The sequence below is a fragment of the Clupea harengus genome, chromosome 2 (genome assembly GCF_900700415.2).
Source record: "Clupea harengus chromosome 2, Ch_v2.0.2, whole genome shotgun sequence".
NCBI lineage: Eukaryota > Metazoa > Chordata > Actinopteri > Clupeiformes > Clupeidae > Clupea > Clupea harengus.
In genome coordinates, this window is record NC_045153.1 from 18,849,268 (window position 1) to 18,916,221 (window position 66,954).

General features: G+C 42.5%; 7 protein-coding genes across 8 annotated transcripts in view; 3 read left to right on the forward strand and 4 right to left on the reverse strand.

The window, feature by feature from the left end:
* The window catches only part of plcl1 (phospholipase C like 1), a 55,673-nt gene extending 50,145 nt beyond the window's left edge, over positions 1–5,528 (reverse strand). Inside the window, exon 1 of the mRNA XM_012826576.3 lies at positions 4,189–5,528. Coding sequence (XP_012682030.1) covers positions 4,189–4,374 — 186 coding nt within the window. The 5' untranslated portion in view covers positions 4,375–5,528. The remainder of the gene's footprint in view (positions 1–4,188) is intronic.
* A 7,994-nt stretch (positions 5,529–13,522) lies between these two features.
* rftn2 (raftlin family member 2) lies at positions 13,523–26,903 on the forward strand. Its single transcript, XM_012826550.3, has 9 exons — positions 13,523–14,784; positions 18,979–19,159; positions 20,953–21,061; positions 21,334–21,508; positions 22,760–22,978; positions 24,145–24,251; positions 24,342–24,445; positions 24,616–24,694; positions 24,998–26,903. The coding sequence occupies exons 1-9, from the start codon at positions 14,646–14,648 to the stop codon at positions 25,199–25,201; spliced, it is 1,317 nt and encodes a 438-aa protein (XP_012682004.1). The 5' UTR covers positions 13,523–14,645; the 3' UTR covers positions 25,202–26,903.
* Positions 26,904–27,186: 283 nt separating this feature from the next.
* mob4 (MOB family member 4, phocein) lies at positions 27,187–33,089 on the reverse strand. The gene is made up of 9 exons (XM_031585432.2): positions 32,743–33,089; positions 31,910–32,026; positions 30,157–30,219; positions 29,450–29,550; positions 29,180–29,222; positions 28,938–29,024; positions 28,669–28,748; positions 28,058–28,169; positions 27,187–27,783 (listed from the first exon to the last, which is right to left on the reverse strand). The coding sequence occupies exons 2-9, from the start codon at positions 31,967–31,969 to the stop codon at positions 27,649–27,651; spliced, it is 681 nt and encodes a 226-aa protein (XP_031441292.1). The 5' UTR covers positions 31,970–32,026; positions 32,743–33,089; the 3' UTR covers positions 27,187–27,648.
* A 4,819-nt stretch (positions 33,090–37,908) lies between these two features.
* On the reverse strand, positions 37,909–42,881 carry dnajb11 (DnaJ heat shock protein family (Hsp40) member B11). Its single transcript, XM_012826560.3, has 10 exons — positions 42,712–42,881; positions 42,028–42,184; positions 41,263–41,360; positions 40,775–40,910; positions 40,550–40,692; positions 40,370–40,452; positions 40,088–40,145; positions 39,834–39,945; positions 39,495–39,654; positions 37,909–38,927 (listed from the first exon to the last, which is right to left on the reverse strand). Exons 1-10 carry the CDS (start codon positions 42,783–42,785, stop codon positions 38,863–38,865), a joined length of 1,086 nt encoding a protein of 361 aa, XP_012682014.1. The 5' UTR covers positions 42,786–42,881; the 3' UTR covers positions 37,909–38,862.
* Positions 42,882–43,005: 124 nt separating this feature from the next.
* tbccd1 (TBCC domain containing 1) lies at positions 43,006–48,783 on the forward strand. 2 transcript variants are annotated; one of them, XM_031585450.2, is made up of 7 exons: positions 43,006–43,309; positions 44,313–44,644; positions 45,083–45,238; positions 45,455–45,821; positions 46,172–46,358; positions 46,683–47,186; positions 47,494–48,783. In XM_031585450.2, the coding sequence occupies exons 2-7, from the start codon at positions 44,315–44,317 to the stop codon at positions 47,726–47,728; spliced, it is 1,779 nt and encodes a 592-aa protein (XP_031441310.1). In that variant the 5' UTR covers positions 43,006–43,309; positions 44,313–44,314; the 3' UTR covers positions 47,729–48,783. The 2 variants fall into 2 exon arrangements, with proteins under 2 accessions (XP_031441310.1, XP_031441305.1); XM_031585445.2 differs by lacking the exon at positions 43,006–43,309 and adding an exon at positions 43,321–43,443.
* A 117-nt stretch (positions 48,784–48,900) lies between these two features.
* crygs2 (crystallin, gamma S2) lies at positions 48,901–52,258 on the forward strand. Its single transcript, XM_012826561.3, has 3 exons — positions 48,901–49,581; positions 50,330–50,572; positions 51,821–52,258. Exons 1-3 carry the CDS (start codon positions 49,573–49,575, stop codon positions 52,091–52,093), a joined length of 525 nt encoding a protein of 174 aa, XP_012682015.2. The 5' UTR covers positions 48,901–49,572; the 3' UTR covers positions 52,094–52,258.
* lcmt2 (leucine carboxyl methyltransferase 2) lies at positions 52,248–57,844 on the reverse strand. Its single transcript, XM_042709349.1, is given in 11 exon segments — positions 52,248–52,593; positions 52,720–52,855; positions 52,957–53,144; positions 53,355–53,452; positions 53,586–53,825; positions 54,161–54,394; positions 54,537–54,624; positions 54,822–54,929; positions 57,148–57,229; positions 57,385–57,509; positions 57,594–57,844. Coding segments are annotated over 11 exon segments (1,542 nt in total). The 5' UTR covers positions 57,639–57,844; the 3' UTR covers positions 52,248–52,395.
* Positions 57,845–66,954: the final 9,110 nt, after the last annotated feature.

The following is a 66,954-nucleotide window of genomic DNA, read 5'->3' on the forward strand; positions in this document are numbered from 1 at the left end:
CCTCTCTGTCTTTCTTTCTCTCTTTCTCCCTATCTGTCTCTCTTTCTCTCTCTCTTTCTCTCTCTCTGTCTCTCTTTCCCTCTCTCTCTCTGTCTCTCTTTCTCCCTCTGCCTCTCTTTCTCTCTTTCTCCCTCTCTGTCTCTCTCTCTGTCTCTCTCTCTTTTTCTCCCTCTCTCTCTGTCTTTCTTTCTCTCTTGCACGCACCAACTTGTCATAACAACTAACACTGTGGAGTGTTGAGTGGGGCAACGTATACCAAAAGGAAAAGAATGGCTGTTGATATCTTCAGCTCCAAATACCAGAACTTTCAAACATTCCTGGTCTTCTCATTCACAAAACAACCTCAATTTTCTCTCAGGGTGAGCTTTACTGTGGATTCAAAAGGTATGGGTATAAAGTTGTCTGGTGGACCAACAGCTTATCAGTAAACTTAAAAACTAGCACCAGTGGCCACTGGCTTACAATTGAAAACGCGCCGTGAGAGTAAGTGGAATTTGCATTCAAGCATTTGAATAAGCCCAAGGGAAGATAGTACAGAGATGAATTATTTCAAAAGCAGGTACACATAAAGTTATGGAGTTATGGTAGATCAATATTTCAGAATTTATGTGAGCATTTCAAAATATTAATAGGAAAAACCTTGGTGTGTGTGTGTGTGTGTGTGTGTGTGTGTGTGTGTGTGTGTGTGTGTGTGTGTGTGTGTGTGTGTGTGTGGATTCCTGTGCACATGTTTGTTCCTTGTGCAGTGTGGCACCAGTGTCACAATGACACCAGTGGACACGAGCTTCTCTCTAACCGGATTGTCCTCCTCTTACAAAAACAGTCAGACACAAACACACACACACGCGCGCGCGCGCGCGCATGCACACACACACATACACACACACACACACACACACACACACACACACACACACACGCACACACACACACAAACACAAACACATACACACACACACACACACACACAGAGGAACACTGTGTGACAGCAGAAACATTGTCATTACCACAGAGCAGTAGCCAGCAACTCATTGTAAACAAATCATTGTCCAGTAAGAAAAAGAACAGAAACAACACAGAGATGAAGAGGGGAAAGGGGGAGGGGAGAGGGTGGGGAGAAAGAAAGAAAGAAAGAGAAACAGAGATGAGAGAGTGAGTATGAAAGAGAGAAGTGAGAGGGTTGTAGTTGTGGAAAAATACTGAGTGTCTTGCATGTTGTCAAGTAGAACATTGTCATTGGAAAGGCCCCTTATGTTGTAATGTAAATGACAGGTGCATAACAGCACTCACACTACGTCAGCACCTAGGATGATTTTAAACAGTAGATGGCGTGTTAAGCCATTTTCAACCCATAAAATACCAATTTTTTTTTATAAAAATGGGAATTTGTTCAATATGAACACCAGCATTTATGTGTTTCATCACAGTTCAGTCAAATCATTTAGTTTACACCTAAATGGAGTAGTTATGCACACGGTTAGCATTTCAGTGAAAAGAATAAGATAGCAACCGATTAGACATCTGCTTCACATGCACCCTTACTTCACTACATCTGACCTACATCTGACCATTAATCCGTATTAACTGAATGAACCAGGTGGTGATTACTATCTGGGCTACCGGTGGGCTAAATTAAAGAGTGTCAAACCCAGAGAGTGGAGGCCAGATTAGATGAGGGCCTTGCATTATTGTAATCTTAATCATTCCGGCCCACCACATGATAAGGACAAGGAAAAATACTAATCAATCAGCTCTCGTCATCCTTAGTATAGCTCACCAGGGGGGGCCCCATTCAGGCACAGCGGAGCATTTGCTGAAGCAGTCTGGTTTATGTGGTCTCTCTGGCACACAGAAGAGAGTAGCATATTAGCCTGAGGCTTGGACGAGCAGTCCAATAATATGATTGATGCATCAGACCATTCTCCTTTGAGTTTGTGTAGTCTGTGCAACTATGTAATCATTGCACACCATGCTTTAAGATGGTGTGGTGGGACCACTAGTTAGGAAACAAATTCTCTGACAGGCTCTCCAACAAATAGTCTGCCTTTTTGGGTCATGAAATTTACAATGCAAGGCCCCACTCTAACAAGGTTTACAAGGAAAGAAACTGGACACATTTCAAATTTCCAGAGAATGGGTGAGTCAAAGGACAAAGTAAATCAACCGTTCCCGTAATATTCCCGTGGCAACCTCGCTCAGACGAGCCCCTTGAGATACGGGTGCTGTTGATGAAAAGGGTTCTGTGAAGGGCCGATGAGGAAAGGGTATTGTCCACCCTCAGCATCCCTGCATGAGACACCAAGAGCCACAGCTTAGGCACGACACGTGACCACCCCCCACCCCCCCCAACCCCCTCCTTCCTCCCTCCGCACCACTGCCTGCCACTGACATCATCATCCTCTTTGCCATCTGTTGATCACCTCGTACCGCTACCCAGTCCCTCAAAAGGAACTTTGTTGCCCTCAGTCATGGCTAGGCTTGAACTGGAGGGTGTAGAAACAAAGGCTGCCCTTGACATAGAGACAAGATTACTACACTCCGTCCACTTTGAGTTCACCAGTGAACAAAGGGGCGAATCTTCAGATCATTCAGAGGTCCTCTTACTACAGTGACATGTACGACTTTTCAGGACACAACACTAATGGGGTTTTAGGTGCCAATGTTGCAATGGTCGTGAGGGCACTGGTGCTATTGCCACGACGTATATTCTCACCGCACCTCATCAACGCCTTCGTTCATTTGAGACTTTTACTGAGACATTTGAGAGAACTGGCTGAAACACAAGTCTGTTGTTCCATGAGGGTTTAGGGTAACTTTTAACTACATGTATCAGCGGTACAAGCTTTCAGGAAGCTCCAACAGTGGGATCTGCTTTCAACCAACGGGGTCATCAGTGCCACCAACACCATGCAAATGTACTTATTTTAATGAGGCTTTGTTTTGGAGCCCCCAAATAGGATTGGCTGCAGACACCAGCATCTCTTGACCCTATCCTCATCATGCTACAGGAAAGGTGACCATTGGTCATTTTGCAATATGCTGATGCCCTCAAGTTACGTCTCAATGCACTGAGCACATCAGATATCTGACCTGAAATGCTGACATACTGATAATGAAATCAAATCTGTTCCTACTTCTCACATCAGAGTAAATAAATGTGTTAGACAAGTAACCTTTACTGAAATCTAGAATAACAGGTTGCATTAGGATACAATTTACACGCTTGAAATGAGATCTTCAAACATGATACACCAATTCACGTTTATGTGTGTAGTGCACAGTACTACACTTTCATTGACACGGGATGCACTGATATGACCTTATAGTGGCCTTTACATACTTGTAAAAGTACCACGCCTATAATCTCAATGACAGAGAGAGGCTGAATGTTCTGCACTATGGGAGTGACCATTGTAAAGTGGTGATGTGTTGATCACTTGTCAGCCACATAACATCTAATTGATATTTATCGAGTGTGTCAGTGAATGCTTTGTGGGCATGCAAATAGCCTACATGTGATTATTTAGCTGACACTGCAACATTAAACCACAGTGCCTATGTAGCCTACAGTAAAACTATATCCTAAAATTAGCTGGGGAATAAAAACCCCAGCACTGATCTCACAATAGGAGTAATATGTTTGTAATTTAAAGTGTCCTCTTCTGAATAAGATGCCATAAGACTGTATGAGCTTTACTATCACGCAATTCTTCAGTCACGTTTCCCTGATTATAGATACCAACCTCTCTACAATTGCGAAGAATCGAGTTGGACGAAACCCACCAATGGAACTGCCTGACAACAAAAATGCCTCTTAAGTCGATTTACTGAAGTGCCTGAAATTGACCAGGCATACACCTGGGGCTTGTCAGCTTGCTTAAGTACAGTCTAACAATCTGTAGTGCCATTACCCTAACAATTCAGTGTCGTTTCCGGACCACTTCTTACAATGAAGTTTGCCTGTTGAGTTTACGGAGGGATGTTGGGGGCAAAGACCAGGCCATTCGTATGATGACGGTGAGCGTTTTGAGAGATTAATGTCAGCTTATTTAAAGCCAAACTGCATGTACCTTCTGGTCGTTTTGTGCAAGATTACCGTCTGTGTTAACTTTGTCTCCAAGCCAACGTTTAGTCTTGCCGACAGAAGACGGTTTTCAGTGTCCATGGGCACTGAAACAATGTGCATACCTTGATGATGCTGCTTCTCCGTGGAGCTGCCTTCACCGCCTCAAGAAGCATGCTCTCCGTGTCAGGGCTCGATCGCTCGATGGTCGGTACGATAACGCCGCTTCGTCTTCCTGCACGGGATGCCCTGGCGGGTACGAACTCGGGGACTCCATCCCCGCACACGTCGTCTCCATAACAGTCCGACATGACAAATGTGGTGCAAATTCACAGGAAACTGAAAGTCGTATATTTTACTGACTGAAAAAAGCCTCAAAGTAAGTTTCTAATGGGCGCCCGTCTATCCGAGCCATTTAATAGAAACATAAGCACGAAGTATGAGACTTGCCAGCAGCAGACAAATAATTGCACATCTGTCTTGGGGTGGGTCACTTCTAGTAGCTGGTAGTGATTACAGTTATGTTAACTATATGGCTAAAACAGCCTAAAGTCTGTCGGAGTCTCTCTTTCACCAAAAGGTCTTTACGCATAATGGTAAGCATTCATCCTGCTCAGTGAACGCACTTTGTATTGGCTAATCAAAACAACAGTAACACGCACTGACATGCAGCCAGTTGGAAATCATTGTAATAGCTTCTTTACCAAGGTGCTTTCTTCTATCCACGAGATATTTTCATGCAACAAGTAGGATATTTCCAGGGGTGCGCGCGTCAATCTTTAAAATGTTTAAATGTCCAAAAAAGCTCTCATTTCCATGAGAAAAGTTGACGTCTGCTGAAATCGCCTAAACTTTGTAAACTGAGCTCAAATTATTGTTTGAGCAGTCTAGGTTGTCTAGACTACGGAAAAGCGGTCATCTTCTCCTCTGTAATTTGATTATTAGGGGTTGGTGCATCATAATTCATCCTTCATGACTCTTTAGTTTCGAGATGGTAAAGTTCAGTGCTGAACTCCACTACAGAGCGGCATTTGACAAGAATGAGGAACACAAGTGTCACTACCGCCGCCTTCCAATCGTCTGGTATAGCTCCTCCCACTAGTCCATAATCGTGACAGACACATGTTGGGGCCAATCGGATAATAATACACACCACTCGGCATCACGACACAGTCTGTTTCTGAAAGACTGCCTCTGAAAGGGAGGAGTTCTGGTTTGGAATGTGGAATGTTTCAGTCTCTTGGAAGATTTCCAGATGTTCAAAACGGAGATGATCTTCTCGCATGAAGTCTTGCACTTTATCAATGTGGGAGCGATACTGTCAACATATATGGTCTTGCGAGTTTAGAAGTGTACGCCTATAATGTTTTGGAGCTTTTGGTGCTCAGTTATAAGTATGATTATCTAATCTAATTATTTGACTGATTTATCAGGAATTTGAGAGTTGTATTTGTGAGGTGGTCGACCAATTGATTGAACTACCCCCCTAATTTGACCCACCTGAGAGGGGGTAGATGAAACAATCCATACTTCCAGCATGTTATGTGCATAGTATTTGTGATTAATTACTTTTTAATTTTGAAGTGTTTTGCAAATGTATGTGAATGGGCTCAAGTCTGACGTGGGCCCAATGTCAGTTGAGAGTATTCCAGAGGTCCAGAGATCAGTGCTTTGTGAGACGTAGGCCAGGTCATTAGCATCACCAGATTACCTCTCACACCCACTTGATAATATGCGGCAGGGACCCAATGTCTTCTTGCAACCGCAAATGTTCCTGAGAAATCTCAAATAGGTTTAGGATACCAGGAAAAGACAAGTTGGATAAGGTTAACACAAAGTCTAGACATGTAAGCCTATGCCAGCCTAAGAGACTAAAGTTGACATGTTTTACATGTAGACGGAAGCTGCACTTCAAGTTTGTGCCTTCATCTCAGGGAGTGGGTTGCAAAACACTGTATGCCAAATATTGCGTTGGACTAATGGAAGTGTTTCACTCCCGATGTCAACTTTTGCTAGGCATCTGGCAAAAATGAAGAGCTCATGTAAAATAGCATAATGATGTGAAGAAAAAGAGACAATGTGTTCAAGTGTATATCTCTCTATCGCTCTCGCTCTCTCTCTCTATGTGTGTATAGTTGAGAGAGAGAGTGTGTGTGTTACAATCACACCAATGCTCTTGATCGTGTTTTTTGGAGATGTGTGTAGGTGTGCCAGGTTCCCCAGCCAAGACGCAGCTGGCCTTGAGTCCACAACATTCCCAACAGCAGTTTTAGGTCAAGCCTGTCCCTGTGCACAAATGGAAAACATCATCGGTCAACAACAGTAGAAACACGTAGTCTGCTCTCTTTCTCAATCACTCTTTGTTTTTTGACATTTAAAAAGATGGAGAGAATTAGCTGGCCAGCTAGAATAACAAGCAAAACCTGTAAGCAATAAATGTGCAACATGTTTCAAAGTGTGCAGAGCCATAATGTGTTTGTGGAGGAACTAAGAAACGCAAAAGATTAAAAACAACTGCCTGTATTCTATGCATCTCAATGTTTTGTGACAGGGATTTTAAATGTACCTGTTTATATTTGAAGGGTGCAAAAATAAACAAGACATAGATTTTGGGAAACACTCTCTGTCATCATGCCACAAAATCAAAGTTGTGAGACTACAATATTTTCTTTTATTACAGATTTAAACACAAAAACAAAAAACAGACAGGCTTTCAATTGATTAGTATCAAATGTTACTCAAAACAAAACAAATTATGACAGGTCTGCAAAAAAAAACAGAAAACAGACTAAACATAGTCATTAGCAGCTGCTGCTAACATCAGGCCGAGACCTGATGCTGTTTGGAAAACAACACTGGAGATGCTCCAGTGGCTGCCTTCTGCAGTCACTCAAGGGAGGCTCAATTCCCCCGTTCATCTCTAACCTGACACCCTCTTTGTCACACTGAGGAACTGGGGGAGGCATCAGCTTGTGTGTTTATTGTGAACAGTGACCTCTTGTGGCCTTTCTGTTAAGTAGTTAGTTTAGTAGCAAAATAATGCTGTGGCCATGATGACTTGGAGAAAGTAGCAACTCTTTACCATTGTCTGGCTGTACAAAGTTTTTTTATTTGTTTTGTTGTGTTTCAATGCGTTGCAGAGCTTGTGCATGCTTTATTAGTGCAGGGACAGCACGACTGCAATTCTGATCACACACTTCACCGCATGTGTTAATGATTTTCCAGTAGAGGCTTATTTCTTCTACATTTCCCTGCACTGTCAAAACTCTATCAACTCCTTTGTTTCTCTTTTAGGTTGCAGTTAAGCTCCACCCCACCTGCTGGTGTTTTTGAATATCACCAAACAAAGCAGCTCCTGCCTCAGTGTTTTTGCGGAAGCCGCACCACTGTGGTGTGGTCAGGCATGGCTGCCCTGACAAGATACAGTATGTCTGAACATGTGAGTTTGTCAGGGTGGTGTGGATGTCCTTGACACACCTCCCCTCTGTGTCCTGGTGTACTTCCTCCCACGTGTGTAGCAGTGGACATCAATGAGCAGCAGGTGTCTGTCCAGCTGGGTCAGCCCATAACCACTGATAAAGGCAGCCTGGAAGAAATGGGAGTCACTCTCACCATGTGCCCCTAACTCTCACCATGTGCCCCCAACTCTCAATACATGCCTCCAACTCTCACTACATGCCCCCAACTCTCACTACATGCCCCCAACTCTCACTACATGCCCCCAACTCTCACCATGTGCCCCCAACTCTCACTACATGCCCCCAACTCTCACTACATGCCCCCAACTCTCACCATGTGCCCCCAACTCTCAATACATGCCCCCAACTCTCGCTATGCCCCCCCAACTCTCGCTATGTGCCCCCAACTCTTGCTATGTGCCCCCAACTCTCGCTACTTGCCCCCAACTCTCAATACATGCCCCCAACTCTCACTACATGCCCCCAACTCTCGCTATGCGCCCCCAACTCTCAATACATGCCCCCAACTCTCGCTATGCGACCCCAACTATCACTATGTGCCCCCAACTTTCACTACGTAGCAGCTGATTAAAGGCTTTTGAATCCTTTCTCTGGTTTCTGTTTTTTTCTCCATTTCTTTCTTTTTGTGTGTTTGTTTCTCTTTCTCCCAAGCTTTTCTCCCATCCCATGCTTTTCTCTTTGTTGCTTTTTCATTTCTTTTTCACTCTTTGATTCTCTGTTTCATTATTTTAGTCTTCTTTACAGGGTTAGGGTGACCCTACTGGCATCCACACCTGCTCCAGCCGTCAACACAGCACACATAATTGCAATTCAGGGTCAGTCTGTGGTTTTCATCCAGCTGCCAAGTCTGACATGGCCCAGATAGGAGTAGAAATAATATGCTTTGATTTTCTAAGATTATGATCAATATTAACTGTATTAACTTTTTTTTTTTAAATCAGCCTTGTTACCAAAAAACCATTACATTTGGCTTTTTTACTGTTTATTGTTTGATGTTGTAGTGGTTGTAGCGTGTAGTGAGAGGATTTGGCATTTGTTTCTTTAGTTTCCATTAACCAAATTAAAGTGGAACTAGTATATCATTAATGTTTTCTTGTCACTAGAGGGTGCCATTATTCTGGAAATTACTCTCCCCAAAGGCAGGCCAAGAGAATCAGGGACATGGGGCTTTTGGTTAATAGCTGAATATGGTCACTTTATCGTACATCTGTAGTGACTTTAGTTTCTCTGTGAAGGGAGGTGAATAGCCTTGCTAAGATGTGTAGAAACCAACTTCATGCTTTCCCAGGCATACAGCTAGAGCATTTTCGCTACCAGTGGGAAACTGTGGTGCATTGTAGACATTATTAAAAAAAAAAAAGCTATATCATCATCTGTACAACACAGATATTCTCAGATGTGGCACCGATACACTATATGCGTTTGGGAAGTATTGTTTTCAAAATGGCTTTATGTGGTTTCATACAGACATAACGCTGACAGGAAAATCAAACTCAGGGCCGGAACTTAGGCCTATCCAAAGTTGTCACAGGTTATGTACAAGGTTATGTGTGTCTTTGTGCAGGTGTGTGTATGTGTCCATCTCCATCTGTTTGTGTGTGTGTGTGTGTGTGTGTGTGTGTGTGTGTGTGTGTGTTAGGGTGACCAGATGCAAACAGATCAAATGTGGGACGAATAGAACGTTTGTGTGGGACACTTTGTGGCTATGATGTCACCTGGTAGCATTTAGCCCACATTATTTTAGCCCAAAGTTTGGTTCTTGTGTCATAGCAGAGGATATCCCCAGCCTCATGTCTGCACAGTTTGATTGACGGCCATCCCAGTCTCTTGATGACTGCCTTCATCGCTCTTTTCTCAGCCAATGGATGAAAGCCAGGCTTCTAGAAAACCTTGGCTACGTTGCATTTGTATGAGCCAGGTTGCTGCTTTTGCGCTATTAAATAGAGTAGAAACTATGCTGTCACAGCATAAGTGGCTCATGTGCCAGGTGGGTAAAAGAATGCACCCATGTGTTCTTATTTCTGGCTATTAAAAAAACAGGAGACCAATGAAAATGCGGGACAGATCTCTAATTTGCGGGATGCAGGACAAAGGATTCAAATGCTGTGCAGTACAACGCAAAGCGGGACGCCTGGTTACCTTAGTGCGTCTGTGTCTGTGTGTGTCTGTGTGTATAGTTACATGCTTGGGTTTCCTCTGCAGAACGCCTGTTTAAAGAGGGCCTTGAGTTCCTTCCCAGTGTCTGTGGGTGGGGCTGTGGAGGGGCAGAGGTTTCCTGTCACTGCTCCAGTCTCTCCCTGTTATTTTGGCTGGGAGGTCAAAAAAAAATGACAGCTACTCAGAGGATATGGAGGACAATGACAGAATTAGAGGAAATGATGATGGACGTTACCAAGCTGCGGTGAGATTGAACTGATAGAAACATCCATGGATAGGGTAATATAGTTCTGGACTTCCACCCCACCTACAGACCTCAAGGTTGTAAAACACATTTAATTGGTAATCATCCAAAATTACTCTAGAATTACTGTGATAATTTTATGAAAGGTGATACTTCTCAAAATCCATAATATTTTTAGCCATGACTTTAACAGAAATGGATCCTTAAAATCTGAAATTGTATACAACCTGAAGTATCTTACTTGACAGTTGAAGTCATATCCTCAGTATTTTTTTTTTTAAAGCTGAAAGTGAAAGGTGGCACTGTCACATAGAATAAAACTGTTAGTGGAGGGCAATAGACATGTGCCAGCAGGCCTAGCAGCCTTGCATAAGAGCCCTGTGGTGGGAATTATTTGAAGGGCACTAGTCTTTAATCCCTCTGGACACAAGCCAAGTCTTTCTCCTCCTGGAAATCAATCCTTTAACCCTCCTGTTCAGGTCCAACACCGTGGGCGCCCCTCCCTGCCAGCGAAGGTGTTAGAACAAATGCACAAAGAACAGAAGTAAACAATAGCCTTACAAATAAAGTTTATGACTTTAGTGTCTCAGTTGGTATTGACAAAAGCCAGCTGTTATCACCGTTTGATCAGAGGTGTATCCGGTGGGGGCCAAGGATCACAAGTGACATTTTCACAATGTTTCAGCAAAAAAACAACAACATCATTGTTTTGAACACCCAAGACCAGTATTATGTTTTGAGTATGTTTTTAAAGACTACGTTTGTTGCTGGTTCCTGTCACGCGTTTCCAATGGCTCAGCAGGCGGCTATTGTTTTCCTTTTGTGTGGTTGACAGGTGGTACAGTCGGAGGCCTCTACCCGGCAACCATGTCAGATTTCTGGCCTGTAACCATGCTTCTCTGCTCTTGTGCACTATAGGCTATTAATAGATATACACATGTACATGCTGAAAGATTTTTGGTGTAGGAAATTGTTTTTTCCCCAAAGCTTTCCTCCCAGTACCTCCATTATACAGCCTTCTTCCTTCCCCTTCTTTTTCTTTTGTGTTTGTGCCCATTGATCATGACTGTGCCACCACTCATACCCTTTGGACATGTTGCACCTGCACCACGCTCCTCAGACCATGTCATTTTATACAAATACTTGGAAATATCTGCAAAGAAGTGCACCTCTGCCCTCAAACCACCAATCCACTCATTGTGCCACCTGCTTCATTGAAATGCAACCTCAACATACACCGCAATCTCTTTACTGCCCCCAATGCTAGGCCTGGCAACGCGCCCTACACACCCACAACACTGCAGGGCACATGCCACCAGATCAACCTTTACACCCCATCTGCATCCCCCACTGCTCCCTGCAGCTAACAGCTCTAGAGGTTTACACACACCATTAACATTAGTACTAAACTACAAACAAAAAAACAAACAACTACCTCCGTTGCATTCCAGATCTCCCCCCAGCACCTGAAAAGTACTTACTTTAACACATAGTTGCACTAAACACAACCCTGTGATCAATAGACTCCCTCGGGAGTGATTAACACGACAGAAACGAAACTGGAGCTTTTTGTGGTGACCCAACAGATGTTTGAGTTTTTCTTTGCTCTGATGGTCTGTTTGAGGTGGCTAAAATAACGTTTAAGGCTATTTCCATTCTGCCGCCAGCCAAAAAAACATGGTGACTCAAGTGGCTATCTTTGCCCGTCTACCCAGATTTGGAAAGCAGTCTTAACTGGGGAGGTTTTCTGTTCGTTTAAACTGGTGTTTGAGTAAGAGGTTGATGCATGTCTAGAAGGAAAGGCAGAGTGAATGGGTTTACACCTGGCAGAGCTACTTAGGCTTCTGCAGCTGGCCCTCAAAATCCACTTCAGCTGCCTCTGGGTCTGCATTCACCATTCCTCACTCAACACGTGCATCTGCCTGCACACTACTGTGTGTGTGTGTGTGTGTGTGTGTGTGTGTGTGTGTGTGTGTGTGTGTGTGACTGTGTGTGTGCGTGCATGTAGGGGTGTGTGGGGGGGTGCATGTAGGGGTGTGGGGGGGGGTGCATGTAGGGGTGTATGTGTGTGTGTGTGTGTGTGTGTGTGTGTGTGTGTGTGTGTGTGTGTGTGCGTGCATGTAGGGGTGTGTGGGGGTGCATGTAGGGGTGTATGTGTGTGTGTGTGTGTGGTTACAAACTCACTGAGCTCTTGTAGATATTTACTTGGGTGATGTAGGAAAAAGGCACTGTTACAAATAGGTTGTGGGGGAACCAAAAATGTGCTTTTAATAGAAGGCAGTTCCTGTCAAGAGACTTCACTAGTTTTCAAAGTCATTCTATTTGAAGACTGTGTTATGTTATGTTTAGGTAACAAGCATGATGGAAAATGCCATCCTAACATGCATTCACAGATGTGAAACACTCTAATGAACTAGTGTGCAAACACCTGGAGTGCTACAGTTTGAAAAACATATGATCTGTGAGAAGTTTTAAATACAGACAGACTGATTTTATAACTGGGCATGACTTTGGCCCATGGTTAAAACCTACACCTAACTACCTAAAATCTGATGTTTTTAATTGTAGCTGACCAGCATTGCAGCCATATGATGTTGTATCCAAACCAGCAGAACCAGACAATTAAAAAAGCTGGCGGTATGAATCACAACCACCAAAGTACCATTGCGTCAGCAACAAACATATCCAACAAAAGGTCCATAATATGAAACAAATTGGCATTTAATGTCTATATATTATATAGACATTAAATGGCATGTTATGTGTATAAATATATATTTAAAGACAGAAGCATTTACAACAGAGAGCTGGGGGACCCACAGATCCAGAGCCTATATACTAAATATTTTTCAGAAATGGGCTGGACTCTGAGGAAAACTGCATCCCCCTAAGGATGGATCAGGCAGAAACCCAACTGTCTTTCCTTAAAAAGGAAGACATTTAATCCCACAATTTCACAGATGTGTCACGCAGCGCATTTAAGGAATAAACCTATTGGCTAACAACCTTTGATCTGTCTTAAAGTGGTAAATGCAGGCCCTATCTCATAAAGCACTTTGAACTGCAGGCTGCTACATTGCTACAATGTAACAGCTACACTGTTTCAGGTGCACTATAACCACCTGACTTCACATCTTAGATAGCATGTGCCAGTAATGACATGTTCAGGATAAAGAACACTTAAAGGAAATGGCACAACATAGGCCTATGTAACCGGTGGTAACTTCTGCGTTGTGTTTTTTTAATACTTGTGACCCGTGGACAACAGTTGCTGAGATGTATCTTTATTTCTGTTAAAGCACACCAACAGAAACAGTATAATAAGTCTCCAGCTTGCTAGCTTCACTATAAATGCTCATTCCAAGCATATACCAAACAGGCCAAAAAATAAGAACCGACATGTAATATATACATTAAGAAAGATAAATAAAAACGGTATCACACCTGTTAAAGCACACCAACAGAAACAGTATAATAAGTCTCCAGCTTGCTAGCTTCACTATAAATGCTAGCCCCCACATGTAACAAAAGGAAAAAACATATAAACAATATGTCAGAGGGATATTTCATATAAATAGTCCAGATATATAATACATATAATAATAATAAGTTATAAGAAGATATATAATAACATAGATGCCTATTTTTAAAGGCAATATTTATTAGATTATCCATCCCACTAAAACTCAACCACCTACCTCATTCCAAGCATATACCAAACAGGAAAGAGGAAGGGGGGAGAGAGGAACAAAACAGGGGGAGACAGGGGGGGCTTCCAGAGACCCCCAATACCAGTGTGCTTGTGATATCAAAATAAAAGATTAAAAAGAAACTGAAATACAGGTAACAGATTATCTTGTGCAATTATTTAAACCTGCTTTTCTAACCTGTTACACCTACTCATAATATACCAATACATGTACCAAAATAATGTATACATATACTACAACCAGACTTTATTTGACATGAAAGATTTGGAGAAGCTTACTATTTTTTTCCGTTTCTATCATGTAAACAGATTTATTGGAACTACAATATTTAGAATATTAGACGTCGAAATATCAGTATTTCTGACCCAATTCCCAAATTCCTGGAAAATCTACCTGTTCCGCATCCCACAGCTACTGGATATAGCATTTCAGAAACAGACCAAGGGCGATGGGCACTAATGTTTTTCTCCCCAAATTGCCCTCCCACGTCCCTCCCATTTCACTCCCACTGTGAGCGCCACGCTTTCTCCTCCTAGACAACAGCCCGAATTCGGCTTCTTTTTCAACATTCGGAGGTTTAGGTTCCCTCTGTTGAAACAGGATTCATATTCTTTTTTTAACCTCCTGTAGATTACTCATCACAACTCACTGAAGAAAGGGGGCTCGTAGCCTAGTTCTCTTTATAGGCAGAAAAAATGCATTGCTAAGTTCAGCAGTAAGTTTGCACGTTTTGAAGCGGCACGTCCTCTGTTTTGCGAGGGTCGCCCTTTCGTTTTTCCGAATTTGTTTGATGCTTAGTAGGAACAGCTACAGCCTCCGTCAAAGTTGTGGCAGCTGTCTGGTGTCGTGCCACCAGCCCCACGGATTAAGTCACCATAGCAAGGGATGGAGAAACTATACCGTTAGCCCCTCATATCAGAGAAGTGTGTGAATGTGTGGCGGAACGGGTCTTCCCTGTGTTCGGCCTTCTGTGAGCTGGATCTACTGCCACAATGGGATGCGGCTTACGGAAACTTGAAGATCCGGAGGATAGCAGCCCAGGGAAGATTTACTCCACTTTAAAACGACCGCAAGTGGAGACTAAAACTGACATCGTTTACGACTATGTATTGCTGGACTTCAGTTTAGAAGGTATGTAGCCTATAAACACATGTTAAGCTCACACACAAAGTTTCTGACACTGATTTTAGTAGCTGTTTTTAGTAGTCTTAACACACACGCACACATTTTCATTCACAATTTAGTGGATCGTTCCCTCTTTCGTATTGACAGTCTTTCCTATGTTAGCAGACTGTAAATGGGTCAGGGAGGTTTTTCCCTCGCTTCCTTGCTTTATGTGAGTGTCCACATGGAAAACGAGAGGCAGACTTGAGGACGCCTTGGTACTACACGAGATGACTTTTCTGCTCCATCAACCCCAGACTCACTTTCTCGTTCTATTTATTTAGTCTCGGTTTGAAAGACAGAACCTAGTGTTCGTTTACCCAATAGACCATACTCGTAGTGGCCATAAATGGGATTGACCTATTTCGAAATTAAATTATGATATTTTTTTAATGCAGAAATAAAGCAGCTCATTCTCATTTGGTCAGCCAGTATGAGCATTTCATTGGCATAATCCAAACCTAGAGTTGCTCAGCGTGCTTTTACAATTATGGATAAAGTGAGATTACACTTTCATGTAGTTTTGGACTGGTGTAGATGTATGTTTAGATGAGATTTGCCTTTTGACTGTACTTCTTTGTACAGTAGCTGTAGGAGCAGTGGTAAACCCCATGACTGATTTGTTTAGCTGAGCTGTTGGTGGACGACACGCATCTCTTTTCCAGCGACACATAGTTCTAATTTTCTTGAACGATGCTTTTGATGTAGGTTATGCAGCTTGGTTGAAAATGTTTTTTTTCCCTAGCACTGTCTCTGTTGTCCTGTTGTCTTGATCATTCGTAGTCACTGACAATGTACTACCATTGCTGGGTGGTATTACAGCGTGATTTTACATTGAATGTTTTTTAGTATTATGATGACAGCATTGATCCATGGAGGTGATTGATGTCCAAAATAGATTCTCACTTTATTTCACATATAAGAGTAGCTTTGTTCAGCATCGATGAATCATTGGGCAAAGTCAAAATGCCGCTTAGAAGGAAAATTCATTCAATTTACAATAATTTTGCAGAATGTATTGTTTTTTGCAACCTTTTTTTGCTATGCAATGTTTTTAAGACAGAAGAGAATACTGCACAGTTTAAGTTCAATCATCTAAGACCCATCCCATCATGTATTTTTGTGGTGGTAAACAAAGGTGAACACACAAGCCCAGAGAGAGAGAGAGAGAGAGAGAGATTCCAGAGCACATGGTTCTCAGGGCATGAATCAACAGCCTTGCCAGTGTAGTCTGTTCCCCATTCCGTAAGAGCACCTGGGCTGCACATGCCTGATCAGCTTGCTCTGATGCCTGAGGGGAGTCTGCCATGGTCCTAGTTCAGTACAGATAGCTTCATAATAGAAAGATCATTATGCTGACAGTGAAATCATTAGTGCTAGCTCTATTTGTTCTTATACTTATGTTACGACATTTATAGGCAAACACTGTCAGGCAGTAGGCAGTGTAGTATGCATACAGCTAGCCATCTCAAACCTTGGTTTCTGGAAAACTATATTTTTCGCGAGTGTTGGCCAGCCAAGATGGCAGATTATAGGCAGATTGGCCTTAATCACCCACCTTGGATCAGTGGCTCTGCTTTTCCCTTTCGCCCAAAATGTCAGAGTCTTAGCTGCAGACTGTGGACGCTTGATCCTGGGTCAGCATCTTAGTCCCAGCTCCATCTTGAAGCTTGTGCCTCTTTTGGAAGAAGGCAGACCTTTTTTCGACAAAGCTGTTCCTGAGCCACTCAAGCAGCACCGGTGGATGCCATCAATAGGAAATAGAGGCCAGAGGTAGCAGATCAACGAATCTAATGGCTAATGCTTCCCACAACCAATTAGCTGGGCCCCCAACCTCCAGTGATGAGGTGAAACCAGGCCTTGGGCTTCACTTTGAAATATGGAAGGTGGAGTGAATGAGAGGGAGAGGTGGAATGGGTGCGTATTGTTTCTCCTCAGAGACTACCTCTTTCACGTAGTCCACCAGCCTTTACAGAGATTACCAGACTGCTTAAATGTAGTCAGTAGCCACTGCGTCAACAAAAAGATTAGTCTGAGCAAATCCAGCAACTAAAGAGTTGGATGTGCTCTCGGTACTCTCTCGCTAGTTTTTCCATTTTACTTTTGTTGTACGACATGGCATCGTTGCTTTGGCTACCTCAAAGTGGGTCAACTGTTGTGATCGTGGCCCACCTATCTGGTGAGGGAGAAATCCTCTCAGACCACATAGGGGGCATTCCAGTTCACAGTCTCACAATCTAGCATAATCTCTCTCCCTGTTAATCTAGGACCCCTGGAAATGGTGGATTAACTCAGATTAAGGCGATGATTTTTATATTAAATTTGGAGGAGAATAGAAGGTCACCACAGCCAGGCATGGTGATTTGGTCAATGTTCAATCCATTTCACTCAATTTAGAGACCTTTAAAGGAAGTTCAGATGGGATGGAAAGACATGTGCATAGACAAGACACAGCTCTGTTTAACTGATGTGATGGCATGCCAGGTTCATAGTTTTGGACACTCGACTATTTGCACAGTCACGGTCATGAGCCACGTGACTTGCTTTGAGATGATGGTCGAGATTTTCTTTCTTTTTTTTATCTCTGGTTTCCCTCTTATACAACGAAAATGTGTGTTCTTTCATATGTTCCTCTTTTCCACCCTCCAAAGCTTTCAGATGAATCGTCTTTCTTTCCTGCAAAGTCTTTGCCTCATAAAATCCACCCCATAAATTCTTTCGCTTTCCCTATCTTACTCGCTCACTCTCTCCCTCATACCCCCCTTTTTCCCCCCCTCTCCCCCAGAAGCCTGTTGGCCCCCTCCCTACTGTCCTCACATTTCAACATTCCCTCTCTCTCCATCAGTTGCCTCATGCTCTTCCTTCCTCCTGTTGGTCTCCCTTTATTTACCTCTCTCCACAGATCATTCTGAACCTCTCCTTTCTCCTCCATCTATCTTTACTTTCCTTTTTTTTCCTTTTGCTCAGTGTGTGTTGTGGTCACTCTTTCCATTTTCTCGTTTTCCCCTTCTCTCGTGCTAGCGGTCTTTCCTTGCGCTCTCTCCTTCCTTTCACTCTCTTTACCCCTCTAGTTCTCCTTTCTCTCTCTCTCTCTCTCTTTACCCCTCTTTCTTTTTTCTCTCACACGTAGTTGAGAACAGAGGGCTCAGTGTGTGAGCTAACGGAGGGAGGAGGGGTGCCGGGGGGGGTGAGCTTGTGTCGGACAAAAGCACAGGCCTCTCAGTGGCCAGTGTCACGTCTGAGCCTGTGACTGTGAATGCCACCGCCACCAGGGCTGTCACTCACTCCCAGACTCCCCCAGGGGTCGTGGGGCAGCCGCCCCAGAGACAGATCCCTGGCTCAGGTGTGGTGTTGCACACTTGCTGGGTGACAGACAACCACCCCACCCCCCCCCCCCCCCCCCCCCCCCAGACACCCCCTGGGATTGCTACTTGCCAAAATGTGTTTTGTGCTGTTTTTTTTTTCTCCCTGCGCTAATTCCCAGTCACTCTTACTGCCAGATTCACATGAAAGTGTGCTGTGCAGCAAACTGTTTATGTGTAAGCAGTGGCAGACTGTGGGAACTTGCTTCTGGGAGGGGGGTTGTGAGGGCCGTGTGCGCAGGAATGTGTAAGGTTTTTCTCTGAGTGTGTAAACATGTCCAGTTTTCCAGATTTGTGCTTGAGAGGGACTATTTGTGTGAGCGTGCGTGCGTGATTTTATTGTGTGTTGTGGAATGTTGTGTCTAGTGTGTATGTGTTTTTTGGGGGTGGGGTGGGGGGCTCTGTATGAACAGCAGCTCTTTGTGACCACAGGAAGTGGTGTTGGGGGAGAGGGGTGGGGGGTTCTTTTTAAAAGGGATAAGACGTGAGTGAGACATGCATTAAACCACTCCGACACCACACTAACACATCCCACTGAAACTAAATCACCACTCCCACTGTAGGGTCATTACGTACAGACACAAAACACATCTAAGAGACAGCAGCTTTTCTAAAGGTGTCTCAAGTCATCTTCATCATAATACCGTATTGTAGTAGTACTTTCTGCGATACTGCGAGTAGGACTTGGATCATACTCGTTTCCATAGATAGTGATAGATAATGTAATCTAATTTCATTTCTTTCACCTCTGGAATAAAAGAGGCCTTTCAAACAACCAATATATTCTTCCTATTTGCAGGCAGTCGACCCACAGTGCAGTACGTGTCCTCCCTGTGTGAGCTGCCACAGGCCCTGCTGCCCTACTACACCCAGGGCTATGTGCTGGCAGCCCTCCACCCCATCATCCTCTCCGTCGGCCGCACCAGGGCTCTCCCCCTCAGCCTGCTCTACAGAGCCATTCTGACTCGCCCCAGACCAAGGTATGGACAAACCACCACAGTCCACTAAGGCATGTTGTCCTCAGGGCATCTTCGATCATGCTGTCTTCAGGCCATCATTGTTAGTAATGTCCTCAGGTCATAGTCTGTAATTTCCTCAGCTCATTGTCTGCAATATTGTCAACAGGTCATCTTTGGCAATGTTGTCATCAGGTCAAAATGAGCAATGTTGTCCTCAGGCCATCTATGGTTCTGTTTTCCCTCAGGTCATCATTGGTTAAGTTATCTTCGGGTCATCATTGGCTATGTGGTCCGCAGGTCACCTACGTTCATGTTGTCCTCAGGCCATCATTGCTTATGTTGTCCTCTGGTCATCGTATGGTCAAATTTAAAATTTGTAGTTTAAACGGTTCTTTGGGCAGCCAACATGTGCTTCTAAAGATATGAGCGAAATCATAACCCTACGTATTATACCTCCGTCATGGCTGAAATGTGTTACCTTAGTTGTGGGGGTTATTTCCTGGAAGCCCACTTTAAAAAAAATTAATATTAATAAGGATATTCAGCCTTGAGTTTCATATTCACTTGATTCCTGGAACTTCTGAAAGGTGTAAGCCAAGAATTGGTGTGAGATGATGGACCTTTATGGAGCATTTTTCCTAAAAGCACACAGGGGTGAAATAGGGTCCCCCCTCCTCTACGCACCGTACTCCCCTGGACCCAGACTGGCCCACCTACTGTAGTAAATATTAAATCATGCATGAGAGGGGCTTGCATATTTAATATAACTGCATGGTGGGCTTAGACAGTTTGGTGAAAAGAGTGGTGGGGGAGAAAGTGAGGCTGAAAATGAGGGGTCCTGATTGGACAAGTCTCGCTCTTGACAACAGGAAAGGAGCCAATGAGGTTTGAGAATCCAAAGATGTTGCAGGCCACTCTTTGGAGTTTCCATTCCCTCTCTGATGCTGTTACTACCATTATATTATTAACAAGGGAATTCCTGGCAGCATTTCCCACATCGAGTGCAGCCCCAGCTAGTGCGCACATACACACTTCCTGTTATGCTTGGGGGAAAAAAGCTTTAGCTCGTGTCATGCAAAGCCATCTGAAATTTTCATGAGAAATGTCTGCAGACTGGCCTGCCAGAGCAAATTGAGTATGAACTCTCCAGCTGGACAGGGCCCCTTGTCCCACAGGGTCCACAGATGACTTGTGACCCATCAAGCAAGTAAACATCGCAAAGCAAGTTCAGCATATAAACAACATTTTTCAGGAACCCTTTTTTTTTACGACCAGAAATTTCTCATTATATTATGTTATATAATATTACATAATATTATCATTCATATTATGATGTCTTCAGATGTCTTAAGATCACTTGTGTTTTTTAACACACCACTAAGAGAGTGATTATTATGATTCATTAGGTATTAGCTTTATTAGTTTGGTCCATGTAAGATTTTCAGACCTGTGACTAGCACAAATTTCACTTGTTCCGATTGGATGTAGTAGGGGACTTCTCACGCATTTTTCGCATACATTGAGGGTAGCCACCAATGTTTTTTTATTTTTTAGGATAAATACTGCTGGAGACGTAATGCAAATTCTGTTAAATTCTGTTAAATTCTGCTAACCTGTTGATGACCCCCTCAATGGTTTTCACACTGAAAATTCAGCTTTAATGAATACATCATTGTTTAAACAATGTTTTGACATTTGTTTTGTTTGTGGTTTTGTACATGTGTAAACACTGACCGTATGTGTGTGTGTGTGTGTGTGTGTGTGTGTGTGTGTGTGTGTGTGTGTGTGTGTGTGTGTGTGTGTCTGTGCTGCAGTAAGCATGCGGTGCCCATGTGCCACAGTGTGCCCGTGCTAAGGGTAGAGGAGTGGCCTCTGCCAGGAGACCACCTGACCGGTGACACCGTCAGAGCACTCATCGACAGGGTTAGTGCTTTAAACTAAACTTGTTTTATGTGTGTTTTGTATGTTTATGTGTCTCTGTGTGTGTGTGTGGGGGGGGGGGGGTTCCATAGCCTTTTCATAATTTTTTTCTCACCTCAGACTGACGTTGCCATCGTATTCTGATTTACCATCTCGTTTTTACCTGAAGGTTCAGTACTGAGGATGAACCTGTCTTAAGACTGTTTGTATACTTCCTCCAGTTTAGCAGCTATTGGACTTGCTTTTGATCTGCTTCGATATGCTCTGTTCTTCAGGTGAACAGTAGTGCGAGAGGAGGGGTGCGATTCGTTGCCTCCGTGATTCAGCAGGCTGGAGGGGGCAGCGGTAGCCGGGTGTCCAGCCCCACAAGGGGATGCCGCTCCCCGCCCAGGACCCCTCCACGTACCCCACCTGGGGAGAGGGACCTGGAGAATGGAGGATGCAGTCCAGGTGAGATGCTGGACACTTGCGCATGAGTCAAATATCTTGGTTCATCCACAATAGAGACATACCTTTAAGAACTGGTCTGAGCTTTGCTATTAAGATGCATATGCAGATGCTCAATCATGCACTCAGGACCAGACTATTCTGAAACTGTCTTAGAAAGGCAACATGATAAATGGGAACATGGGAAAATGGTGATGCATATCATATATGTTTGACCCTATGGAGAATGATTGTGATATTCTTCTAATGTGCTTTACAATGCAAGTCCTTCCTTGTGCCAGTGCAGTGTCCTTCATGCCTACCATTTAAATTGGACTGTCATTTCCTCACTAACCATTTGTTGATGGAGTTGGTAACAAGGACACTATTTTCAGCTGTTAAAACCCAGTCAATAACAACAACAACAACAACAACAACAGCAGCAGCAGCAGCAGCAGCAGCAGCAGCAACAACAGGGTCTCTAGACTGTCTCTCTTTTCCTTGTCCTCTTTATCTCCCCCATAATCTCTTCCTGCCCCCCTCCCTTCCCAAAGTGTCAGGTTAGCTCAATTTAACCCTTGATTTTTGTCCTACTAATGTGAGCTGTAGTCAGTAGATCCCTGTTGCCTCTGGGCTCTCTCTCAGTTCACTGGAGCTCTTGAAAGACATGTAGTGCCTAGTGAACCAGAGATATTACCAACCCCAGTAACTGCTCTGCTGTGGAGAGTTGTTGGCCTGTGTGTGTACGTGTTTGCGTAGAGGTTCAATAATAAACAAGCAAAGAAATGTGTCTGCTCGTGATGGAGCGCTTTGACGGTATGTTATGTTAATTCGTCATGGTGCCTCTGGAGAAGTCTGTTGCAGTATGGGATCCTGGCAGCAGTTAGAGCAAGCTAAAAACAAACGGCTAAGAGATCACCAGTTTCCCTTCAGCACTCAGTCCAAAGGCAATTACCTCTGCCCCGAATACACACTTGTGCGGTGTGGGGTACGCTTGACGACTGACACACACACATATATACGAATTCTTCCAAGAGGCTGCACTGATAATGGTTGATAACAAGGGAGAACCATAAAACATTTTGGAGATCTGGCAGTGGGGTTTCTCAGGGCGTGTGCTTACTTGATAGCTGACAGGAAGTAAAAAGAGTCAATGTTTAAGAAGGTTTTTCAAAAGCAAATCTCTTACCTTAGCTTTAGAGGTCAGATTCATTGTTGATTCTATGAGATGTTTGAGGTTTATTTGCATCCCTCTAACTGTTCTCTCTAATCCAGATTTGAGGCTTATGGTGCTGTTCCACTCCTGGGCTGCTGGATGTACCCCGCTGGATGCCCAGGGGTGCTGTTACCACCAGGGGGCACTCTCCATGCGGGTGTCCAGGAAGGGCCAGGTGGTCAGCGCCTTGGAAGCTGATTGGCTGGAGCTGACTGCCGCCTACTATCGCAAGGGCTGGTCATTGGTCGACTCGTTTGTGTACTGGGACACGCCCAAAGGTGATTACATCTCGGAATCTGAAAATCCAGCCTGTATTTTTTCTAAACACAGAAGTAAGAGAGTATGTGTGAAGTAATGTTTAATATCATATTTTCAGTGGCTCAAAGTTAGCACTTTTTATTCTTTGTTTGTAACCCTAATGAGTCATATGTCATATATCTCTATCCCCTCAAAACATATCAATACATTGCAAACCCATGTTCTTTGTAGTCCCTCACTGGTTGATTCACCACAAACCCAACTTCAGCAGATTAGTAGGGCAGTGTTTAGCCACATACATGGATTTCTTCTAGTCATGTTTTTTGCTCTGGAACAGGTATGCTTCAAACACTTTTTGTTTTTGCAAACAGCCGGCTAGCTTCCTCTCATCTTTCAAAGCAAAGGATGGGCTTAACAGAAATAAGAGAGAAAGGGATTAAGAGCACTTTGTCCTAGTACATCTCTTCTGGATCCACATCTGCCTCTTTATCTTTTTTGTCCTTCCCTGATCTCCACATTGTTATCAAAGATCACTGAAATTGCTCTATATTTTGCACTCCATTCCTCACCTCCCTCCATTTTCTCTTTTTTTTTTTTTTTAAACCCTCCAATCCTTCTCTCCCGATGGGTGACTTCCTCTCTCCCTCCTCATCTTCCCTCACAGGGCTATATTTAGAGCTTGCCTCCCAACCTTGCGACCTCACTTCCTGTTTCACCACAGCCTGGCAGGAGCTAAATCAGACACACTCACAGACATCTGGGGCCTGTAAATGTAGAACATGGAAGAACATGCTCTAACACTTTCCACCCTAAAAACATCGCGCGCGTGCACACATACACACACACACACACACACACACACACACACACACACACACACACACACACACACACACACACACACACACACACACACACACACACACATTTGTGTAACTGTCAGAAAGTAGTTCATTGTCAGCTTTATTAGGTCAGGAAGTGAAATTCTGGTGGCTGCTTGATTGAATTCCTGAATCTTTCTCTCTCTCTCTCACTCACTCACTCACTCACTCTCTCTCACACACACACACACAGGACCTGCATTTAAACCTACGCATTGTTGCTTCACACATTGAATTCTAAGTACGGTATCATTTCTGGTGTCATCACCCAGCATGTAGTCATCTGCTGTTTTTTTACCCTATAGGTGAGCCTGTTCCCAGGTCTTTAGAAGGGCTCTTTGTATATGAGGAACGCAGCATGGCCCCTCCTGCCAATGACACCATTGTGGTGGAGCAGTGGACTGTGATTGAGGTGAGCTGAACTGAATTGGTGCTTGGGGTTTTGTCTAATGCTTTGAATGTGATGGATATGTGTTAGAAGTCTTTCCTCTGATTCAACCAGGCCTCGAATGTGAAGACCGACTATGGGCCGCTGCTTCACACACTGTCAGAGTTTGGCTGGCTGCTCACATGTGTGCTGCCTACACCTATTATCCGCCATGACAGGTAGGTCACACACACACCTACAAAAAACACAGACAAATACATACATACTGGACCCTAGTCTTAATCTGTTCAAATCAAAGCACCACTAACATTATAGTCTTTACATAATCCACATTGAGTGTTGAAACTACCTATCTGATATTTTTATCAACTCCTCTGTGTTGCTATAGCGATGGGAATTTGGCCACAAAGCAAGTTGTGTTCCTTCAAAGACCAGTTAGGACTCCTTCGGTACAGCAACAGAACCAGGTGAGAGCCTTTACACTGATGGCTGAATAGGTGCATGCATGCAGCATGTGATTACATCGACAAAACATCTATAACTTCTGAGCCTCAGGTTGGCTGCCATTATAATCACCAGCTATCTATGTGAAGGAAATTACGCTGTTTTGACATAAACATCCCCAAACTGAACTTGGCACTGGTATCAGAAGAGGATGCTCATATCTTATGAATCTCTCGCTATCTCTCTTGCCCCCCCCCCCCACCCTGTCTTTCCTTCCTGTTCCTGCTCTTCCTCTATCTTTGCCGCTCTTCCTTGGTCTCTCTCAGGCTGCATCCTCACGTAGTGAGGTATCCAATCGGTCTGTGAGTCGCGGTGTGGGCAGCCCTCAGACAGAAGAGCTGTCGCCATGTTCGGGGGGCATCGGGGGGTTTCCTGTGTTTGGGGGCGGTGGCTACTCCAGCGCCCTCTCCCACCTGGAGGAGGGCGGCTTCGAACAGGACGACGGAGCGGCTGAGGTCACGTGCATGTGACCAACCCCCCACTCGACAAACCCAGTCTCCTGGCCCTGACGGGCTGATTTTTGCCCTCATACTTCCTTGTTTGATGACCTCTGACCTTAAATGACTGACTGGGTGGATGAAGGAGGACACTTGTAGGCTGCTCATTTTGGCCATGTTTTGCAAGCCAATGTGCAGTCAAATGGAGGGAGTCGAATATGGACAGCCCCTGGAAAAGAAATTGGGATTTGTAAAATGTGAGGGCCCCCTAACCCCTTCCTAACAAAGCATATTTTAGAATCACTTCTAGCACTTTTTATTATGAAGCCATACTTACCAGTAGAAGTATTTATACGTTATCATGGTCATCTCAGTGTTTTTATTTTATTTTTGTTGGACAGGCCGGCATAACTAAAAAGGAAGGGGAAAAAATACACAAGTACCCAACTGTTTATTTTGACAGTTTCACCCAGTCTAAATTCTCACATTTTCTCACTCACACCGAAAGAGCACCAGGTGTCCACTGGAAGCCTAGGGGAAAGACACAGGAAAATGTTAGACTCAGATTCAACTTGGGATGGGATGGATCTAAATATTTTAAACCTTTCCCCCTAACTTCATAATCTTATCCCCCCCCCCTCCCCCAACACCTTCTTGTCACCTGTGTCTTTTAATTTACATTTTCCACCAAAACTTTTATTTGTTCTACATAACTTCAGGTCACAACACAACCTTGCTCTGGCACTCACTCACTCACACACACAGCAAAACAGAGGAAAAACGAACTTTTTTCATATCCTGTTAGCAGTCATCGGCAGGATGTAAACATTTATCAGGTGTGTAAATCCTAAGGTGCTTCTGACAGTACTGAGATTGTCCAGACCTCAGTTATAACACTGAACACCATTATCTTCTTTTTGAAACACTTGAGTTTCGACCGGGGGTTCACAGTTCACAGTTCACACTTCCTGCAAGTAGGTGTGTGTGTGTGCGTTTGTTATCTTTTCATACTCAGATGTGTAAATGGCTGGTGTGACCAGTACTAGAACTGCTGTGACTGTCGCAAACCCTTAAACGTTTGCACTGGCAAACCCACATTTGCCAGATAAAATAAATGGTGCTCCTTTTCCAACCTTTCCCACAGGTTGTCTCCGTCAGCTTCGTTTCATGTTTGTTCTGACAATCATCTTAAAAATGGAAGGTACCAATATAAACTGTTCATTTTAATAGTGACAGCAGCTGCTGATTTTTATTTTCATGTCTGTTTATTTTCAGGAGATTTGACATATCAGACCATGCTAAGCCATTTACCTTATCACATATCACACATAAGATGTGCAGAAGAGCTCTTATGAGTTATCCATTTGTGTGCGTTTTTTTTCTTTCCTTTTACACTTTACAGATCTAAATGATAAGAGGGCTATGTCAATGGTTTTAACTATTTTAAATCACCTTTACCTTTAGTCGAGTAGTCCTGCACATTCAGACAAATCCACTTCTCTAAGTGTTGCTTGTGACCTATTTTTTATTTTATTTTTTCAAATGCTTATACTAGAACCTCATGCTGCTGTATATTACAAGTAACCCATGAAAATATTTTGTCTTATTTTATAATTGACAGATTTTTTAAGATGGTGAATGCCATTAATGACAGTATTACCAACCTGCTGCAGTATTTCAATTTCAACATTGTAAATTCTGTTGGTGTTTATATCATTAAAATAGCTATTTCCCATTGGAGTTCGAGTGTCCTTTATAAGAAAATGGAATTGATGGAATAAGTCAGTGATTCTTTGTTAATACAGACATCATAGTAAGGAAAGCCTAACGATGGCACGGTCTTGATGAAAGTAAATCTACGCCTTTATGCAAGAGCACCCCGATCCATCTTCTGCACCACTAGAATCCTGTGATAACATGGATTGATCAGTAAGGGCTTATTCAGTTAAGCTATTCAAAGAGTGTGTATTTTTACATGCTTTTTTGTGTACTTATACTGTAATGATGACACACCCCAATTTCTGGGTACAAGTATTTTTTTTAATTAAGACATGAAAATATCAAACTTTAGTTCATCATTTAAGAAAAATAAAAACAAAAATTGTGGATTAGGTCATGTGCCTTTCCCCATTAAATAACTTAATAATGACGGTGTGGGGGGGGGGGGGTGGGATACAACCACGCTCAAACGAAAGAGAGAGAGAGAGAGAACTTTAAAGCTGAAGCACCCACGACAGACATGATTGTTAGAATAAAAGCCAAGAGGAGGGTGGAGGGGACGGTGGTGGTCATATATACAAGGGGCACACCAGAGTATGCATGTGTCAAGTCTAAGCTGCTCAGAAAACAACGAATCAAAAAAGATTATTTCTTTTTTGAGGAGGGATGGGCGTTGGGAGGATGGGATGGGAGGGGGGGCACTGGGCATAGCTGCAGAACACACTGCTGCCGCTGCCACCATGGCCGCCGTCTCCTCCGTCTCAGGCCTCGCTCTCCCCTGTGGCGGCGGAGTTCTGCACCTCCTCCTCCAGGATGGGCACGATCAGGTTGTCCTTGGACATCAGGTTGTACTTCATGACAAAGCGCGTGAAGCGGTGGCACAGGAAGGTCTCGTTCTGGAGGGAGGAGGAGGAAGTGGTGAGATTCAGGTGGTGCCACTGGCTCTTACACACTCACATTACACACATCAGAAACGTAGGTTTATTAATAGACGTTATATAAGTGGTGTTCATTTTTGAAGTTGCAAGGAGTACTCCCACAGCTGTCAGCACTGGGTCTGTCTAGACCAGAGTTGGCTCAAGGTGGGTCAACACCGCCACCTTCTGTCTGAATGGGAAACTGCTGACAAACAAAATAGCATTGCCTCTATGCATTGGAAATGGCTTTTACCTCGTATTTATCAAATATCTGCCGATGGTGGAAGTAGGCGTGGGAGAAAATCCTGTAGATGCGACGGCACACTGATCCCAGTTTGGCTACGGACGACTCTTTAATGCTGACACTGTGGAGAAAAGCAGACACAACCCAGGTTTACATCAAAACATGTCTTTGCTTTGTGCTTGTAAAAAACACAACTCAAGATTGGACATTAACTTCCGAATGACATCACATTTACTGGTTTCTTGTGAATAAGCACAGAGTGCCCTCGTGGCACACAGTATGTCACAGAAGTAGAACCCTTCACTCTGACACCAGAACACATGTAAGTACATTTAAATCATTTTTGTTTGGTTGGTTATTTTTTGTATTTCAGGGTAGATGAATGCGTTCATGAAGTAAGTACAATTTGTAATTTAATCCTTTTGCAGTCAAGTCTAAGTACCAATGCTCAGGGGGAACATTTACGCTGTTGTACACAGAGCTCAGAGATGTACATCTGCTGCTTTTTATGAAACATTTAACTATTAAGCCAATCCATTCGTGAAATTACAAACTGCCACATTCACCGTTGAGCACTTCTGATCTGCAAGTCAAGTCAACTAGTTGCAGAGTTAACTCACCGGCTAGGGAAATACTTGTTGCTGTTCAGAAGGCAGGCTGCTCCATCCAGCGTGTGCCTTGTGTAGTCGATGGCTGGACACTGAAAGGACCAAAGGAACGTGTTAACGGCAAGATTGCGCCCCAAACAGACAAGGAGGCAAAGAAACTTGACAGACCTCATGTTTTTCTCAGACAATAATTTCACTTGAATTGTTACTGGTGTCATAAAGAGTGCACACAGCACGGGGACTCTGGCAGTCCATGGAGGTGGACTGGGCTGGCTGCTCACCTCTTTTGGTGTCTTGTGTGCTGCACAGAGGAAGATCCACTGCTCTGTGGCGGTCATCTGGGTACATGTGTCAGGGTGACACTCACCCTGTTCAGGCAAGATGATAACCTCAGAGTGAAGTCATTATATACACACACCCCTAAACTTCTCAAAGCAAGTCTCAAAACCTTAGCACTAGCATCGAAAACAAACCCGGCTGAGACTAAAGCAAGCAGGCTAAACATAATAATGAGGACAGATACCTGTAGTTTGACAGCCAGTCCATTTAGCTCCAAACAAAACTGCCTGTAATTAAAATACAGGAAGTCCTTATTAATTGCTTCCGTAACAAGCACGATGTACTACAAAAACACATTTATGATAGAACTAAGAATATTTAGTTTAAACCTTGCCTTGTCTTAAATTTTTTAAATAGAACACAATTTCAGAGAGTTTGTGAATGAGCCCAAACACATTAAATTCAGTTGAGTAAGCCCTGGCCTTCACACAGAGTGGCTGTAGTCAGCTCTTACCTTAAGTGCTCATATTTCCACACACCCTCATCTTGGCCTTCCGGTGGCTCTAGGATCTTGTCAATATTGGAGCAGTCAGAGCGGATGTTCTGCTGGATGTACTGAGTGCAAAAACAAATCAACAAAAACAAATCAACAAAAACAAATTAAATACACAGACCTGCACAGGACATCACAACAGCAATACTCCCAAAACCATTTCCTCCTTCAGACTACCAATTACCTGCAGTCTGCCGATGCATCGAATATTAAAGCCACTGAGGACCTGCTCTGATGATAATCAGTGGCCTTGCTTTGTTTTGATGCATAGACAGCTTTGGCCATGGTCATAAACTGGTTAGTCATGCGGTATAAGCTGTTGAGACTCAGCTTGTCAGCTACCAGAGGAAAAAAATGGAGCAGACTGACTGAAGGTTTGTGGTTAAATTTCCAGTATAAGAGAACTAGTGACAAAAGCTACAGGTGATGGACATGGGTATATCGGTCAGGTACACATACAGCTTCATGTTCTATGAAGTTCTGCTTCCCATGAATCATTCATGTTGTGGTATCTGCTGTGATGGCATGTAGCTGCTTAAAGAAACACTGCTATTATGAATGAGTAATCCATCAGACATGTGTAACTTGCTCTTACAGTTTCCTATCCTCAGGATCATCTTTCATCTTTACATGAGAAGCTATAAGACTGAGAACATGGCTTAAGTTACCTGCTGGACAGCTAACGTGCTGTCCATCTCCTCAAAGGACTCATCGGGCCAGTTGTAGAAATCCTGCCAAAGGAAGTAAACGAGTGATAGATTTGGAGGTTTTTCCGATGGCATTGTTTTTCTAAACTGGATAAAAGATAACCGTTTCCCTGAAAAGAAGACTTGACATCAAAAGACACTAGAGTAGGAAGACATTAAATGATTTCAAATAAAGCAGAGCTACTAAGATAGATCTCAAGAGTCTTCTCTTCCCATCATCTCAAGATGTCTTTATGATGGCCCTGGAATGTTTTTGTGGTGTCTCTGCACCGAATGTTCAAGAAGCCCCTAAAGTATACCACTAAAGCAGGTGCAAATCACGCACCCAACAGTTGCACACAGTAGCGACAGATTCTTACACCGAAGGTCACACACTAGGTGCAAAGACTCTCTCCACTTTATCTGGACCCTTTCTTAGTAAGAAGCTCTAGCCAGACATATAGGCGCCCATTGACCCTCAAAACCATATACTGTATCTCTAGGCCACTTTGAGAGACATGGCTATGTACATAGAACATTTGGTAATAGCAGCATTGTAAATCAGATCACAGTGATAATCTACTAGAGAACACCCTTGCATCAAGAGTTAATCACACTGAGAGAGGTATTAAATCTTTACACTCAAACCCATGCATTACATATGGAATCACACCTAAACGTTACCTACATCTCACACAAGGGAACATTGTTATAACTGTTGCACACTAAGGTCATGAATCCTCATTGACTTCTAATGCAAATAAATAGCAACTGTCCTCACTCATTGAAGGTCTGACTGGGTGGCTAATGTAAGTCACTTTAAGTTACACACTTTTTCATACATAATATGGTAATCTTTGATACATACTCCGTTTTCATTATAACCAGAATCGTCGTAGCGTATAGAAGCTTTCGCGATGACAGCTGTGAATGAAACTTACGTGACTCTGTACCGTAGTCAGTGTATCAGTTATGTTTTAGCTAGCTTGAGTTAACTAATCTTAACCAGAATTATGGATTACGACAAACAACATCAAATGCTTTGCAACATCAAAGACACACGCATATAAAGCACAGATAACGCTATTCCATCGATGAAGTCATCTGACTGAGTAGATGTCAGACTTCACAAGGTTCACTCCCTGAATGCAATGCGCCACTTTGTTGTTAACTTGTGTCTAACCAATGCTCCACTGTTAGCATAACGTTATTTGTTCCTCGAATAATCTAAAGTTAGTGTTGACCGGGCTAGTTAACGTTAACCCTTAAGACAGAACCAGCATTGGACTATTTAGTCCTTGCTTTTCAAAACTAGCAATATAACTCAGCCAGCGAGGCAATGTTTGCTATTTCCACTGTTGACCAGCAAGCTGGCTAAGCTGACACTGATTAGCAAGCAGTCAGATTTACACTAGGTTGGTTGATGTTCCTAAACTCAATCATGTAAACAACGTTCCCAAATTAGCGTGTACGCAGGCTGACTGAAAACCATCGACATATTATTTAACACACCCAGTCAAGTAAAAAAATCGAAATGTCCTGCTTTTGCAAGCTAACTTAACTTAGCTGTCGTTAACATCAACGGGCTAGCGCTAGCTGGCTGTAAGCGACTTCTACTGGGTGCTAATGTTGGTTGGCCGCTGTCACAATTTTCTTAAACCAGTCCTGGGGTTCAACTACCAGCATTGGATAGTTTGTTCTGGGTCTATACTGAATTCAGACAATGATAAAATACCTTCGCCTTAGTGCCTGGCCGATTCCTCCTCAGAACAGCAGTACCCTCCGCCATGACCATCTCGACAGAATTCCCGGATGCGACTGTCGATGACGCTTTCTACAAGCGGCGATGGTACTGAGGGAGTAGCCAAAGATGAGTTCATTCCACTCTTCTACCAGTGCCATGCAAAGTTTTGAGTAGAATATAGCCCAAGGACAATTGGAGACATCACTGAAAGTCATAAAGCTCACGGGGCACATGCCGACATTACGTTGTTCAGGTCATGTGTCACAGGGGCACTGTCATGTGGCAATCGGAAATGCAAACTGTTAAATAGGCCTACATTAAACCAGAACAAATTAATTTTGTTATTATTAATACACCAATAGTAGGCTAATTATCATAATACTGTGCAAGGCACAGTGTGTAGGCACGTTTGAAACAATACAAACACATGTTTGACATTCGAAATAGATAGACACACTAATACCGAAGAAAACTTTTGCAACTTTTGCACAGTACTGTGTATATATATATACATAAGACCTTTATAGCATGAGACACATATGCCCAAGGGTCTGTTATCCAACTCTTCCTTGTGTAATAGTAGTTGACACGAATGTGAGCACTGTGTGACGGTGGTCAAACTTAGGACTGACGAATACTGCAACTGATTCTTTTATTCCTGTTCATGCAAATATCACAATTGGTACACAGCATCGTTGACAGGCAAACTTTTTCTGTCTCATTTAAACAACACATTAATCACGCACAAGTAAAACAGCGCACAAACAATTTAAACAACAATGCACATATTTCACACATATAACACTATTGTAACAGCAACATACCTGTTCATGCAAATATCACAATTGGTACACAGCATCTGCACCAATAAAATCAAATGTCAAAATACATTCAGTACGGCAGTACAGTTAGCTAGCTTACGGTACGTGGAGAATGGGAAATTCCCAGCGAACTAGCTAGCTAATCAGTATGTATCATGATGAACCTCGTGGTATACAAAATATGATAAAACTCTCTGCCCATTGATAAAACTTATTTACAAACAACAAAATACATACTAATCATATAAACCACATGTAATATGTCGAAGTTGTCGACATTTATTGCATTCATCAATCTGTAAGTTTATAAATCATCAGGGTAATTTTGTACAGTGGACCTACCGTTGACAGGCAAACTTTTTCTGTCTAGTAGCGGCAACAGTACACACATATAAACTGCCGACCTGCAGTACACCACAGCTCCAGAGGTGGCTCCAAAACACCAACATTATTTACAACTGAATTATGGCGAAACTCATTATATATACATTATATTGTTAAACGGATTTTTCAACTCCGTTACACACTGCAACTCTATGTCACTCTCAGTGCCGCCGCTCCCATAACGCGCACTACGCGCTGTGCGTAGTGCACCAACTCCTGTGGGGGCACCAAAAAATAGGCAACTGAAAAATCATCATAGTTATAATAATTATAATGCCGATATTATTTCAGTATATAAATAGTAGGGACATGTTAGGCATGTATATCACAAAACAGGCAGAACAAGAAAAAAAATACACACTCAACTTCCCAAGCTCGCCGTGGGTGCCCTTTCCTATCTCAGTGGCCTGACGAACTTTGACAGTAGGCTAGGTGAACTTTTCGAAAATGGCTTCAAAAAGACAACAGGAGTCAGGGGCAGACAAAAGAAAGAGAAAGAAACTGCGAGATGATGCCCGTGCATGACTTTCAGGTAAGTCCATGTGGATTCATTGTTAAATACGGGAAATGTGCTGCTAATTTAATGGTTAGCCTATGCATACACTTCGAACTATCTGACGTTATTGCTAATGTTAGCACACTCAAATATGTTATAACTTAGGTGCAAGTAAGGCAAGGCAAGGCAATTTTATTTATATAGCACAATTCATACACCATGGTAATTCAATGTGCTTCACATACGTGCACAACAATGTGCTTCACATAAAAAAAAGCAAAAGGTCCGTGCATGATCATAAAATACAGTAAATTATAGAAAATAAAAGCATGAGAACATTAAGGCATAAAAACAGTAAAATATAGGAAATAAAAGCATACAAAGAACAATAACAATCACTAGTCTACTACAGTAAGCAATAATGCTTCAAAGGAACTGTTCATGGCCAGTTAGCAGAAGGCATCTGAGAAAAGTTTGGTCTTTAGTCTAGATTTAAAACTGAAAGTAGTTGGAGCGTTTTTAATGTCTTCTGGAAGTTGGTTCCAGAGGTGAACCGCATAGTGGCTGAGTGCTGCTTCACCCTGTTTAGTTTGGACAGTGGGTTTTACTAATAGAAATTTATGCTGCGATCTGAGAGATCTGAGAGGTACGTACTGCTGAAACATGTCAGATAGATACTTTGGCCCTATCCCATTAAGTGACTTGAAAACAAGCAGCAGTGCTTTAAAGTCAATCCTGTAACTTACTGGGAGCCAGTGCAGGTATTTCAGTATAGGGGTTATGTGGTCAGTTCTTTTTGTTTTTGTAAGAATTCTGGCTGCTGCATTTTGTATCATTTGAAGCTGTTTAAGGTTTTTTTTGGGAAGGCCTGTGAACAGCCCATTGCAGTAATCAACCCTAGTGGAGATAAAGGCATGAATTAGTTTTTCCAAGTCATCTTTTGACATAAAACCCCTAAGTTTGGCAATGTTTTGAGATGGTAGAACGCAGATTTAGTAATTGCTTTCATGTGGCTGTTAACATTTAGATCACTGTCTAAGAGGACACCAAGATTTCTGACAGTATCCTTTGCTTTAAGTCCTTTTTTGTTAAGAAGGGTGGCAATCTTACATCTTTCCTCCTTTTTACCAAAAACTATTACTTCAGTTTTGTCTTTGTTTAGCTGGAGAAAGTTCTGAGACATCCAGTGGTTAATTTGCTCAAGTAGGGTTGCCAACCGTCCCGAATTGTTCGGGACATCCCAAAATATTATGGGTGATTTTGATTTGTCCCGTGAGGAACAGCTCCAGTCCCGTATTCCAATCACAGCCTTTTTTATTTGTAACCGTGAAAAGAGACAAATATAACACTTAAGTGTAATCTGTGCCCTGGAGACAAGCGCCATCTCAACTGCACTTGACTCCACGAGCATTTGTTACGCCAACACGAACAGGTGAAACTTGTAGCGAGAGATCATCATGCCTCGACTGAAGGACAGACTGCCCCAACTCAAATAGAGTATCTTAAATCACGATTAAATTGGAAGCTTGCACATTGACTACTGGTTGTTTTCATATTTCATATCAGCATTCTTTACACATAATGAACTGGTGTTAATATGTGTGAATATGAACTCATGAATATGAATTTGTTCATACGAAGTGTCACAGGCACCCATTATAATTGTAGAAGTTAAATCGAGGAGATTATAACATTAGCTAGATAACTAGCTATCATTTCATGCAAACGGAAATCTTCCATTTAAATCGTTTGATATTAAAAGTTTCCTTAGCTACCTAACCATAGCAACCAGGAATCACAACTTTAGCTGCAAAGTTATGGATCTGACAAGAGGTAAATAGCGCCCCTCCTTGACCCATCTAAAACCATGTTAAAACTGTGGCCAGGCAGTGAACTGCAACCAGTCTGAGTTACATAGGACGTTGAGACAGAGGCCCTGTTCGAAATGGGTTAAAATGCTGTTTAACGAATGACGTTCTGACTCTGATTCTAATCGGAGCGCGGGCCAAAAAAAATCGAGCGCGGGCCCCAAATTGGGCAACCTTGGTCTAAGGCTATTTCAAGAAAACAACATGAAATTTGAGAGAAACTTGTAATAATTGTCACGACTATTAATATGAACAATACATCCAAGCAAGTACAGTAGTGGTTTGCCAAAATTACACTGAAATTAATAGGTTTATGGTATGGCTAATGAAACCTTGCGATTTCTATTATTGTTGGTCAGCTGCTGGCGCGCGCACACACCTGGAAGAAAGTGTCCCTCATTTGGGGTTGAGGAAGTTGTTCTTTTTCGTTTTCATAAAATGTTAAACTTAAACATAAAGGAGTTATGCTTAGGGCACCAAAATGGCTAGCAGCGGCACTGGTCACTCTGTCAAGATACTTTGTAAGAGTCTCATGAAGCATAGCTTGAAGGTTATGTGTAACGGATCCCCGTATATTTAGTGGCGTGAAACTTACTGCTGGTGAAATCACTCTTTTATTTTCTTCTTTCTTCTTCAAACATTCAATAAAATGGGAAACTATCACCACCGTATGAGCTTTGGTCTCATACGGGTCCATTAAACCATTAAACGTTTCCAATATATGCATGTGCATCCATCCGTAACTCAAATTTAGCCGTACTGAGAAGTTTACATTAACACATAACGAGATCTGCGATACCTTTTTACATTGTCAAAATAAAAGTCCTAATTCTCTATAAGAGATAAGGTGGCATAAAACCTCAATAAATTCTTTAAACAATACATTATAATTTAGGCACACATCAAAGATCAATAAGGAAAATGCAAAGTAGGCAATCAACCCAAAATAATAGCCCTTATATGGGGTTATGTACATTATGTGTCGTACCCACCACTAGGATGTAGTCATGTACCGTATTTTCCGGACTATAAGCCGCTACTTTTTTCCCACGCTTTGAACCTCGCGGCTTAAACAACGATGCGGCTAATTTATGGATTATGATACCTGTGACTGTATACGGTGGCTTTGTGTTTACGGTGGCTTTGTGGAGCTAGGATGCTAGCATGGATGCAGCCGCATGGATGCTTAGCTCCACGCGATTTCTCAGTATCTCTCAATAACTTAACTAATGTCAAAATAACCACAGTCTACCAGCGTAGACAGAACACAACTCAAAACACTTTAGAAAATAAAATAAAAGTTTACAACAATACAAATCCAGTCTTCAAGTTCTTTAGCTCACTGGTTTCAAACTAGCGTCTGTCTTCAATCTAACGTTCTAGCTTCTGATTGACTCTTGCGACTGTGTGCTCTTAAAGCAACAGTGCACTTATCTAACTGGCAAAACTAACTATTGTATTAGTTTTGATATTCATTTTAGCCTGTGTAAAGTTAATTTGTTTCAATGTTGCGGTAGGCACCTGCGGCTTATAGACATGTGCGGCTTATTTATGTTAAAAATAATTATTTTTAAAAAATTTAGTGCGTGAGGCTTATATTCAGGTGCACTCAATAGTCCGGAAATTACGGTATTTACATTTACATTACTCTGCCTCTTCCATTACAGTCTCATTAGTTATTCCAAACTACATGATACATTATGCCTAAATTAGACTATATCAATGCCAGCGCCTCCTAAAGAACAGAGTTAATCTCCTGTGTTGCTATAGTGATCCTCCACACTCCGGTATGAGTAATGGACATACACACTTTAATTTAGATGCCACTCAAATTAGAACCTAATGAGGCAAGTTGTAGAAGTCAGAAAAAAGGTAACTCCACCTTATCTAGGAAAGTGAAAGGTATATTGAACCCTTTGAAAAAGTATATCTCTGTCTACATTACTACATATGAAATTGCCCGGGTGAAGTTTTCACAACATTGTGTACTGGGAACCAGGAATCCTCACTGCAAGCTACAACAAAACACAATTACCCTTAACAGTGATGAACACCATCCATGAACACCTTTGTGAAGACAATGTAATATACCTGAGATATCTGAAGACAGGCAAGACAGCGTGAAGCTTGCAACTTCAAAACAGGTATAAAGCCATGTATTCGAAACATCCTATTCGTGATGCTACATCTTGCCCTGTTAACCTCAACTGTAAGTATACAAGTGCTCTGAGGCATGGGTATTCTGTTATTTTGTAGTGCAGAGAAATGTTTAAAAGATACAGTAGCAACTGTATACTGCAGATTACGCTGCAAAACAGCAATACACAAAAAAACAATGGGACACTGTGCTTGTGTTGTTTAAAACCAGAAAAACAAGTGATCACCAGCACCATCCAGTCAAACCCAACAGATGAACAGTCAAACATTACTAAAAACCTTTAATTGAATTTCTCATTTGAAAATCACCTTTCCCCTTCCCACTAAAATATTCTTTAAAAAAAAAAAAATGTTGGTGTGTCGATCCCTGGTGAAGGAGTCCCTTTTTCTAAGGACCAGGGAGAGTGATAACCAGCCACCACTAGTACAGGTGCACAAGATGGCGGTTTTCAACACAGAGTGATGATCCTTATCCAGTCTATGAGGTTGTTACCGGGTCTGAGGTCACCTACCACTGACAGCAGCAAATGGATCAAAAATGTCTTTGTTGGGTCAAAACTCAAGAACTCAAAAAACATGGCCAGTCAACTCTAACCAAAACTGTTAATGTGAAATAAGTGGAAATACACCAGCAACAATGTACTGTGTGGAGGCTCAATCCTTCTAAATAACTTTACATTCAAAAAATGGAAGAGGAGAAAAGTCCATAAGGTCCTCATACAAAATGTTCAGTCCCAAGAAAACACACCTGCATAAAATTCCCAGACAGAGTGCAAGGACTGAAGGCTTCAAAAGAAACAATATGACAAGTATACATCTTTGAGATGAAAAATCTCAATATCTACAGAGGGACTTGCATACATTATTTACAAATGGACTTTGTGTATTGATGTTGACATTGCGAGATGCAAAGAACAGATGTTTTGAACATCACAAAATAAAATGGGTAATATAAAAGAAAGAAGAAAAAAAATATTCTAATTCCATTTGGTATGAAAAAAAAAAAAACCCTTTCAAAGTAAAAATTAAAAAGACACATTAAGTTCATCCATCCTGAGACCCAAATAATAAATACACTCCCGACACTTAATCCTCGGTGTGTGTTTCAGTGTGTGTGTGTGTGTGTGTGTGTGTGTGTTTCGGTGCGCGTGTGCGTTTCGGTGTGTGTGTTTGGAGGAGAGAGCAAGACAATCAGTCCAGATGCTGTCTGCTAAGGTTTTAGTATCCTTGTAGTCCATTGTAAACCTTCTGAACAGGTGCTTGTTTCAACAGATGCCGCACTCCTGTACAAAGAGAAAAGTAAAACATAAATTTAATGTACGCAATACTAGAAATGTTTGAGTCATGAGAATCTGGCTAGTCCTAGTCCTTTCACTCCTTCTTTCTTTGAATAAACATAGGTGATCAAACAGACATGGTGAATCATATACAGTGGCCACTTCTGTGACTAAAACGTGGAACATTACATTTTATCAGACTGACACCAATACAATCTTCCACATCCTGAAAGCACATATGGTGGTTTTCCATTCCATGCAAAAAAGTGAGCAATAGCAGTAATCCACTTTAATTGAATTGTATTTATTAACTTTTATGGGATTGTATGTATTAACTGTAATTGGATTGTATTTATTAACTTGCATGGGATTGTATTTATTAACTTCCATGGATGAATGCATAAATAAGATCATAGCTTAGCTAGAGTATATATACATATCCTCACATACAAACTGAAGTTTGTATTTGTGCCTGGCTGCTTACTTTTTTACATGTTATGTCTTTTCCCATTTATGTGCAATTCTGAGGTTCTCACACAGCCACACAACTATAGCATCTAACTGCCTTCTCACCTTCTTTCTGATTGTCATCAAGCTGTTCCCGTGGAAACTCTACGTCAAAAGTCACAATGAGAGAGCCGCGAATGATGCTGTTGTCATAGTTGGGCAGTCCCTCTCCTTTCTTCCAGATTCGAGCCCCAGGCTTGGTGATCTTGTCTCTCACAATGTGGACCTTGACATACCAGAGGTCCCAGTGTTAAACACCATGAAAACACATAAACTCATACGCACTTTAAAACATTTTAGAGAGGCTAAAAATACATAGGTATACTGGTGCCTTATGTTACATATCTGAGGGACACTGAGCCAAAAAAAAGAAAGAAGATATGGTCCTCCAGATATCATGCATACCTTATGGCCATCCAAGTGTGTGATTTCCATCTCAAATCCAACTAGCGCTTCCACAAGAGAGATGGTAACATTGGTGTACAAGTCATCACCTCTGCGCTCGAACATTGCATGCCTATATGGGAAGAACAATATTAGAAAACATTATACATTCAGAGATACTGGTAATCACAGAATATATTGGTGAAACAGTGCGGTTATACTATGGTTCTGCATCACAGTCAGGTCCCTGTCTCTATGCAGACTAGTGTCCTTACTTCAGAACTTTGATTCGAAAACGTAGATCCCCTGGTTCTCCATCAATGTGGGGTTCACCTACATCATAACAGAAAGTGAGTCATGCACACTATTGCACTTTTTATTTTAAATGTAACTTTACTTGTGTAAGGCAACTGCTAAAATTCCACACAAAATAAAAATGTGGTAGTCAACAGATGATCAGCTCAGTTTAAAAAAGAAAAAAGCTGGTGGTTGCCATTTGCATTAAAGCTGTTCTTTGACCAGGAACGAATGAACAAACAACTGAATGAATGTCTTACCTTCACCAATGAAAGGGTACTCCATTTCATCCCTTACACCTTGTTCAATCTCTACCTCCAACGTCCTTTCCTCATTTACAAGCCTGAGAACATTAATGAAGATACCACCAACCTCATCATCCCTCATCATATTTACCAGTCACATTCATAGAGTAATAATTAAACAAGGGGAACACCTACTTAATATTGGGGCACTCATCACAGACAACCTCTTGAGTCATCTGAAACCTTCCTGGACCCAGTTGAGTGGTTCTCATTTCCTGTCGACAGTTACATTTTCTTTTCCCTGGTGCCTCTTTGGCTACTGGTTTATTTCGCACAACCTAAGGACAAAGTTGGAAACATTTGTAACGGCTGTGAACTTTAATCACATCGAAGAGTATCCAAGTTATCGCCTGTGCTTACCTCTACAAAGTTTCCGGAATACACTTCTTCAAGGGTAACCTCAAGGTCTAGAATAATGTCGTTACCCCTTGGAATATTTCGGTCCTGTCGGTCCTGTCTTTGTCCTCCAAACATGAACCCGAAATCACCAAAGAAACTGAAAACATAGCATCATGGAATGATGAAAGTCAAATATGAAAGCAAGTAGAGATAATGTTATATAATTTACTAAAGCAAAAACGCTGGTTACATGAACAGAATAATGTAAGTAATTAAGATATCATGTTTATTGGTCTTCCATCAAAATCTATTCAACATAACTAAAACATATGTGAAAATCACTGGTTACTGTTTAGAAGACACATCAAATTGACCTTTAGAGTAAGAGAGTTAGAGATCTGTGGTATTTATGAAAGAGTGCCACTGAGCAGTGATGGGTGTTCTTTTTATTGTACACCTGGTGTGAAGCATTCATACAATGCCTGCTATACAAAGGGTTTCCTTCTGACCTAGAGAAGATATCTCCATGGGAACTGTGATGGCCCTCTTTCAGCCCCTCCTCTCCATAAGCATCATACTGTTTCCTCTTTTCTTCATCTGACAGAACCTGGAATCAGCAGACAAACATTTGGTCATCTCTACCACTTGTCTTCCTCCTTTCATGGTGCATGTAAGAAAAACGACTATGAAAATGTAACAGTACAGTGGAACAAGAAAAGCCCAAGCATCATAATAAATACAAAGTTATTGTAAGTTCAAATGGTACAGACGTTACTGTTTTGCAACCAACAGTAGGTTAATTAAACTTTTTAACACGAAGCTCTAGAAGTTTGTTCTTGAGTTACACTTCACTATTAGTACCTTCAACCTGTGTTTAAAACAATCTTGAGGTTATAGAGAAGGCCAATCAACAAAGCGTACTCCAGGCCGTGCGCTCATGCGCGTCAAGCAACTAACCAATCAGGATCAGCCACACTGTCTTCTGTTCCAATCAAACGCGCAAGTCACTTCTAACAGCTATGGACACTCTCTAACCCTTGAATATTGTTACTCAGCAATAAACCAACCTCGTAAAATAATAATAAAGCAAACACATTTAGAAAAATAAACTATGCGAGCTACACACCATTTGCGACATACAGTAAAACACAAATGACATGTATGATGCAGCACAGCTGTTAGTGGACATGTGTACTGACAGCAACTTATCTCGTTAAATATACAATACATCGAATGAAAGTACCAAAGAAAGAGAGGAACAATCAGAAATATACCTCATAAGCAGCACCCAGATCTGCAAATTTGTCTTGGGCATCGGGATCATCAGGATTCCTGTCTGGATGAAGCTGTAACGCCAGTTTTCTGTAGGCTTTTTTTACGTCTTTGACAGATGCAGCCTTGGTGACACCCAATATCTTATAAAAATCTCGTCTACAAAAGATAGGGAAAGAAATACACCATAATCATCATGTACCTCAAGGGTCTAAACGTAACTATTAATTGTTACATTATACAATTTTGGGACAATTTGGATTATGTACCTCGGAAAACACAGCCTACAAATATCAAAAGCGACCTACATTTTTTTCTTCTAAATAATACGATGGCACCAGTCACAAGGTAATCAACTGGCGACACATAACACCTCGTAACGTAACGTTAGCTAGCCACACATAGTGATTAAGAAATGTGGCGTTCCATCTTTGAAAGCAATTGTGTAGAATCTGATGTAGGTTACAGTCGTTACTGTATTTAAGTGAGATTGAATCCACCGATAAAGCACATGAAAGGGCTTACAATATATAAATGGAACGAATTTAAATGTAGTCTTATGAAAACACATGGAGAAGGGTCTAGGCGACGTAGACCAATCACAATGGAACATGTGTACCAGCCGGTGATCGAGTTTATACATATCAGACCTGTTCTGCAGACGAAATAATGGAATGACCACTTACCCTGCCAAGGCTGCAGCAATTAAATATAAAAGTAGACAGCATACACTTGAAAGTTTCATTCCTCTGACCTCCATGGATACGCTGCTTCGCTAAAATAATTCCTCAGAAATGACCGGCTTTCTATGTCAAATCTTCTTGTCTGTCAGTATCCTCTTCCTGTTCTGTGGTAAAGTACCGCCTTCTTTGTGTCCGGAAGAACCGCCTTAAAGTTCTTAAAGAGAACGGGACACCAGCTTGCCGATCAACTAGTAAAATGGACTTGGGTCAATTTATATAATAAAAACACATGCGCATATATGAGTAATTGAAGGTCAATGGCATTTTACAATTATGAGTGGTTATACTGACGGTTCTATTAAGTGACCTAACTGTTATATGCAATTTGGATACAAATCAACTGGGTGCGCGTTCCCGTAGGAGGTGCCCGTGCACGTTATCTTTTGATGAATCTGAGTAACAGCGCGCCAAATGGGAAGAGAGGAAAGTTTGTCAACAGTGAACGTTGATACCGTCGGCGTTGTTGAACAAGTTGTGACGTGACCGAGTGATGAGCACTTTCTACCTCAAGAATGTTGATGTAACGCCATCAGTGGATCTGGTAAGGGCCGACTGCTTGAAATTGAGGTAATATTCGCATTAAATGTTAAGTTGCAGGTACATTAGCTAGCAAGATGGCTAACCCTGGAAACGTTATCAGCTCCATCCATCCACAGGGCGATCCATCTCTAGAAGGTTTGTAAGTTGCCATGGGAATTCAATGGCGTCCTAATTTTTTTCTAGCTAGCGAGCTAGCTTTCTGGTTTAGAGTCGCCGATGTGTCTTTCTCATTCCATAACTTGATATGAAATCAATAGACATCGCAGGCTGAATTTAGACGTTGCATTTCCCGTGAGAAACAGAGCTTAGGTTAGGTTTGCCAATGTTGGGTGACTGTGCTAACAGGCTAACTTAGCTGACAGGTTGACGGTAGGTTTAGTAACATATGCTATACAGTAGTAAACGTTAGGTGTAGTCAGAGAGCTTGCCTGCCATCACATTTTTTTAGGGCTGGACCGACGTTGGTGGCTCATTTTCGAGTTACTAACTAGTTAGCTAGCGAGCTGACCTACCTCGTCGGCAGCCCCCAGTTTGTAATTCAAGCAACTTCCTGTCAATTCAGGTCTGTCATTAAAAGTTGATTGGGTTAATGATTCCAGATGTGGATATTTTTCGGTGCCGAAATGATCTAATTCCCATCTCTGAGACGGGTTCTTCAATATGGATAAGTTACATTGTGTTACCAGCGAATGCAAATGCAAATAAACCCCCCAGGAATCTGATTGTATGCATCATGCATATGTAATTTGTATGTGTGTATCATTCCTACTATAAGTCAGGGGTGTAAAAGTCATAAATTAATTAGCTCAGCGAATGACCCAGTTTGCTGCCCCAATCCAATGTTACGCCTATCTGCAGGGTAAACATGTACTGCATTCTCAATCATTTGTTTAAGTATCAGGTAGAAAAGACGTTAAGGACACAGAATCACCTGTCCTTGGTTGATGCTCCTGATTTCACGACCTCAATAACACTGCTAACCAGTAGCATTTTTACATCCTCAGATATGGAGCTGGGAAATGTCAGTGTCTGGCCACGGCTGGAGCCCTTCCTCCTGGGGGCGCTCCAGGTGGCTCCCTCTAACAAGCTAAGCATGCACTACCTGCGCAAGATGGCTTCCTACGTTCGCTCGCGTGACGGCTGCTATCCCAGGCTGGGCTGGCTCATGTGGAAGCACATTGCCTGCGGCAAGCTGCAGCTCTCCGAGGACCTGGCCTGGCTGTACTTTGAGACCTTTGACCTCCTGGCCCTGCACACGCCTGAGGAGAGGCTGGAGTGGGCGGAGGCTCTGTCTCAGTGCTCCTCCGCCAAGGAACTGGACAGGCAGAGGAGTAAGGTGAGCTGCTGTCAAGATGAAATACAGGGGCAGAGAAATGCTCAGGGCAAAGAGAGGTTCAGTCTGTAAAAAGATTCTCAGAAGTCTCATATTCAGTAGAGGAATGCATGTTTAGGTATTTGAAGTTGAATACTGTACAGGTTTTGCATTTTGGCCAAACAAAAAGAATTATTGGTCGAGCATTATATTCACTCTTTGTACAAAATCAGGCAGGGATAATACATTGATTATGCCACTGATTTTTTTTTTTTCTTCTTTTTTTATCGATTCAACTGTCATCATAAACATATTTGAGGATACTTTGTTAGACTTATCCCCACAACTAACTGTAGTCCCCTTTTGGACAAAGGCTTTATCTTTGGACTTTGTGTTCACAGTAATGGTCGTTGTTTATTGAATGTTTTGCCTTTCTCTGCCATTGTGCTCCTCCTCTTCAAGATGTCTGTGGACACTCTGCAGTTCCTGCTCTTCCTCTACATGCAGCAGATGAACCGTGTTTCCCTGCGGACTTCTCTGATTGGTGAGGAGTGGCCAAGCCACCGCTCGCGCTCTCCCTCTTCAGACCGCGAGTCCAAGATCAGCTCCCAGAATAAGGTGGAGAAACAACCCTGTTTTTTTTTTTTTTTCATTTGCCTGTACAATTCCGCTCCATCTCCGGGGTTTCACGTTTTTTCAACATAGTGGTATAAATCAGTCAGGATTATATTATGTTAGTTTCTCTAATAGTTATATTATGATAGTTTCTCCCCTTTCTCTTATTCCCTCTCTTTATCTCTCCTTCCTTCATGTCTCCTCTTGTCCTTCCTGCAGAACTGGGACGACCAGGCGCACCTGACCTTTGTGCAGTCGCACCTGTCGGAGCTGCTGGAGCTGCTGCTGGAGCCAGGGCAGCTGAGCAGCTCGGGGCAGGTGCTGCGGGACAGCCATCTCTCCCTGGAGGTGCTGCACGGCCTCAGCCTGATGCTGGAGGGCTCCATGAGCCGCGGCCGCTCCGTCCACCCGCTCCACCGGCTGCTCTCACGCCCCCCGCTCCAGGCCCTGGCCGGCTACTCCAAGCTTAGCCGCTCCTTCGGCCTGCAGCATCTGCAGCAGTGGCTGCGCCAGACGCTCACCCTCAACCCGTTCGGCATCTCCGCATGCCTGCGCTCCGGCAAGAAGCTGGCATGGGCACAGCAAGGTACAGGCCTTGAGGGGTTATTTGGCACAAGGGTGTTACATGCATACTTGGCTCCATTTCCCATGTTGTAGTGTGACCACTGAGAGAGTTTTCAAAATGAGTGTATTTTTTTAACAAGGGTCAGAGCACAGCACATACTTGGGGAGAATCATCCCTGTTTGTAAGAGTGAATTGTAAAACAATCATTTGACCACATAGATCAAGTCATTAAATAAAAGTGATCAAATATGTTTCATGGTTGGAGCAAAAAACATGAACATGTTTATATATGTTAATGAATAGGAAATGGAAATTCCAACTTGTGTGTGTTTACTGTACAGCACTGCATATGTGTGTGGGTTGTTTTTCAGTGGAGGGAGCCATCAAGAGGGCCAAGGTTGCACGAAACACACACATGGCACCGCCTGGCAGCAGGGTGGTCCTGATGTCTCAGGTCTTCAAGCAGACGCTGGCCAAGGACTCCGAAAAGCTGGCAGGGTCAAACATCAAGCTGCACCGCTGCAGCGAGGCCTTCATCTACCTGCTGTCACCTCTCAGGTAAGGGAGCGGCATCTGATGGCACTCAAACTGGTGTATGCAGTGAAACACTTGGTTATTATTCTGGATGAAAGGAAGTACTATTGGTATCTTATGGTACAGTAATGAGAGGTTGTTTCAGCACCAGTGTGACAACCTTTCTGAGTAAGATTCAGTTCTGTCACCCAAAGAGTGTTTCTTCTCCAGTACATGTATATCAGTGTGTGAGTGTTTTATCACCACATTGTATATGACAAGGAAGTTTGTTTGCGTGTGTGAACATCAACGGCGTGCATCGGGATGATTTGTCTTTATTAACCCTTCAATGTCTGTCCTGTGCCACAGGTCTGTTTGTCTGGATAAGTGTCGGAACAGCACGGTGGTTCTGGGCCCAGTGGAGTGCAGCGTGCACATGCAGGGCTGCGAGAACGTGCGTCTGGTGTGTGTGACGGGCCGTCTGGCGGTCGGCTCCTCCTCGCACTGCACCATCCACCTCCTCACACCGACCCGGCCCGTGCTTTTGCCCGGCAACGTGGCCCTCACCCTGGGGCCCTTCCACATCCACTACCCCTCCCTGGAGGACCACATGGCCAGTGTGGGCCTGGCCGTGGTGCCCAACGTCTGGGACCAGCCTCTGCTGCTGGGCGCCGAAGGGAGCACCCTGGACGAGGCCTGCTACCGCATTCTGCCGCCGGCGGACTTCTGCCCTTTGGTAGTGCCCTTCCAGATGGAGGGGGATACCTGCGAGGTGCCGGGGGGTCTGCCACCCACCTACCAGAAGGCTGTGGATGGCAGGGAGCAGCGGGTACAAGACTGGCAGAGGACGGTGAAGGAGGCCCACCTCAACAAGTGAGCCAGCCATTAACCCCACTGACCCACTTTTACAGGGGGCTACACCTTAATAGTTAGTGACAAATATTCATGCGCAGTGTACTGATATTAATAGATAATTACATCCGGGAAAAAAGAAACTGTATTTGTTGTATCTCAAATTCTGTCAACCACCCTTTAGCCATTTGTGTTAGCTTTTCATTAGTTAAGGTTATAAGGCAGCCTAGTAAGTCCCTTTGAGTAGCTGCTGACACCAATATAGCACTGAATGAGAGTGGGTGTGAAATGTAGTCATTAATGGCCCTTTGGCTGCTGTGTTTTGCAGGGAGCAGCGGCGTCAATTCCAGGTGCTGGTGGAGCAGAAGTTCCACGAGTGGCTGCTGGCCACCGGTCAGCGGCAGGAGCTGGACAGCCTCATCCCCCCGGCCGCCGCCCCAGAAACCCCAGGGGGCAGCCGTGCTAATGGTGACTACGGTGGACCAAACCTGTGGCCAAACGAGAACAAGCAGAATGGATCGCTGAGGCAGGGAGCTGGCGAGCGGCCCACAACTGTGAGCTGAGAGATCGGCTGCTACTACTACTAGCTCAGAGCCAGCCAAAGAGCAGAGGGCGAGAGAGGGCCCTGCACACCCCTAAAAACAAGCCCTCTGTTTCCAGGATGGCCTGGAACAGAACCCTGCAAGCTATACCGTGTTCTTCTTTTCCCCGAGAGAACAGGTGTCTAGTTCGGTTACTTGAACACACGTTCTGTTATTCCACGCACCTCCCATGGCACCTCCCACAGCATTGCTTTTCTCCAGATATCTGCACATGCACAGATACATGTGTTGATACACCAGTGCACTCTTACACTTACTGTACGACCAGGGTTGTAGCCCACCTCTCAGCTAAGAGCACTTGAAGTCTGAAAAGCATCCCTCGTTCTGCTAGTCACACTGATTAGGTAACCATCTCTCTTTGCTGGAGTAGACAACACAGACAGCATTAAGTAGATTGCAATGCAGTTACGCAGTTACACGATTCAGGTGAAATATAAGGCCTTAAATTGAGCCTTAAGGGAGTGTTTATAATAATGTGCCATCTGTCCTTAGGATCACTGCTGTACTTCACACTTTGTTTCTTTTCTTCTTTTTTCTTAATTTTTTTGGCTATTATATGTGCACAGCATGTTGCCTTAAGCAAAATGGTCACCTCACATAGTGAAACACCCCTCTGGGTACGGTACTGTTTATTTTGGTCTAGAGAAGGGAAAACTTGGTAGCTATTTGAGTTAGGGGGAAAGTGGACTAAGGCTAGTTAAGTACAAAAGATTCATCCTGTCTTTTTCACTTTTCAGCAGTTCGGCAGTTTGTTCACTTATTTTCAGGATGTAGTGTACTTGAAGTTTTCTGTTCTAATGTCTCAAAGCCAGTGTGTACGTGATTGAATGTACATGTCCTTAATGCTGTAGACAAGCCCTATGATGTTTGCCTTACATTTGCAGTTGCACTATTACCTCCGCAGTGACTCTTGTTCTTCAATCACCATGGTTGTAGCAACATATTGTATATTTAGTTTGGTTAAATTATTTTTTGTACATGAACATGCAAGAATAAAAATCCTTCGTCAAATCCAACATCTGTGTAGATTGTATGTAAAGATACTAACATCTACTGTGGTCAGTTAAGAGGGCCTTTCTCAGACAAGGAACAAAAAGCTTATCAGCAGACAGCCTGAACACAGAACTCCCATCATCCACCACTGTCCCCCAACTGCTCAACAGTTTTGCCAGTCCGTGTGTAGCTTCAGGATGGGATGCAGTGGAGGATTGGGCATTGAGATGCAAGACTACATAACAAATTCATTTCTCTTTCCACTAATATTTGATCTATTTGGTGTAATAACGTTTGAAAATAGCTGAGCCAGGCAATCACCTTAGCCAACTAGTGGTGGAGTGCAATGAACCCGTATATCTGCCCTCTTACAGTTGGCATGGGTCTTGGCATTGGGTGGTGGGGACACGCGGGCGGGGTTAGAGCAAGGGTGTGTTGGTTGTGGCAGCGGGTGGGGAGCGGACAGTGTGGGTGCGTAGCAGGGTTGGCGCGTGCTGGGCTGGGGGTTATGAGAGGTGGGGTGTTATAGCAAGGGGGGGGGGGGTGTCAATGGGCAACCCTCACTAGGCTACCATTATGCCGTAATCCTGCTCCGCTTTTCTGGAAAACCTGAATAGCACTAGAATCACTGACTCAATTTTTGGATCTCATTTTCATGACAAAGCGATTGGCCAGCCCTCCCCGAGGCCCTTGGTTCTGGGAGCGCAGTGGCCTGCCGTATAAAAGGATCCGGTGCGTGTCCACACACACACTCACCCAGACTTCAAACACCTCCACCTCCACCTAACACCAACCAGTGTGTGACGTCCACAATGGGCAGGGTGAGTACAGAGAGAAGGGGCTCACTGTGGCACAAGTTCCTTGAGAGGGAGAGCAGATCCACTGACACTTTCTTGATGAGATTTGATGACATGTTTAGGCTGGCTCACGGATGCCATTGGAAGCGAGATATTTCAGAATTTCTTTGTTTTGAGAATATCAGGTTAATGTTAATATTGGTATTTTTAACAGTTTAGTCTAAACCACAGTATGACTGAAATCAACTGGTGTTTTACTTCTCAAGCCATCTCTTTGGGCCAGATAATGTGCAGGCTTTTTTTCAAAGAGTTTACAGCTTCAGTGTACCATTATATGTATGCTGTATGTATATTTAAATGGGTATTTTACCAGTGTAAACCATGGATACTGGAGTAGTATATGCAAGTAGTCCTGAGGTGGCAGTTATTTGTAAAGGGCTAAAGCAGCACACGGCAAACTACTGTAGACCAAAGCTGGAGGAATGTGCCAACGCAGGTCTGTTTAGGAAACTGGATGTGCTAGCCCATTCCACGGTTAATTAATTCCCATATCCTCAACAGGTGACAGCTGGCACGCTGGTGCCATGCTAAGGATGCATCCTCAATCAAATAGAGCATTTAGAGCCTATAATATTGACAGCAGCTGGTAGAATTTCACAATACACAGCCTAATCAAGAACGACAGTGTTGCAGTCTTTTTGGACGCATAACTAGGCAAAGCCTGTACACAGTGGTGTGTTGTAGCCAACTGTATTTCTGGCATCCCCCCCAGATCATCTTTTACGAAGACAAGAACTTCCAGGGTCGCCGGTATGAGTGCGACAGCGACTGCTCAGACTTCCATGCCTACCTGAGCCGCTGCAACTCCATCCGCGTGGAGAGTGGAGCCTGGGTGGTGTACGAACGCCCCAACTACATGGGCTACCAGTACGTGCTGACCCGGGGAGAGTACCCAGAGTACCTGCGCTGGATGGGCCTCAACGACCGCCTCAGCTCCTGCAAGATGGTCCATTTTGTAAGTCATTCCATCCCAGACACTCAACAGGCATAACCTTGCAAATTTATATTTTGGGTAAAACTGTTCCGAGCCATATCAATGATGACTGATGAATGATGACATGTCAAACACTAAATATCTTTTGTGTTTAAGTTACTAACAATGTAACTTTGAGAGTTAAACCAGGGTTACAATGTGCTCACATTTAATTAGAAGGGAAGGTACTTGTGTCAAGCAGGAGAAAGTAGAGCATTTGTGCAGGGCAATAACTCCGAATGGACCGCCAAAGCTCAATACAGTAGAGACCCCAAGGGCTCTGCCAGTACATCAATAACACCACTCAGTTCTGCCCAGTGCAAGGACACAGTGTCAATTCGGTGTTTCGTTCGATAACATTTCCACCTCTTACTACAGATAAATGTGGTAATAAATAAACAATTTACAGAGAAAAGAATGTGTTATATTATGGGTGAAATACCATTAGGCAAACTCGACACACTAAATAAAAACCTCATAGAATTCTGAAATTCTGTAAAACAGAAAAAAAAACTGAAAACAGTCAAATGTAAACCAATACAAACGATAAGAAATGGAAAATCCTCCAGATTTATCATGTGAATTCTGTAGAATAGTTAATGTTCTTGTTTATTTTTTACATTTCACACAACAACTGAAAGGAAATATAAATGCACAGGGTTCAGCCTTGTTAAAAGTATTTGGCCTCTAGGTCCATAGTACCTGACTAACAATAAAAGGCAACATAAAGCTATACCTCTGAACACAATTTAATTAGCTAAAGCTTGCATGGTGTCCTTTGCATGAGCTTGACATGGTTACATTGGCTCACCCATATGCATACACAGTATAGTGTATGCAAAGTATAGTGCAGACAGTATTTGGTGTAGGTGCAGTATTTGGAATGTATTCCAAAAAAACATCAGAAGTCATGTCAAATTGTCTATATACACTACAAGAATGCCATTCTTAAAAGTCTCATGTTGGTGTCTTTCAAAAGTTTACATAATACAGAAATGGCAGGTATATAGAGAATCAGTCTCCTCATCTTTCCTGGATACTTTCATCCCTGACATGCGTCTCAAACCAGTGTTATTGTTTAACAAGAACAGCTAGATACTGCACCTAAAACCACTTCTCCTCCTCCTCCTCTAATCATAGAATTGTTGAGACCCTCCTGTTTCCAACCCATCCCTCCTCTCCCTCCCTCCATCTTTGCCTTCTTCCTTCTCCCTCACCTCTCGCCTGCAGACCAGCGGCGCCCAGTATAAGATCCAGTTCTACGACAAGCCCGAGTTTGCTGGCCAGGCCTACGAGGCCACAGAAGACTGCCCGTCCGTGCCGGAGCGCTTCCGCCTGCGGGAGGTCCACTCCTGCAAGGTCATGGAGGGTTTCTGGGTCTTCTATGAGCACCCCAACTACCGCGGGCGCCAGTACTTCCTGGAGAAAGGCGAATACTGCAAGGCAGCCGACTGGGGTGCAGTCTGTGCCACGGTCCAGTCCTTCCGTCGCCTCACCGAGTGACCACTCGCACTCATCCCTTCCTCAGCACTTCCCTCCAAACTATGAGCAGTGGGAACCTACTGGCTCAACACACTCAGAGTGCCCAACATATCTGTGTGCTCAGGGATGCTGTACCTTAGACTGTGACCTAGCTCATATGGAATAAAACTTAAATTGACAGACCAACTTAAGTTTGTGTGTTTGTTTGTTTGGCCAGTTTCCTGGTTTTGACAAAGATTTCCCTACTGCAGCTTCCAGCAGTGATTATGTCAGTTATAGTTCTGTGACATATAATGCAAGGTTGCCATGTCTTCCTCTAGGATCTATAGTGGTTCTGCGATGAGTGAAGTGGTAAGTTCTAGGAGTGCCGGACTCAGGTCCACAGTCACAGGATGGAGATTTAAGTGGGTGCCAAATGAAAAGCAGTTCCCTCCTCCACCAATTAAAGTGACCTTTGACCTCTCCGAGTCAAGGAGCTCAGAGCAGAAGGAATGCAGCATGAGGGGCCAAGGAATAGAAGACTATTGATAGATAGACAGAGACAAGAAAGGGATAGAATACAAAATTAAAAAAAACAATCAGAAACATTTCTTCTCTACTTTACCGAAAGTTTATGTCTAATATTCAGAAACAGAGCTCTAACTCACTGTGTCCAGGTCGTACTCCACACTGGCACCTGTGCTCAGGTTGATTACTGCCACTCCTGGCACACTCTCCGCCTGGAGCCAAACTCCGCCAACCACAACAAGCTTCTCACCAATCGCATGGGCAGAATGGGAATACCTAAAATACAGAGACAGGACTGAGGGTTAGACGTTTAATTTTGGTCTTAGACAAAGGAAAGAGAAAAAGAGAGATGTACTGATAATCCCTATTAGACACACCTGGGTAGTACAGGAGGTTGCACCTGTAATGTCTCCCAGCAGAAACCTTTAGATGTGGCTTTTAGTAAATTGGTATCTCCTAAAGGAATTCCTTTTCCTCCTAGACCACCGAATATGACCACACCTTCCTGATAGGCACAAGAGGAGTGCGAATGCCGAGCCTCAGGGAAGACACCCTCCACTGAAATCTGTGAGAGAGTCAGCTTAGAAAGATTCTCTGAAAGTCTTTGCAAATCACAATATCTGTAAATATGTAGTTCACTATTGAAATTCTTTGAAACATTGGACAAATGTAAACATTCTTTGCTGGTTGAAACTGATTTGTGTTCTTTCCAAGTAGTCAGACTTCAACCGAATGCTCAGTGTCTACAAGCCAAAATGTTTCTGCCGCCACAGACCTCTGTCCAGTGTTTGGTCTCCAAATCCAGGAAGTGGACATCACCTAAGACTGGCTCCATCTCTGTACGTCCTCCACATACAACTAATAAAGTTTGGCCTGGAAGAATAAGATAACCCAGAAATGACTCTCACTGAAGTCCAAATGCAAACAAATATCCTCCCTCCCTTTGCATGTGTGCTTTTTCTTTAATAATTTCTGAAGTACTGCTGTACTGAGTTACTACCCTTACCATTATGTTTCAGCAAAGTAGCAGTATGCCGCCATCTTGGTTGTGGATGACAGCCACTGCATTCCATTTCCTTCACTGACACAGTCATTGACAAAGATGTTGCAGTGGATTCTGTGTTCTCCCTGAGGTCATAGGTCACTTTGAGAACATCACTTCAAGGCTTCAATGGGGATGATCTGCCACCAAATACCAGTGCACCCCATCCAGAGACTGCTGTCATTGTGTGGTACAGTCGAGCCCCTGGTGGACAACAAACCCATCATGATATCCACAAACAGTTCCTCTGTAGATATCAAATAATTCCATGGAATTTCATATGAAATCAACAGATTTTAGAACATTTTCCTGACAGACCATCTTATCTTTGATTTGCTTCATACATAAATAAAGTATGAAGCGAATTCAAGAAATCTGTTGATTTCACATGGAATGACCCAGATACACAAATAGATTAGTTAAATAACTGACTAGTTGAATAAGACTACTGCTTGAAGAGTGAACTAAAGAATTGATTAAGAGCAACTTTTCTATTTATTCCATGTCCAAGCTCATGTGGTAGCAGAGGAACTCCTTACCCCAGTCTGCAGAGGTCTCCACACTGGCCCAGCTCCAGCCACCCTGGCCTCTGACAAGGACCCTGACAGCGGTCTCTCTGCCACTCCTCCCGAATCCTCCGGTGAGCATGAGGACGTCAGGCTCCAGCAGGGCCGAGGCCATCCCCAGGCCCTCCACACAAGGGTCACCCGAAAGGACACTAACACTCAGAGGCTCAGGCTCAAGCTGGGGCTTCAGAGGAGGAATAGGGGACACTGGGGAGGATCAAATCATGTTGTCTCAGAGAGATACTATTTTTGTTTTCAGCTCAGGTTAGTGTTTCAGAGAGGAAATGATAAGCACACATGAAAGTGTTATTGTATTGTGCTCATGGTGTGATTTGCCGGTTTGCAGTACCTGTGGGATGAGTGAGGAGAGCCTGGCTGGTAAGAGAGCCTTTGGAGGCAGTGAGGATGAAATAGTGAGCACACTTCTGGTGCCATTCCTGATGGGAAAGAGATGAACACAAATATCAGCTAAAGAAACACCAAAGCTAAACTAATCTTTCAAACTTCCTTAAATGAAAAACACAACGAGGTATAGTTCTCTGGAGAGTTGAGATGAGAGATGAATGAGTTAAGGGGCTGAATGAGTGAGGCAGGTGACAGGTGTAAATACTGCAAGAACAGGTGAACATCTGACCTCAAACTCATCAAATGGCTCCAATCTTTCCACTCTCTGTCTCTCCGGCTGAGGGACGAGACCCAGGTAGAACTGGTTCATGTCTAAACATACACACTGCTCCCAGCCCTGTGTGTGTGGAAGGGACAGCACATTACTCATCTTCATATGTAATAGGCCTACATGCTTCTTCTACGATGAATCTACGCCTGTTAGGGCCATAATGTAAAGCAGTGGGTAATTTTGTTATATTTATAGGCTACTGTTGTTTGAGTAATTGATATGTTTGATTAAATGACTGTTGCGTGTTTAGTAGCCTAATATCGCATATTCCGTTTGATATTGCATGTACGATAATAGGCAAATGCCCGACGTCATCGTGGATTGATCGCGGATTCATCATGGAACCCGATGTTGATTCAATGAGGAAACGAAGTCTTTGTACAGCATTGAACGCTGAAAAGAAGGCAACCACATCAACACAGGCAGTGTTTACTTATGGAACGTTGAAGAAGAATATTTGCACGGAAACGGTCTCTGCAGTCCGTTAATGTTAAGATGAACATGCTAGTTTTTCAGCTTACAAATGGAAAACGCCAGTTGAACCCCTTTACATAAGAGCTGAAGTCTACCCATCTGATGTGATGGCCAGCTCTGGCACATTCTTCAGCTCAGTGATCTCATTGGCCTGTTCTACACCATACCAGGTAGGAATTAATGTGTCACGGAGGTAACTTCTGGCGGGAGACATATATTTGGGGTTGAGTGCCTTGCTAATCTCCCTGCAGTAAAAAAAGATTTAGTTTTCAGGTGCTGAATTATCATTATTGAACTATTGTGTCATTGTGTGTTGTATTGTGGAGTGATGGGACTAACATATGACCCTTATACTACTATATCCTAAAAATCAATACAACTCAATATATACTGACAGACTGTTAACCATAGCCCTTGGAGTAAACTGTTACATAAGGGGTGTAGGCCTCACTATGACCTTGGTCACAGCTAGGTGGCACTCATTCCCCCTCTCCTCATTCATCCTCCCACTAACTGCCATCGTGAAGGGGCTTTGAGCTTGTCTTTGGCTTGGACCAGCACTCTCTCAACCAGCGGTGCAGATGGGATTTTTAAACTGGGGGGACGCTAACATAGCCTAATCAGCTGTGCAGAGTTATTAACTGATGATTGTCGCCTTACGTAAGGAGAGTGGTGGGGACGGATCGGGGTCACTATGAATCTGGGGGGGGACATGTCCCCCCGTACCCAGTGCCATCTGCGCCCCTGCTCACAACACTGGTCATCAGTAGGAGAGGACATGTTTATATTATCAGATCAGATCATGGAACACATTTCATTGGTGCAGAAAGAGTTTTTCGTGGAGTTATAACGTACAGGAGTCAGTTCAAAAGTCAAAGACCTGATGAACAAACTGAATGGATTTTTAATCCACCCGTTGTGTCCTACCATACGGACAGTGAGGGAGGTGCTTGGTGCTCTGCTTAAACAGAGTTCTGGATGATGATGCTGATGCTGATGATGGCCTGCACACACTTTTGTTGTATTGTGTGAAAGTAGAGTCCGTACTCAACAGCACACCCTGAACTAAGATGTCAGAAAATCCAAATGATCTTGAAGCGCTCACTCCAAATCATATACTATTGATGTAGAAAGACCTGTGCCAAGTTATGTCTGTTGCAAGAAGCAATGTTATTGTGACATGTTTCAGGGACTCTATGACTGCAAGACTTAAGAAAGACTGTAATTTGAGTTCAAAGTTAAGATGTTGTGTGTTTGTTTAGGAGAGTGAATGACTCTATTTAATGTAAGTAGCCCCCGTCTACACAAGTAGGGGCTGAGCATGTGCCATTACGTAAAGAAGTGGATTATACTGTATTTTGTAGTCTTTATATTATTGTTTGAGTATTTGATGTACATGACTGTTGCGTGTTTAGTAATAGTGCATATTCAGTTTAATACTGTAAATTTGATAATAGGCAAATGCCTGATGTCCCTCTGGCTACATTCACATTACAAGCCTCATTGCTCAATTTTGATGTTTTGGCTCAGATCGGATTTACCTGAATCTAACTGTAATGTGAACGCATCTGTCATCCGACACGCCACACATGCGCGCATTGACATGTTTCTGCATGAGTCATCTGTGTCACCAACAACAAAAAAATTCATATTTGTGAGACGTACAGGCAAAAAGCCACATGAATTCCGATCTGATCAATCTCATTGCCACAAATAGGATTCTTATCCGATGTCGCACTGCCACAAATATGATTCTTATCCGATCATCTGTGGTGTTGCACACTTACAAACTTTTGCAATGCTGACTTACCTGTCTTCTATTAAAGCTTGATGTCACCTGGATAAACTCTTTGACACAGTGATCCACAACCTTCCATCTCACGTAATAACCCCTAAGGAGTGTATCCATAGACACAGACACAAATATACCCATGGTCAAAGATCTTTAATACAGACCTCACTTATCCAACAGTGAAACGGCTAATTCTAGCTGTTTATAAAGTGTAATGGCAATGTACGTTTCTTGCTCATTAATCCCTTTTTTCACCTGTTGATGAGAGGGGCTCGTCGAGACACCTTGCAAACAAACCGTCTCTGGAAGTCATCTCGGAAGTAACCATAGACTGATGCTGACACCTTGCTAACCACACTGCTGTCATTTGTTCCCTGCACCTATAGAGCGAGAGTGGATGTAATAGGTCTTTCAGTCATCAGACATGTCATAAGATACATCAGTATTGACTGAATTGAACTTACAGCGGTATCCTTCCCTGATTTTCGACTTTTGTGGCAGGCTGGCATGATTCTTTTATGCCAACCTGAGAGAGTTAGCGCAAGTTATATGGGCAAACATTAACGAGTCTGACTGACCCTTACAACGAAACAAAACCTAAATATCTATGAAAAGCATGAATTACACAGCAATGACATGAATTAAACAAACACATGCCCTAACAGCAATTAAATGAGGACAGTTGTGGAGGCGTGTTCTGCTGAGCACCATGTAACTAGCGACCATAACGGAAGTGTCAATAAGGTTATTTTTTCAAAATAAAAGTCGAAACTTATTTATTAATTTGAAATTATACAAGGACAGAAAAAAAATGCCCATCTAAAAAACGATATGTGCTACCAAAGGTACAGTAAACGTAAAAGTGGGAAAATACAAACAAAATACAAAAGCTTGAAATGTCTTTTTTAAATACAAAGAGCCTACTAGTGTTGTTCAGCTGGAAAAAGTCGTTTGAACATCTATGAGTCATTCCACCTGCCTGATACTGAGAGTTGAAAGATAGAGAATAATAGCCTGTCTTACAGAATGTGTATGGCCTAAGCTAGGTTGAGAACACTGTGTGCTTTGTTTTATTTTCCAAGAACAGGTAGCTATTCGCCGACCCTTGAGTTACCTTTGTAGTTGAGGTGTATGGCTTCTGTTCTGCACAGTCCATTGCCATGCCAATCCCCCTGGCAGCAAACCATACTGCACAGCCAATGCTGTCATCCAGAACTTTAATGATAGGGATGGCCACAATTTTTCTTCATCGCTACCAGAGGGCAGCATTGGACCTCGTACTTCCACTAATCGGATATGAGAAAGCTACCATTTTAAATAAAACAAACATGTAAATTCAAAGAAGACGATCAAAGTGAATGATACACTCCTGAAGGAAGGAAAACTTCCTAATATAATGGTGAGAACAGCCTTAAATTTCTTGATGGAATGTAATCTATCCAGAGTGCATATTTTGTGGTGATTTTGCAGTTTCTTTTATAGTCAGAATGATTGATTCTAATTTATACATAGTAAATAGACTGGATAGAATAGAATAGATAGGTTTTGTTTTTATGAATGACACAGGTGCAGCAGACCTTGGGTGTGCAAGACAGAGCAAGGTTACACCTTAGTGAACTTGAAATAAAACACAAGTGATGGAGATAATTTGCAAACACTGTTAATTACTTAAGAATGTATGAATCATGTGCTTATGAAATGGCTTTTCTGTGTGTGTGTGTGTAACTTAGAATTTTAGGTGCCACTTAGTCTGCATATGTACAAGAGCATGTTTAGACCAGAGGTGATAAGAAGGTTCGAACTGTGCTTCTTCCGACCTTGCAAAACTTCCATCCTTGCCTCGAACGTCAGAAATCCACCACGTGGTTATCTCTGCTGAACGCTAAACTTCTGTCTATATAAACCTTGTGCGATGTGTTTATCATTGCTTCACTTTCAGCCTTGTGCTGGGAGTGAGCCCGATTGCAATTGTTGTTTGTCTAATAAATATACTTATATGCAGCTCCGGAGTCCTGAGGTAACTAGGGTGAATTTTCACCTATCAACAAGACAGAGCACAGCTACACCTTAGTGAACTTGAAATAAAACACAAGACAGAGTACAGCTACACCTTAGTGAACTTGAAATAAAACACAAGACAGAGCACAGCTACACCTTAGTGAACTTGAAATAAAACACAAGACAGAGCACGGCTACACCTTAGTGAACTTGAAATCAAATATGAGTTGAATAGGACCCGATACCAAAGAGAAATTCAGGACAAAAGGAGCTGAAGGGTGAGGCCATTAGAAATGATTGTATAGTAGTGTGTTGTTCGTGCTATGTCCTTCAATTTGTAATGTTTCTTCTTTTATTCATAGGAAAAGATCATTATGGACCGCAGGGTTTGCGGCACAGCAGGCAGAAATGAACAATTTGACGAAAACGCTAGGGGATTTGGAGAAGATGAGGGTAAAGAATGAGGATCAAACAAAACATCTGGATCAAATATTCTCTAAATCAACAGGTAAGCTCCATAAAATATATGGATTAGGGGCTGTTCACAGTGGAACAGTATTTCACTACAACATCATTTAAAGACCAGATCAGTCAAGCAGTGAAGAAAGAACTCAAAAGTTCATTAATGACATAACATCAGCATCACATCAAAGGCTGGGGCTTGAGGAGAGGAAGATAATAAAGGACATGCTAAAAAGTGTATCTAAAGAGCTAAATGCTTTAATGTCCAGACAAAGTGTCTCTCTGCTTTCACCTGAGACTGCAATGTCCTCCTCGGTAAATGAAGATTACCTGCTCAGCCAGCTTAATGCAGTTGCATTAGAACTTATCAATATAGTTTATGGCCAAGTCAAAGAAAAGCTGACTGCTGTAATCAGATAAGAATCTCCAAAGAGGGATTTGTCTTCTGTGGTAGGCCAGACAGCAGTTAATGCTGTATGCAGAACATTACATGTTATTGAATTTACCCTAATGGATGGTGCTAGGAGCCCATCTTCCTCCCTTGTAGTACTTCAAAGATCTTGACATTGAGACAGCTTCAGAGAAGATGGCACTAAGAGAAACATTGGAGGTGGAGAACTCATCTTCCAACGTTGATTTTGTCACGGTTGACCTGATTGAGGATGTGATGAGCATGTTTTTCATGGAGACATACTCTATCTATCTGCTATCTGCAAGTAGCAGGACTGCTACACCTATTCCGAGGACTGGAGAAGGCACAGGGTTAAATGAAGTAGTCAAACAATTGGATGGTCTATGTCATAAGGATAGTGCAACTACCCCTGGGTAGCTTCGAAGTGGTCATCATTGTCTGCCCTTCAAAGGTCAGCAAACATTGAACCAGTCATTGCGGTTCACAGCAAAAGCCTTGATGTTTTGTCCAAGGCTAACATGGAGAGTGAGAATTTGGATCAGACTGAAAGCTTATCAAGGGTGTCTATGTCCTTGCTTTCTAGTAAGTCAAGTCTCGAGTAAAAGAGAAGTCTAGCTTGTTCACCTATTCCAAAGAAGCCAACGAGCTCAAGAGCTTTCATGAATTTCAGGCAGGAAATGGAGATGGACTATGCAATACAGCCTAAAGCCCCACGCAGAAAACGTGATCAGTCCCTGCAAAAGCTCCCAGATGGAACCACAGCAACTTTAGGGAGAAGGAAAGTGAAAATACACCTATCTATCGTATCTATCGTAACCCCCTTGAGGTCTCTGATGAAGAGTCAAGCATTGCATCATGCTCAGGTCCCGAGGACATCCAGAGCGATGACACATCTTCCTCTGAAGAGGAGGACCTACTATTCAGCCTGAGAAAAGGCGTCCCACATAGTCTTAGTAGGACATATTTTTGTGCTTAAGGACATATTTTTAAATGCATGGTAGTGAGGAGAAAGAAAAGGAGGGCATGTATTCAGCAAAGGACTCCAGATCTGATCTGGAATGATAAGGCCAATGGTCAACAAGCCTTCCATCATTTTAATGATATATTTTGAAGTCTTAAGAGTCTTAAAGTCTTTCTTTCATCCCATTTATTCCATACAATAAATACAAAAATAAATTCATGCATTTAAACTGCTGTCTCCTGACCCTTGATTTCTGAAATACAATTAAAACATATTGCCGAAAAAACTATTAAATCTATTAGTGACACAATAATAATAGTAATGATAACAGTTGAAAGAGGAGCCTGTGTTGCTAGCTAGCTGACATTAGTGTGATGATTAATGCCTAGAAATCGGTCAGACAACAAAACTTCATATCCTAATCTGTTGTCTGTATACTGTATATAGTGTAACAAACTACCTATCGAAAGAGATATGGTCCTATGAGGGTGCTCATCTTTACCCACAATGACAACAGGAATCATGGAAACCGGGGGAATCTTGACTGTGACCTCCACACTCAATGTGGCCTCAGCTACATTTTAGCCAGCTAATGGATTGGTACTATGAGTGCTTGCTTGAAAGATCTCATTGACACACTATCGACACTTTTGCACTCGTCACTTTACATACACGGTCACTTTCAAATTACTGCTTGTACTACACTTACATACTGTCACTTCCACTTACTGTTTGCACTAGCAGTAATATTTATCAGAATTATTGCACTACCTGCTACTCCCATTGTCTGTAGGGTAGTATAGGTTTAATAGGTTAGCATAGTTTATTATATGTTTATTATATGTGTATTATATGTTATATGTATATACAGTATGTTAGTATTATATGTATAGGTTGTTATATGTTTTAGCATATTGTATTGTATATTTAGTAAGGTTATCATATGTTATTACATGTAAATTATGTTCAGAGTACTTGTACAGAGTGTATGTCATGTTGTGTTATGTTATATTATGTTATGTTATGTTATGCTATGGTAGGTTGTTGTGCGGTGCCTTGTCCTAAGAATTTCAGTGCCCAGTCTGACCCTGTGTCATTCTGTGCATCTGACAATAAAAGACTTGTGACTTGTAAATTAGCTAATTATCAATGTAACACTACAACAGTGCCACCACAGACATTCAAATGGCTAATTCTATCGGCCACAAATAGGAAAGGTTAAATGCCAGACAGCCTGCATAGGCTGTGACTCTCCCTAATTACAGTATAAATCCCTTGTTCAATGGGTTGGGGCCTTCCCACAGCGGTCAATCCTCTCACTGTCACGTGCAACCTAACCAATAATGTTGTGGTTGATTAAACAACAAAGCCTCTAACACCTACCTCCACTGGTCTATGGCAAGGCTCAGAAGTCTTGGCCACAAATCTTTACAATGTGTTTTTGTAAGGGTATATTTACATTTTATTTAAATGTAAACAAAAAACATTTGACTACATTCCTTTTACTCTCATGTTATTATTGCTGAAGTTTTCAAGAATATAACCATATATGGCACTTTTGCATTAATGTTTTTAGTTAGGTGAAATATACACAAATATCAAGGCATGTCAGGCTACCTCAAAGAGTCTGACAGGCCTTGAACTGTGGAGTGGTTTGGATTCTAATCGGAGCAAAATTTTGAATCAGCCAATGGCCTCACTGTTAAACTCAAAACTCAGATGAGGCTTCATCTGGCCTGAGGACCATGGACAGCATCATCCGCTTGAAGCCTCAAAAGAAGCTGGGGGATGATTGCAATGTAACAAAGACAGCGGTCCTAATGGAAGACAGAAACTTGCCACATAGGAAACAAAGCCCAAAGCTGGAGTTGCCGGCATATGAAAATAACACGAATGAAAATAATTATGCTCAGAGTTTTCCTAAGCAAACAAACTAATTTCTACTAAGCAAAACAAAAAAGACAAAACCTTGGCAACCATAAATTATTTCCCTCTCCAACTTCTGCCATAGAGTGACATGGACTCCTAGACTATTATCAGCTTCAGTTGACCTGCTACAGACAGGTTTACTTTACTAAGTGAAACTTCTTGAGAGAAGAACACTTGCAGTTTATCACTTCTACATTTTAGCGGACAAATACTGAAAGCAATGTCCAGAAAAACCTTAAACTCTGGCAACAAATCCCTCTGAAGCAAAGGTAAAAAAAATGTCTGATACAAAGCAGCCCTGCCAATTACTAAGTGTAACAAGGCAGCTTAACATATGGGAAAATCTTCGGGGTGAAATCACCATTCATTTTTGAAAAAATCTGGGTTTTCAGGAACGTAAAACAGGAGTTATAGGGTTAAGTAAAACAAACATGCCATACATTGTGTAAACAGAACAGGGCGCATTTACAATAATATTGGGAAAAGTGATTGGCCAAAATGAACTGATAGGCCAAAAGTGGTCGCTGTATTGGCAAAACCTCCCATTCCAAGAATCGAAAAATACTCTGATCGTAAGATGTAATGGTAAAGCCATATTTCACCGTTCTGTGAAGACACAGTCACTAATAGTTTTAAACCAAGGTTATTTCTGAAACAGCACTAAATAGGAAATTTCCTTAGGTTTTCAAAAATTGGCTGTACACTAAAAGGGTGTGAAACAGTAACACCATATGACCGCCTGTGCACACAAAAGACAAGCGTATATATTGTCATAAATAAAAAGGTAGCCGCAAGCAGCAATCATGGTATTCCAAGCACAATGTGTAAACTGCCCCAAGTAGCAACATGTTATGGCTGATGCAACATGCTGTAGCAACATCTTATGGCTGATTTGTGTGAAATTGGGTAAAAGCTTCTATATGCCATTATTAATGAGCCTACACAATTCCATTAAGATTAGCCATTCACACAAGCATGTATTGGCTGCTGAATTTTGATTTGGCCATAGGTGACCATTGCAGTTGCAACAGACACCAGTAACTGTGATGTTTTTGTCTGCACAGCAGCAGAGGCCATAGTCAGGGATATTATCATGGGCTCAGCTACTGTGCTATATTAAACTAGCTTGTCATAACTGGGGCATTGGGGTTATCTCTCCATTTTCCCCTTTAAAAGCAAGCAGCACATGTAAATCAATGTGGAATGTATTTATTAATAGCGCTACTGATGGCTGTAATGTGTAAGTAGGCCTACAGCTGTCAGTACATAACTGTCACTGTCAAAATGTGTTCACAATCACAAAGTAAATAGATTTGTTTCAAAGACATTCATATGAAACCTTTTGGCAATAATTTCTATCACCAAGGGTTTCTATTCCTCTGAAAAACATTTTATAGTAATATTTTTGTATTTGGTGGACATGGATTAACTCATTGAAGTATAAATGGCCTCATGGAAGGTGGACAGCCAGGTTGTTACCAAGATGAATGGAAATTGCGAGGAAGATTGCTCTTTTCTTCGCAACAATTTCTTAGATAAAGGAATTTCAATAAGAGATTCAGTTGTCTGCTTGTTGTTAAAAAAACTTTTTGTATGACATTTTCGGGAACTCATTTCAATAACATGTTGCATGATGCATAGCCTACAAGGAAGTGTGTAGGGGGCTAAGCATTTCTAGGCCACTGCATCGGTGTTCTATATTGTTTTGTCATGAATATGGAATTTTATTTAAAATCTTTTTCACCACATTTCAACGTGTGTAGTCTACCACCGAAATTGCTGACAGAATGATGTAAAAAGTGCGAGTTCGTTATGTACCGATTTCTTTTAAATGCTAATTATCTAGAGGCTGCGAAATCATTTCAATTTACGAAGGTGAATCAGTGATCAGGCTTTCGCTACTGCCTGGTTATGACAGTTAAGCACAGAGATAAACCTTTTTCTTAGTTGCCCACTCTGCATGGACTCATAGCCACCAGTGGAGGACGCCAGAACTTTTCTGATGAATTGGCAGATACCTGAACGGTGCTAAACCTTCTATGTTCATGTAACCGACATGGCAATCTAGCAGTATGCTGATCCGTGATGATTTTGATTATTTTCCATGATGACATTGTTTATTGTCAGTATAATATCCACTCCCAACCCCTAGAGCAAAAACTAAATTCAAATAAATGTAATACATGTAATAAAAACAATAAACCACGATAAACGAAAGACAAGAGAATGATATAATAATAATAAAATAAATAAGTTCTACTGGTTTCAATATAGCCTGTATTCCATATTATATTAAGCTACATAGTATTGGTGGAGCCTTGCATTATGGGGAAAGTCTTTGAGGTCCATAATATAGGCCCTAGGCCTCCTTATTTGGTTCATTCAGAATTTGGTAAATAAAAAAAATATTGAGGCAAGGAATGTCACATGGAATGACACATCAGTCATCGGCCTCATCCGTGATGATGATGAGTCTGCATATAGGCGGGAAGTTGAACAGCTGGTCCTGTGGTGCGGTCAAAACAACCTAGAGCTGAACACGCTTAAAACCGTTGAGATGACACTGGACTTCAGGAGGAGCCCCCCAGCACTGCCCCCCTCATCATACACAACAGTACTGTGTTGGCTGTGGAATACTTCAGGTTTCTGGGATCCACAATCTCCCGGAATCCGAAGTGGGAACCCAACATCAACACCATCATCAAGAAGGCCCAGCAGAGGATGTACTTCCTGCGCCAGCTTAGGAAGTACAACCTGCTTCAGGATCTGCTGATCATGTTCTACACCGCAGTCATAGAGTCTGTTCTGTGCACTTCAGTCACTGTCTGGTTTAGATCGGCCACCAAACTGGACAAGAACAGACTCCAACAGACAGTCAGGTCTGCAGAAAAGATCATCGGTGCCAACCTGCCCACCATCCAAGACCTGTACACCTCCAGAGTCAGGAAACGGGCAGGAAAAATCACTGCAGACCCCTCACACCCCGGACACAAATTATTCAAACTCCTCCCCTCTGGTAGACGCTACAGATCACTGTTCGCCAAAACCTCCAGACACAAAAACAGTTTCTTCCCCCTCGCCGTCTCACTACTGAACAACTAACCCACTGTAGCATATATATTTATATTTATATATTTATCCCTGCACTTCTCGCACTCTCCACTTCTTCTTTGCACTACTGTTGTGCAACATTTCACAGCTACTGTATATAGCCATTCCGCCTTGTACATACTTTCTTAAACTCCTTAGTCCATTGCACTGTTGCACTGTTTGTTTGTTTGTATTGTATTGTATTGTGTTGTATATTTTGTGTAAGCACACTGAGAGTTACTTTACCAAGTCAAATTCCTTGTTTGTGCAAACTTACTTGGCCAATAAAACCTGATTCTGATTCTGATGTCCTATATAACTACCTAGGGGAAAAGCTAATGGTAAGAGTGGCAATGGTTTTTGGAGCTTTTTTTCCCTACATATTTTTTAATATTGTTTCTGGTGGCACATCACTCCTGACAAAAAGGCAACCACAAACACATTTACAGGTGTGTGTTGTTTGTGTAGGCCAAAATCTACAGATAAATCTGTATTTCTATTTGTTTAATATATTTTAAGTATTTATACTTTTATTTCTCCCATGAATTGCCTAGAATTTCAGGAGCTTTGCACTAAAAGACACTAAATGCTGACAGAAAGAGGAAAAGGACTCAATGTAGGCCATAAAGTTTTTGTGTTTTTTCCCCTCATATATATATACATAAGACATAGACATAACCTTCATGGGCTCATAACCTAGACATAACCTTAATGGGCTCTTCTGTGGAGATAAGGTGACTGGTGAGGTAGTGACTTCCAACCGCAGTCAGTGTAATACTGTAAAGTTTTCGTTTTTTTTTCTTGTATTTGCTGGCCATATATCTGTCTGACCATGTTTGTTCAGCTTCCCTCCAGGAGAGAAAACTGCTTTCTTGTGAGAACAAAGGTGTGGTGAAATATTATATATTTTTCAAATAGTTGTTGTAGGTCTATTGTGTGTTCATTGCACTGATTTTCACCTGATCTGAAATGA

Coding starts and splice junctions, on each gene's coding strand:
- crygs2 (XM_012826561.3), top strand. Junction 50,573..51,820: donor CCTGCAAGATGGTCCATTTT/GTAAGTCATTCC, acceptor TCTCGCCTGCAG/ACCAGCGGCGCCCAGTATAA.
- tbccd1 (XM_031585445.2), top strand. CDS start 43,383: ATGGCTAACCCTGGAAACGTTATCAGCTCCATCCATCCACAGGGCGAT. Junction 44,645..45,082: donor TGGACAGGCAGAGGAGTAAG/GTGAGCTGCTGT, acceptor CTCCTCTTCAAG/ATGTCTGTGGACACTCTGCA. Junction 45,822..46,171: donor GCTGGCATGGGCACAGCAAG/GTACAGGCCTTG, acceptor GTTGTTTTTCAG/TGGAGGGAGCCATCAAGAGG.
- dnajb11 (XM_012826560.3), bottom strand. CDS start 42,785: ATGGAGGTCAGAGGAATGAAACTTTCAAGTGTATGCTGTCTACTTTTA. Junction 42,185..42,711: donor ATTGCTGCAGCCTTGGCAGG/GTAAGTGGTCAT, acceptor TATCTTTTGTAG/ACGAGATTTTTATAAGATAT. Junction 40,693..40,774: donor ATTCCGGAAACTTTGTAGAG/GTAAGCACAGGC, acceptor CTTTGTCCTTAG/GTTGTGCGAAATAAACCAGT.
- mob4 (XM_031585432.2), bottom strand. CDS start 31,969: ATGGTCATGGCGGAGGGTACTGCTGTTCTGAGGAGGAATCGGCCAGGC. Junction 29,551..30,156: donor GCACGTTAGCTGTCCAGCAG/GTAACTTAAGCC, acceptor TTTTGCACTCAG/TACATCCAGCAGAACATCCG. Junction 27,784..28,057: donor AGATATTTGATAAATACGAG/GTAAAAGCCATT, acceptor TCCTCCCTCCAG/AACGAGACCTTCCTGTGCCA.
- rftn2 (XM_012826550.3), top strand. CDS start 14,646: ATGGGATGCGGCTTACGGAAACTTGAAGATCCGGAGGATAGCAGCCCA. Junction 14,785..18,978: donor GCTGGACTTCAGTTTAGAAG/GTATGTAGCCTA, acceptor TCCTATTTGCAG/GCAGTCGACCCACAGTGCAG. Junction 24,446..24,615: donor CCTATTATCCGCCATGACAG/GTAGGTCACACA, acceptor GTGTTGCTATAG/CGATGGGAATTTGGCCACAA.